This window comes from Phodopus roborovskii, unplaced genomic scaffold, assembly GCF_943737965.1.
Source record: "Phodopus roborovskii unplaced genomic scaffold, PHOROB, whole genome shotgun sequence".
Classification (NCBI taxonomy): domain Eukaryota; kingdom Metazoa; phylum Chordata; class Mammalia; order Rodentia; family Cricetidae; genus Phodopus; species Phodopus roborovskii.
Window position 1 is genome coordinate 14,169,091 of NW_026126599.1, and position 72,089 is coordinate 14,241,179.

General features: G+C 40.8%; 2 protein-coding genes across 2 annotated transcripts; both read left to right on the top strand.

The window, feature by feature from the left end:
• Positions 1-2,774: 2,774 nt before the first annotated feature.
• Positions 2,775-3,766, top strand: LOC127237090 (oocyte-expressed protein homolog). The gene is made up of 3 exons (XM_051205125.1): positions 2,775-3,025; positions 3,166-3,347; positions 3,651-3,766. Exons 1-3 carry the CDS (start codon positions 2,775-2,777, stop codon positions 3,764-3,766), a joined length of 549 nt encoding a protein of 182 aa, XP_051061082.1.
• Positions 3,767-6,900: 3,134 nt separating this feature from the next.
• LOC127237092 (POTE ankyrin domain family member H-like) lies at positions 6,901-30,255 on the top strand. Its single transcript, XM_051205126.1, has 5 exons — positions 6,901-7,154; positions 10,149-10,263; positions 10,967-11,140; positions 29,682-29,871; positions 30,059-30,255. The coding sequence occupies exons 1-5, from the start codon at positions 6,901-6,903 to the stop codon at positions 30,253-30,255; spliced, it is 930 nt and encodes a 309-aa protein (XP_051061083.1).
• Positions 30,256-72,089: the final 41,834 nt, after the last annotated feature.

The following is a 72,089-nucleotide window of genomic DNA, read 5'->3' on the forward strand; positions in this document are numbered from 1 at the left end:
GCTGGAATTAAAGGTGTACACCACTGACACCCAGTGGTTGCTTTTACTGTTTTTGCACTTTTATTTGGTGGGGGGCTGCCATCCAGCTTCCAAATAAACACATACACAGATGCTTATTCTTTCTTATGAATGCCCTGCCTTAGCATAGCTTGTTTCTAGCCAACTTTTTCTTTTTCTCTTGGTTTTTCAATACAGGGTTTCACTGTATTGCTTTGTAGCCTGTCCTGGAACTACCTCTGTAGAACAGGCTGGCCTAAAACTCGAACTCACAGAGATTCACCTGCCTCTGCTTCCTGAGTACTGGGATTAAAGGCGTGTGCCACCAATGCCTGGCTTAGCCAACTTTTCTTAACTTAAATTAGCCCCTCTAACTTTTGCTCTGGGATTACATCTTTTTTTTTTAATTTTCGTTTTACATACCAACCCCAGTTCCCCCTTCCTACCCCTTCCACCATCCCCACCTCCCCTTCTCCTTACCCTTCCCCATCCACTCCTCAAAAGGGGTAAGGCCTTCCTTGGGGAATACCAAGTTGAGGCAGGACCAAGCCCTTCTACCCTGGTTGACCAAGGTATCCCACCACAGGGAATGGGCTCCAAAAAGCCAGTTCATGTCCCTGGGATAGGTCATGGTGGTTTTGGCAGCACACACACACACACACACACACACACACACACGCCAACAGATCAAGTCCCACAACTGTTATCCACATTCACAGGGTCTCTAATTTGGTCACAAGCAGGTTCCCCAGCTGTCAGGCCATGAGCTACCACTAGCTTCGGTCAGCTGTCTCTGTGGGCTTAGGGTGTTTATTATTATTATTATTTTATTTCTGTACATCTTTTCTTTACTCCTTTCTCCATGGCTTCCTAGGTAGCTTCATGGCTGTTCCCTGGAGTCTTCCTCTCCTCTTTTTTCATCCTCCTATTTATTCTCTCTGACAGCCCCACCTATCCTTTCTCCAGCCTAACTAACTAGTGGCCGTTCAGTTCTTTATTAAACCATTCAGGTGTTTTAAACAGGCAACATAACACAGCTTCACTGAGTTAAACAAATGCAACACATCGTTGCATCATTAAAACAAATGATATTCCACAGCATAAACAAATGTAACACACCTTAAAATAGTATTCTACAATACATGACCAAGACAATTAGGAGTTAGCAGACCTGTAAATATCATTATATCTCTGTACAATTTTTATCAGTCATCTTATACATGAATTATATAATCATTGTTCAATGTAAATACAAAATCAGGTTGGGTGTTGTGGTACATGCATTTAATCCTAGTGCTTGGGAGGCAGAGGCAGGTAGATCTCTGTGAGTTCCAGCCAGCCAGGTCTACAGAATGAGTTCCGGGAAACCAGGGGTACACAGAGAAACATTTTCCACTTTTCTGTTTTGAAATGATGACTGCTCTTTGGATAACCAAACAACCAAACAAAAAAACATTTAATGGTAGCTCTAGAGGGACATGGGGTCCTCCTAAGGTGAGTATAATTGATATCCCTAGCATTCAGAGAAAGTATCATGGCTGTTGGTAGCCACAATGTGGGCCTTGAAAGGACACAGTCCCTTCAGTTTCATAACACAAAGGTTATGAAACTATCTAACTATCGTGGGTTTTAAGGCTGTGGCCTAAACCATGTGACCTTCTCTGCACTCTGCTAAGTGTTTGTACAAAAAATAAAATAAATATCAATTAATAGCCAGGTGTGGTGGTGTATGCCTTTAATCCTAGCACTCAGGAGGCAGAGGCAGGCAGATCTCTTAAGTTGGAGGCCAGACTGGTCTAGAGAGCAAGTTCCAGGACAGCTGGACTACACAGAGAAACCCTATCTCAGAAAGAGTAAAATTTAGAGAAAATAGAATGATATATCTCTCATATAATCCGCTGCCTGAATGAAATATGCATTCAGACTGGTTCCTTCCAGGGATGACCGGGAAAATGAAACTGCTGGAGAGGTCTTGGTTGTAGTTTTCCTCAGTTTGGGTTGGGTACAAAGAGCATACTTTAGATTACAGGGAAAATGGCCTCCACCTGCCTGTTAATCACATTCAAACCAGGCAAAACAGAGGTAAAACAGTGGCACACCTGACTCAGCAGCACTGTTAAACCATAGCATGTTAAATCTTTGGAGGCTGACATGGGCTCAGAGAGTAAAATGCAGTAATAAATACTTGGGAAACTAAGATTCCAAAAAAACTCTGCCTCCAAGACAAAAGGAAATCACAAGTTAAGTGCCATCTGGCTGAGGATGACCAGGATTCTTCTCTTTCTCACAATCGTCACAAAACTGATGCCCACAAACAACACAGTAGCTAGCTCCAGCTACCTGTTGGAGTCTGAAAACACAGAGACAAGGCATAGGTGATATGGGCTTGGTGTGTTTGTGAAGTAGGCTCAGTTGGGAGCATCTCAGGAGAATAGCTCAAGGGAATGAATGGAGCTGTGGGAGCTTCGATGACATCTCTACTTCATTCCCGATAGGGACCCCAAGTTTCCAGTGGTCAGGTAGACTTGTCAGCACTGCTGACAGAAGCAGAGTGGAGCTCAGGACAGAGAGGGTCCCTCTAGCAATCAGTGACACACACACACACACACACAGGTCACACCAGCACACGTGTGCGAGCGCACACACACACACACACACACACACACACACACACACACACACACACACACAGAGTCACACCAGCCCACCTCTTTGTGTTACTTGCTCTGGCTGGGGGCGTGGCACACAAGGGGTGTGGCCAGACCTCACATTGAAAAATGCAGCTGGAACTCCAGGCACCCAGCATCCTGAGCTTGCAGTCTTTGAGTTCCAGTATGGAACCCCATACTACTGAAGATCACACCAAGCGGAAAAGTCCAACGCGGGACCGTCCTTCACAGAAGCTGCTCAGCGTCCCCCCTATGTCCCCACGGATTCGCGTGCGGCCATGGTGGTTCCCAGTGCAGGAACTCAGTGATCCTCTCGTGCTGTACATGGAGGCCTGGCTGGCAGAAATAATCTTTGGTGAGCCTCTCTTCACAGGGGTCTGGGTTAGCTCCCTCTGTACCTCATTCACCAGCCCAGTCTGTCCATTAAGTCCATCAGAGCCCTCCCCTTCCCACCTGAAGCCATTCTTCTTACTGCTTAGACTCTCTTTTACCGATTTAGGTCCAAACAAGCTTTAATCTCAGAGATAGAGTGGATAAGCCAGGCTTTGGTGAGAGTGGACACAGTCGACTCTGGGAACCTAGCTGAAATCACCATATGTGGACGACCCTTCGTAAAGAATCGATTGAAAAACATTCTCTTAAACCTGGCAGTTTGGCACAAAGAACACAATGTCCAAAGAGGTAAGGGCCTTTGAAGACCCTTTGAAGCCATGGGACGATTCTCAGCTTCCAGAAACTTTCTCACAACTTATTGCAGTTTCCAAACACCAGGCAACCCTGTGTCCCTGGGGACCCCTTTGGGAGGAGACCCTTGAGAATGAAAGCACAGGCTTGGACACACCCAGACCCACCACCCCCAGCTCAACCTTAGGCACCACTCTTCCCAGATTCTAAGTCCAGGGCCCTTTAAAACCAGGCCTCTTCCCAATCAGGGGGAGCAGATACCATTTCCCCTCTTGACTGTTCGTGTTGACCCTCTTTCAGCTACGAAGTTGAAACAACTTGAGGAATTCTTGAAGACCCTTCCCTCCGACTCAAACAACAACCTGCCTGAGCAGGTGCTGGAGGCACTTGCTGAGTGTCAGGCAGCCGGGCTTTAGCCCCTGCAGGTGAAGAGGAACACAGCTTTTTAAGAGTCTCTAAACTCATTTTCTTTCCTGCCTCTGTGGATACGTTTGTTTTGCTTTGCAAATAAGTTTGTAGAATTATTCCAGTACAAAAATGAATTTTTTTTGTCTGTTATTTTCATCATATACAATAAAGTAAACTTGAAAGCATCAGCCATCAGTTGATGTGAGTGAGGTATGGATACAGATTCTAATACACAACTTCAGTCAGGCCCTCGAGGATGACACGGTTAGCTTAAAAGGTGGTTCTTTAAGTATTTGACATGGGAGTAATGTTTCCCAGGCTGGCTCCTAACTCCTGTGTTCAAGCAATTATTTTACCTTAGTTACCACAGTAGTTAGGGGAAAGGACGTCATTACAAGGTCAGCTCTTCACTCCTTTGTACTTTGTTGTTATTGAGTGTAGACCTGGCTGACTTGACTCGCTATTGGACAAGGCTGGCCTTGAACTGGGATCTGTCTGCTTATGCCTCCCAAGTTCTTCCATGTCTGTCCACCCCTTTGTACATTTTTTTAAACTTCATTTTTATTATGTGCAGTGTTATTTTACCTGTAGGTATGTCTGTGTGAGAGTGTCAGTTATAGGCAGGTGTGAGCTGCCATGTGGGTGCTAGGAATTGAACCCAGGTCATCTGAGTGCTCTTAACAACTGAGCTATCTCTTCAGTCCTCAAGCCTGCCCCCCACCCATCAAGCCTGCCCCCCCCACACACACACAAGACAGGATTCTCTGTGAACAGTCCTGGCTGTCCTGGAACTCTGACTGTAGACCAGGCTGGCCTCACAGATCTGCCTGCCTCTGTCTCCAGAGTGCTGGGATTAAAGGCCTCTGCCACCACTGCTTCAGGCCCCTTTGTACTTTTTCCCTGGTTGCTTTTTTTTTAACAACCTGCTGACTATTTTCCCTCCTTCCTGTCCTCCAAGTCCCTCCCTCTCCCTGCCCCCTTGGCATGCACTCCTCAGGTTCTGTTCAGAGAAGGGCAGGTTTTGAGACAGATTCTCACAAAGAAATTCTCACTGAGTTTGATTTTTTGTTTTGGGGTGTACTTATATCATCTAGACTTGCAGGCAAGCAAGCTTTGGGGATCCTCCTGTATCCACCTCCCCAGCAGAACAAAGTGCTGGGTACTCTGAACTCAGGTTCCCAGCATTCAGGCCAAGTCTATAAGCAACTGAGCTTTACCTATGACCCCAGCCCCTTTCTTCTCACTCATTTCTGATTTCACACTAGGTTATAAAGAGAAAACAATGACACCCAACAGTACATTTTCCATAACCCACAAAGCTTCTTGGTCATTTCTGTAGTTCGGGAGGATTATTATTCTTCTAATTTAGAGATTCCTGAAATAATAAAACAGTAAAATTTTCAATACATTCTTAGCTTAACAAATACATTCTTTGACATCATTGAATTTTCCAACTATGCTTATCCATTCTATCACTCCTTTCATTCCCCACATGTGACTGAGCTGTCTACTGTACAGCAGAACACATTCTACTATTACTCCAGATCCTCACATTCTGAAAACCTTTCTGTTTGTCTCTCCAGTCAACATTCCTTGCATTCTATAAATTCAATGTTGAATAAAAGGAACCATGCTCATTGAATCCCTGGTATTTTTTTCCCTCAAATCTCTTTGAAAATCAAGAGAGTTAAGATGCCATGAATTATTGACCTATACCGAGATTTGTTCAATTATGCTACGAGGTCATGGACTCATTGAGAATTATAAGACTAAGCAATATGGTCTGCTTTGCTACTGTTTGGGGTCTGAATTACAATGGACACTCTGTTGTCTGAGGACTAGGCTGTGTCCCTGTGGGCAGCAAATACAAAAACATTACTTCTTGGAATTGAGAAATTAAAAAAATTCAAATTATTGATGAGTGAGGATTTAGATTTTTGTTGGTTGTTATTGCTATTCTACATCTGCTTACTAAGGAATCAAAGATTTCTACTCAAATAACAAAAGTATTTTTAAAATAAAATAGGGAGATGTTTCCATAATGTTAAGAACATAATAAAAGCTCCCTACTGAATTGCATACTTTAAAAAATTGAATTTGTTACATAAGTGTATTACATTTCAATACATATCATTATTTAAAAAACACATTTACTTCACACACACACACACACACACACACACATATATATATATATATACACACATATATATAAACATAGATTTCCTTTAAATCTTCATAACATTATAGACAATTTCTGCTACCTTGAGAGATACTCTCCTCCATCCTGGTCCCACTTATTAGGTACCAAACCTCTGTGGATAAAACCTAAGGATAAAAAAAAATAATAGGCAGAATAGATGTTTATTTAGGGAGAAATAACTTACAACCTAGACAGGGGAACACCTGCAAGTTCCAGGGATGCTCTCCCCTCCCTTTCTTGCCAGCAAGAGAGCCTTCCAGGGCTCCTCCTCAGACATAGTTCTCCCAGTTACTTCCTCTTCTGGCTCCAACCCCCATGGGCGTGGTCAGTGCCACAGAAGGGGACAAAGTGAATATCTCACTAGTTATTCCAATTGATGGTTTCATATCAGAATGTTTGAACTAGCAACCTCCTAAGAGAAAACACACAATATTTGTCTCTTTGAGTCTGGGTTCACTCACTGAGGACGAATGTTTTCCTAACACCATCAAGCCAGGCTTAAGAAGCTTTTCCTAGGGCTTCCTGACTGTAAGGGCCAGAACCATCTCCAAACTCCCCTCTGTGTTCTGTTTTTGAGTTCATGAAGGTAGGTGTACTCTAAAATTCCAATTAACATTGCTTTGAACGTGTGCTAAGCATGGTGGGCTCTCGACACTGGAGTCAGACATGGACATGCACAGATCCCAGGCACGTTAGACAGCGGTTGAGCCTCATTGTTCGCTCACACCATGTCACAAGGCCACGGCAACTGTGTTGCTGAGGAAGAAACAGAGTTCAGCTCACACTGAACCAAGGACCTGTCCTAAAGAGACGCCCTTGTGGCTCAGTGGGGAGACTAAACCGAGTTTCAAATATTTAGTGTGTGGTTTGGGAGGCTTCAGGTGGCTAAAGTAGAAGGCAGGGAGAGCAGGGAAGGCAGGGAGGGTCCTGAGGATCAACATGCAGGAGGATTTCGATTACGATGCATATACTTATGAAGCTCCTAAGCGGGCTCGCTGGTACACCCGCCTGCTGCCAGCGTGCCTGAGGCGTGGATGCCTGTCTAATAAAAGGCAGGCATTTCCCCTCTACTTAATCGGGTACGACCCTGTGGGGCAACTGCAAAGGGCGGCCAGCGTGGGTGATGTGGCTTCAGTGGAGAGATTCATCAACTTCCATGGATGCCATGTGAATGAATATGACAGGAGGGACAGGTAATGGGGCCTGAGGAGGGGTGAGGGGCAGGTGGGGCAGGAACTGTTGTGGACAGTCAGTGCCAACCAGGGAGAAACACACCTTTCAGGGTTGCAGTCTAAGGGAGTGCAGAGGTCGTGCTTAAGGCTCTTCTTTCATGGAGCTGTGGAAAATTTTGTTCCTGTTTTCAGCTCCTAGGCATCAGGCAGCAGCAACCTTGGAGTGGCAGCTCATTGGCCTTCTTTAAGAACAGCAAAACAAAGAATTTCAGTTAGTTTACAACTTTTCAATTGTCTCTCAGGGCACATTATTGGGTGCTTTAAAGTGATTTAGCTAATAAAACTATAGACATATTTTGTGTGTGTATACTTACAATTTTTGAGATTCATGTATGTGAGTGTTTTGCCTGCATGTATTTTGAAATGTACCACAAGCATCAGAAGAGGATGTTGGATCTTCCGGAACTGGAGCTATGGATCGTTGTGATCTGCCACGTGGGTACAGGAAATCAAACCCTGGTCTCTTACAAGAAAAACTAGAGATACTAAATGCCAAGCCATCTTGGCTTTAGGGTTAGAGTTAAGGTTACACCCAGGAATAGACCTCAATGTTACGGTTAGCATTGGGGTTAGGTTAGGTTTAGACCCAGGAGGGTTAGACTCAGGGTTCGATCCCAGTGTTAGGGTTAGGATTTGGTTTAAGGTTAGCATTATGGTTAGACCCAGGGTTCGGGTTAGGGTTAGACCTCAGTGTCAGACATAGCCCGGCTGTTATATCCAAAGCATGAAATATGTTTTCATATACTATGTCAATGTTAAGGCACAAAAGAATGTCTCAAAGAAACCTTATATTTCTATAGGGAATTTCTATAAGGAAAATTTCCAGGGGAACTATGACTTTGCCCCTGTCCTCCTTGAATACATGCTGTGTGTGCATTGCAACATATGTGAAGGCTAGCGATTGACATTCTTTTCTTCAGTTGCTTTGCATCTCCTTTACAAAGTCATATATGTGTGCACATGTGCCACACACATGTGCAGGTATGTGTGAAGGTCAAAAGAGAATTAGAATTGACAGTTGTGTTCTGCCACATTGTGTGTTCTGGGGGTTGATCTCAGGTTATTTGCTCTTCGGGCAGGTTCCTCCACATGTAGAACCGTCATGTGGTCCCTAACCTCAGGTTTTGAGACAGATTCTCACAAAGAAATTCTCACTGTGTTTGATTTTTTGTTTTGGGGTGTACTTATATCATCTAGACTTGCAGGCAAGCAAGCTTTGGGGATCCTCCTGTATCCACCTCCCCAGCAGAACTCTTTCAAGGTGCTGGGTACTCTGAACTCAGGTTCCCAGCATTCAGGCCAAGTCTATAAGCAACTGAGCTTTACTTATGACCCCAGCCCCTTTCTTCTCACTCATTTCTGATTTCACACTAGGTTATAAAGAGAAAACAATGACACCCAACAGTACATTTTCCATAACCCACAAGCTTCTTGGTCATTTCTGTAGTTTGGGAGGATTATTATTCTTCTAATTTAGAGATTCCTGAAATAATAAAACAGTAAATTTCTTTCAATATATTCTTTGCTTAACAAATACATTCTTTGACATCATTGAATTTTCCAACTATGCTTATCCATTCTATCACTACTTTCATTCCCCACATGTGAATGAGCTGTCTACTGTACAGCAGAACACATTCTACTATTACTCCAGATCCTCACATTCTGAAAACCTTTCTGTTTGTCTCTCCAGTCAACATTCTTTGCATTCTATAAATTTAATGTTGAATAAAAGGAACCATGCTCATTAAATCCCTGGTATTTTATTCTGTCAATTCTCTTTGAAAATCAAGAGAGTTAAGATGCCATGGGTTATTGACCTATACAGAGATTTGTTCAATTATGCTAAGAGGTCATGGACACATTGAGAAGTATAAGACTAAGCAATATGGTCTGCTTTGCTACTATTTGGGGTCTGTATTACAATGTACACTCTGTCTGTTGTCTGAGGACTAGGCTGTGTCCCTGTGGGCAGAAAATATACAAACATTACTTCTTGGAATTGAAAATTGAAAAAAAATTCAAATTATTGATGAGTGAGGATTTAGATATTTGTTGTTTGTTATTGCTATTCTACATCTGCTTACCTTTCATCACCTTAAGGGCTAAAATTTACACACATACAAGTGACCTAAAGAATTGCCATTCGTTTGTGAATTGGGTCATTTTTCATTTGATGAAAGGCACAATGGACTACGTGTTAACCTTTTATTTTTTATATGAGTAAAGTTGAAAAATGTTGTGAATTGTAGTCATAAAATATCATGAATTATAAAATGGCAGAGATGTCAGTGATGCTAAAATGGTAAGTAAAGTGTAAGGTAGGCCAGATGCACTGGCTTATAATCCTACATACTGGGAGGATTACCAAATTCAAGGCCAGCTTAGAGAGTATAGTTTTAAAATATTGTATACTGATTTTACTAAAACAATTTTGCATCCAAACAGTAGGTAGAATTAGTGTGCTTGTTATCAACAGGAAGACAAATGATTGTTGTAGCCACCAAGCACTGAACTCTCACGTGATGGAAACATGTGTACAGGCTCTTTAAGATGCAAATTGAGGTATCACAGTAGCAGTGTGCAAGATAGCTCGTGTGGAATCCCCATTCTATGGATGGGGAAATTGATTATGGAGCTCACAGGAAGCCTGGGTAGTAACTATTAACAGCGATTAGAATAGGTTTCAATCGAAGCTGAGTTCAATCTATCTGATGGTCTTCTGTTCTCTAGACAGGCTGTTCTGAGGAAGGAAGAAGCTTGTGGCAGAGCACCTGCTTTGAATTGTGCAGCCATGCACTATATCCCCAGCAGAGCAAATGAACCCTTGAGTGGAGAAAATTAAAGTTACTTCTCTTACATCAGAAGCAAGAGAACTTTGCTATCTGGAATTATACTTCAACGTGCCTTTGCACAGTAATCCATGATTTCCTAAATTGTTCTCTTAATTTGCAGAACGTCCCTACATTATGCCTGTGCCCACAATCACCCAGATGTCGTAAGATTGTTGTTATCCTACAGAGCCAATATTAACATCCGTGATGATGAAGGCTGTACCCCCTTGATTAAGGTAGGTATCTGTCAACAGTTCGGGTATGAAATGGATTAGATCTGGTCCTTGTTTGGTTTTTGTGGCTGTGGTCAAATATTGACCAAAACCAACTCAGGAAATAGAATGATTATTTGCCCTATAATTCCACATAACAGTCCATCATGAAAGGAAACCAAGGCAGGCGCACAAATCAGGAACCAGAGGCAAGAACTCAAGACCATGGTGCTGATTTTCCATGGATTTTCTATGCTACTCTGGACCACTTGCCTGCCGAGTCATGCTCGCACCTCCAGGAAGCTGTACCCTCCCATGTCAACTCAAATAAGAGAAGGCTCCACAGACCTCCCCAGAGTCCAGTTTGATAGAGCCAATTATTCAAGTGAGAATCCAATTTTCCAGGTATCTTCAGTCTGAGTCAAGTTATCAAAACAGGTCAACAACCTAATCCACTACAACAACAACCAACCACTGCTGTTGAAATTGTTTAATGTCTAGGTGTGGTGGCATAACCCTGAACTTCTACCATTTTCAAAGTTTGATGGTGATATGAATTTAGGCAAGCTTGGGTTTCTTAAGAAGACCCAGTCTCAAAAAGAGTAGGACAGTATGTATAACCTAATCATTTTGTCTGATCTAAGGTGAACTATTCAATGCAATTGTAAGAATGTTGATCCTGACTTTCTTGAATTGAACATGTTTTTTTTTTATACTATACCCACAGGCTACCCAGAGAGACAATGTGGAGTGTGTTTCTATATTACTGACACAGGGAGCTGATCCCCATGTGAATGATCTCAGTGGGAATACAGCCCTGCACCATGCTGTTTGCAGGGGTAACACAACAATTGTCAGCAAACTGCTTGAATACAATGTAGATATTGAAGGCAAAACAGAGGTAAAGATCAGTCAACTTCATTCCCATTGTATTTCCAGCGATAACAATCAGATCCACTTTCCACATTCCAAATCTCAAGTGGTCTCACTAAATCTGTCAGTGTAAAACATTTTCTCCGCGTAATACTATTCATAGTTTTGTAGGTAGTTTAAAGTATCACATCACTGCATATTTTGTTTCAGAATTGGGTTTCATTTTAAAATTAAGCAAATGACGGATTCATGCCCATACACACTTCACCTACACAGAAACAAAAAAATGAATTAATTGTAAGGAAAATGTCTGTAGAACGAACAGAAATCTGTTGTAAATAAGATAGTGATGTGATTTGTCTCTCAGAGGCGAGGCTAGAGTGGAAAACGAGAAAGGTCACAGGCACTCAGGCAAATTTGCAAATTTGATCATTGAGGAGGATAGTTTTTATTTAACTGTTCCAAACTTTCTAGGTACATAGTGAAAGGTCCAAAATGTGACACCATCTTAAACAAGGAACAACTCCATTGTAATAAATGGCATAAGCTTGAGTCCATGAAGGCCCTGAGTCAAGTTTATCCAATACTCAAAGCAGTTCTCAACCTGTCCTTAATAAGGCTGGGATACCCAGAGATGCAGTATCTGGCTCCTATTGAACACAATGGAGGAAACTGTTGCTAGCTTTGTCCCATCAACATGTGCCCAATATACCTGTTCCCTGCCTGACTGCCCAATTAAAACAAAGATGCTTAGAATTCCCCAAGTCTCTTTAGGAAGGCCTGTGTGCCTTATCCGGATCCTCATCACTATTTTAGATGACCGATTGACCCCTGCACACTGTCCATTTCTGCAGAATAAAGGTTCTTTGTGTGCACATACTATTTGAGTCTGGGGGCTTTCTCCAACAGATCCTTGGACCACTACAATAGGAAATGTTAAGTTTGGGAGATAATAATTCTTGGTATAGGGAAGAAAGTTTTGAAAAACAGATTGAGAAACTCTCCAGAGATGCCACTTGAGCTCTGTCATTCAACAGAGGCACAGCAAACCTACACTCCATGTTTTAGGCTTGGGGCAATGGAGGCCCATCTCTATGGAGCTAAGAAGCTTGGAACCAGGGATTGTTTGTGGAGAGCTCTGGAGAGGATTGGTATTCATAGGCGATTTTTAACAGGGGGAAAGGTGTGTCAAAGGGAAGGGGGAGGCTATGTGTGTGTGAAACTGTAGCAAGGACAGAAGGAAAACCTATCCTGTTGCTGACAAAACCTGTGATAATTTTTCTTTTGAGAAAGAAAATTGAGAATTATAAAATAATTCTTTTTTCTTTGCAGTATGGCTTGACACCATACAAGCTTGCATTATATGAAAACCAACACGAGATGGCAGAATTTTTAATTCAGAACGGTGCTAATATACATTCGGAGGTTAAGTCAAAGAGGTACTGTTTCTTCTTTGTTACAATCTTAGTGCTGTTTCTGAGCGTGACATTTGCTTAAGAAGGGCTACTAACATGATAGGAGGAAGACTGGTTCAACTCAGAAGCACATATTGAGAGAGCCCAGCACACAGGGAGTGTGAGCAGGAAAAGGGATTGTTCCAACCAAAACAAAAGAACAGTGTGTACCAGGGCTGAGCTTCCCATTTAAAAACAACAGTTTGCCATTCGCAAACTGATTTTATTGCTGATTTTCCATTTAAAGAAAATTTGCATTAATCATGTTTACTTTGAAAATGTTAAGTTTATTTTTGATAGTGAAATTTATAATAATTTTAGTGAAGTCTATTTTTCATTCTGTTTTTTATATGTTTCTGTAATATACTATGGTCAACAGATAGAGTTTTTGCTGACTTCCTTCACTGAGGGACTATAATGTGTACATACATGCCAAATTAATCTTTTCATTCCCAAGTTGATTTTGATCATGGCGTTTCATCACAGTAGTAACAGTTCTAAGTAGGACATTTGGTGTTCACGATGAGTTCAGCATTAAAATGGAAAGTATTTTTTTTCTTTTTGCCCATTATGTCAGTTTATAGTCAGATGATCTAAAAAGTAAAATCTTTTTTTTTTACAAGAAATAATTGTGTGCGTGTGTGTGTGTGTTTCTGTGTGTGTACACTTTAATTTTATTAAAAATAACATTTGTAAATTCCATATATTCTGATCATAGTTTTACCATCGCTAATCTGCATGGACTTGCTTTTCTGTCAGAGGACATGTATACTCTGATATTCCTATCCACGTCTCATGACAACAGTGTGTGATGATATATATTGTCTTCCAACGTTTTAAAGCAAAGCTTCTACTTTTGTTTGGCACTTGTACACTTCTCCAGACTAGCACATTGGGGAGCCTCTTTGGAATTTTCCTATCTCAACCTCCCATTCACTATAAAAGTAATGGGGTTATGGACACATTGCAGTGTCTGGCTGTTTCTTGAGTTCCAGGTACTCAAATTCTAGACTAGTGTGACAAGTAAGTGTACCTGCTGAGACATCTCTTGGACCCTAGAACCCACAAGTTTTAGAAGTAGACTTTGAAGCTAAATTAATGTAGTTATTATGAGCATATTGCTATTAATCATGGAGCTGAGGCTACTAAGTACAGAACACTTTCAATTAGACCTCTGATCCTCTTAGTTGGCCTAACTGTATTTCTCACTAATGAAGGCCATTTAAGGTATTTATGTCTCATTTAGTACAAGATAAACAGAAATTGTACAACTATCACTTTTAAAGCATGCAAGGGAAATGTTTGTGTCTTTGACATTGTATAGCATAGACTTCATGATTGGGGACCTGGCCCAGGTATTAAATACTTAACACATAAAGCAAAGAATTCAGAGTTCAATTCCTCAGAACTCAGAAAGGGCCTGCTATGCTAGTGTGCATCTTTAATCCTAAGGAGCCACCAGACTGCCTGGAAACTTAGACCTTAGGTAGCATGCTTATACAGTTGTTAACAACAAGAGAATCTGCCTCACAACCAAGGAGAAAAGGACTGGCAGTCAAGGATGCAGATACACATGTGAACAGGAACACACATTAAATATGGAGATTAAAAAGTAACATTAGATGGGAGGGGAGGGTAGTCAGGATGCATGTGGGGGGGAGAAGAGGGTAAGAGGAAGGGAGGGAGGCAGAGAGGGAGGGAGAGGGAACTGGGATCGTCACATAAAATAGTAATAATAATACAATTATGGAACATGTATGCTATGTATATTATATTTAATAAAAATTTAATTTATAGAGTATGGGCCATAGCCTGGTAGTATAACAGATGCTTAGCAAAAAAAAAAAAAAAAAAAAAAAAAGTAACATTAGATCACTGATTTAATAAGACTGGGGATCATTATTTGTGAAAAGACAGTGAAGATAATGGTCAAAGTTGAAGGATCCCTACAATTTCCTGGAGATTGTTAACAGGGGTGGTCTCAGCATGACACACAAAACTAACTGAACAATGAAACAACTAGGTTAAGGTTTCAGCATTCACCATAAATGAACTATTGAAGCCATCTTGAAAGTACCACAAATGTCATGGCTTTCAAGAATGCATGCAGAGGGACACATACAAGCAAAAAAAAAAAAAAAAATACTTCATGACATACTGAACATCCCTTATGTAGAGAGTATAGCAATCAATGAAATGCCTCCAAAGAATCATGCCAGATATATGGCTGTGGAGCCTTATGGTCACGTCAGCACATGAGTGGAACAAGAGCACTAACTCCCTGAGCACAAAAATACAGAGGCTCTGGAGCCATCAAAACAATACCTGTGTTTAAAAAAACCACTGCTCTCTTGTGTGTGGCGGCAGAGGACTGTTATAATCAAAAGGTAAATTATGTCTGATTCTTCTCTATGAGAAAAGATGGAAAGGACAGCAGTCAATAATACTAATCAACTACTGAAGATTGAATTCAGAGATATTTGACTAGGCCTCTTTGGCCAACCTTTAATCCTAGAATTTGGGAGGCAGGAGGCCAAGAGACCTCTGTGATTTCAAGGCCAACATGTTCCAATGATGGGTCTAAAGCCAGGTGGGCTACATAGGGAGATCCTGTTTTAAACAATATTTCTAAATATCTAATTTAAAATATATTAGGAACTCCAAAAAAAGAATTTAGAAATCATGCTGTTTTATATGCATATTAAAATAATTACTTTAAATAAATGTCACAGTATAGGAACATCTACAGAAGACCTAGAACAGAGAGAAAAAGAGCATGAAAGACTCAACAATGGTAAGAATTTTATAGTGCATTGTTCTAACTGGTTTTACCTTCCCTAAAGAAAATATGAAAGACTAAAGATTTTAGCTCCTCAAAAGGAGTTAAGGATATCAGCTATAAACACAGTTATGGTGTACTAATATTCTGGAAAGTGAAAACTGATTCAGAAATGAATTCAAAGCACATTTAACTGTGACAATATATTGTCAAAACATTGCTTATTTGAACTTCAAGCAGATATCTCAACTGTCTTTGAATAAATGAGAAAAATTAAAGCAGCACATATCCACCATAGTCGCATTGTTAGAAATATGGTTTTCCTTTAGTTTTATGACAAATGACTTGTATTTTGTACTGCATGTATTTTTCACAGTTCAGTGACTCTCAAAGGTATTTATGTCTCAAACAAAACTACCGTACCCAATCACTTCCATTTCTTAATTTCTTCCTAACAATGTAAATAAAATCATGTGTCCTTTTCAATTGCTCAGTGATTTCTAAATTAGAGAGATTTGGCACACTCTATAACTGTTTCCATTGGTAATTTCCCATTTTAAAAGGGTGGAATTATTTTTCACATAGTCTTTCATAGCTAATGACATTGGAAACCATAATAGGGAGTGAATCCAAATGACCTCTGTCCCTCAAGTGGTGAGGTGAAGAGAATCGCTACTGTTGCAATGCAGGCACCTTTTCTTCGACCACATCATTATTAATTTTGTGGTTCCTGGCATTTGTGGTGGTGAGGACTGCCCGAGGCATCCTGCATGTTCAGCATAGCCGTCCCTACTGAGCCATAAATCTAGCCTACAAGTAGGTGGTGCAGATGTACTTCCTGAGTCATGGGGAGTGCTAAGAAGGCACACTAAATTTCTCTTATTTTAAACAGGACCTAAAGTTATTGTTCCATTTCTAAGCACACAGTGCATGTCTGCAGTGAAGGATGGAGTGAGTTCATAGCTTATGTATGTAAACATGTACAATAATTCCATGTCAGAAGCTGACACATGGAACTTGCTTCTCCAGTGTCATGGCTGCTTCTCTGCTGCTTTTTCACCCGAGGTAGTGCTGGGGGGGGACATTACTACCAAGGGGATCTTTCCAGTTTTTCTATTCATGAATGATGAGAGGCGGTTTCATGAGCATCCTTTAATATACACCTAAGGCTGGGAAGACAGCTGGATCTAAAGATCTTCTTCCCTCAATGGGGACAAGGAAAGCAAACTTGGTGTCCTAATTTGAGCTGTTTAGTAAAGTTCTCTGTCCCTCTTCTTTGTCATGCTGCTTGGTTTCATACAAAGGACAGTAGCTGTACCTTTAGACCCAGTGGTAGGATTTTGCCTCATATACTGAGCAACTTCTCCTAAAAATCTGAACAATGTCCTCTGTTTTCATGAACAACAAAAACTGGTATATACTCATGGATGCATTTCCATTTGGGCTCTGCTGTTTCTTTGGCTTGGTTTTGAGATACAGTCTCACTGTTACATAGTTCTACCTATTTTGAAAATCATAGGGATCCAGATTAAAATTGTGTGCTGCCACATACAATCTAGAATTTTTTTTCAAATATCATTATCAACAAATCAAAGGAAAAACACATGAAGCTGTTTTCTGACACAATCAGTTGGGGACACTTATTCTAGGAATGATGCTGTTCTCCATCGGTCTGACAGAATTCATTTAAAATAATCACAATAGTGTATGGGTGTTTATTTTTAGGAATTATGCTTGGTAAGTTTATGTCTTCCTTTAATATGAAATATATAAAACATGGATGAATTCTGCATGAAGAAATTCCCTACAAGTGAATATTTACTCTAGAATAGTCTGTAAATTGGTCTCAAAGAAATGGAACAAAATATCTCTTTACATATTTTTATATGGTATATCTATAGAATTGTAATAAAATGCATTTTGCTTATGTTTTTATAAGGACATCGCAGTACTGACCCAACTGCTTTTGGCAGGTAAGGTTTGACAATATGTTAAATCTATGGAAATTCAAAGAGAACAAACTAATTCTTAAGTGGACTCTCAGATAGCCACTCTTTTATATATTTAATATTTGCTTTGTCTTACAGTATTATCTACATATATTTTAAACTGAAAAGTTGTTCTGTTTAGGGCATATGGACATGACGTTTCTACTCAGCCATCATTTCCACAGTGTCTACTCTGTTTTAGAAAATGAGCCTCTTGATGTTACCCAACATTGATGTCCATCTGACATTCCTCAGCTTTCCAAAACCTTGTGAAATCACCTTGTGAGATAGACCTTCATTGCATCTATGCTTCTGAGAGCCTACAGAATTAGGGATCATTCTGAGTCGTCAGACAGTATTACAAAAACCAACAACCTACTGTCCTCCTTTGACACCTTCTCCGCATGCAGAGCTTTGTGTCAGCCATAGCGACTTTCACAGTTCTGTGCTCATTTTGATTGATCACTTTCATAATAGAGGACAACTCTGCAATCTTGTGTGTGACTATGCATCAATAACACATTTGATACACATTAGTAAATAGCTTATTTGCTCCAAGTTCAAAGATGCAAAAATAATCACAGCTAATATCCAAAGTGTAGATTCAAAATTCCCATATGCTACAAATATTCAAAAGCATACCTTAAAGAAATCACATTACATCAACTTAGAATTCTGCACTGAGTTTTACTGTTGCTTACTCATGCTTTCACCTTGTTAAGTTCATAGAAATCATTGTTTGGAATAGAATCAGGCAGATTGTGGCTTCAAGATTCACTCATGAATGGGCTGCTAAGGAATAGCTTTGAAGTACCCAAACCTATGGTATCTTAAAGGATGCTACTAAACAGGAATCTGTTCTCTGGTCCACAAAGGAAGTTTTTAAAAGATAACATCACATTCAGTGAGAAACCCACCAAGTATCATGACAGAGACACTGTGGTGCTCTAAGGAAACATCACAACTGGAACCTGGATACTAGTTTCATTGAACCTTTAATATAGACCTTCATGTTTTGCAACCATACAAAAATGGCTAGGGAGGAACTATAGTCTTCTATATTGTGTGTGTGTGTGTGTGTGTGTGTGTGTGTGTGTGTGTGTGCATGTGTGTGTGTGTGCATGTGTGTGTGTGCGTGTGTGTGTGTTATCCTTGTTCTCTCTGTGTGCTTCTGTGTATGTTTTTGTTGGGCTAATATTTGTGGACTAAATTCTTCCCTTTCTTCCATAAGAAATAATGTTGTAAGGAAAATGTCACCAAACATAATCAACCGACTGAAGGACAAACTGAAAAGTACCTGGAAATCACTAATGTAATGTGTTAGGAAAGAAAAAATTAATTCAGGCATTTGATAAATGTTTTATATGATTGATAAAATATTGCTTTTTATAATTTATCACAGTGCAGTAACACCACCTACACTGCTAAAATCAATACTCAAGAAGTCTGTCCACCCCTCTACAGGTAAGATTAATAGTTAATACCTCTCAGGTACTTCCATATTGTCAAAAAAGCTTTTGCCTTTCAAAGAAAGGAAATAAGAAAATCAGATATACTTGTTCTGTCCCTTTAAATTTGCAACCTATCATTTTCAGAATTATTTAACATATGTTTTCTGAGAAAATTTCCAATCTCAAAATATAACAACAGAAACATGTTTCTTTCCTAAAACAAACCATTGATGCATGTAGTATCTTTGTATAAATAAAAATATTTATAACCTAGTCCACAGTATCTGCCCCCTTTAATTACCTAACCACAAGTTGGTTTGTTACAAATTGAATTTTTCTTTCATTTTTATAATAAGTACAGTGTATTTATACCACATGTTATTATATACATCAGTGTCAAGTAAGGTGATCATGATTATAAAGAAATCACTGTATTCCACTACTTTCATTATGTTTGGAAGACTAAATGTAACAGAGTTTACATTTTCCTCTATATAATTTCTCAATTTAGATACATTAGATAATTCACAAATGGCTTATATTTTTTCTTTAAATTATATGCCATGTAATGTGAATATATAATGATATAAGGCATAATATACTTGTTAAATACCTTCATTAAGAAATGAATGGGTTATGAGTTCTGTATGCAGTGCCGCGGATTAAACACTGTCATTATAATTCTTCTAGGCAAGCACTGTCCCTACTGACTAGCTGGCAGAGTTTTTCTCTAATTAGTGAGTGTGGGCTATGGTGACACTAGGTTCATATGCTGCAAGACATACTTTCTAGAAAAATGTGCATAATAGGAGGAAAGGTGAGAAAAAACATCATTCTGTAATGGAAGGCAGTGTCTGGTCCATGGAGTGTAGGGAAGATTCTAAGAGTGGGGGGGACACCACAGAGTAAGAGCTTTCAGCAACTGTCACCACAGCATCTTTCACACCTACCCTGTCTTTGGAGAGCATGCCAGCAAGGGAATAGTGTAGAAGAATCTGAATGACGTACTTGTTAAGTGACAAGGTGAAAAAGAGTCAGTATTAATGTAATGTGAGTCATTTTCTATCAGAGCATTGAGTTTTTTCTTTGTGGTGAAGAGGATTGATGGAGGTCTCCTATATGGTAAATCACATTCTCAGACCATTTTTTTGGTGGGGAAAATGTTCTACCCCAGCATGGGCAATGCCAAGGTGTTTATGCTGAAGTTTCACAAGCTGAAAATGGAATAAGAATTGCTTTTATTCCTTTTTAGAGGCCATGCTGCTAGTATTTAGTGAAAGTTTGGCTCAGTGGTGTGGTATATTTCTGGAAACAAAATTGTTACCTTTGAAGTATTATTTCCTTGGGATTGCTTCTCTGTCCCCACATCCCTTCCATGTTTCTCTCCCTGGAGAATCAGGTCAGGGCCCATAACTACTGTAGGATATTTCCAATAGCCCTTACCATGGGAGGCGATAGCAGCTGATACTGAACTTCTTTTCACTGCAAATGAGCAAGGAAGCATACCTACACCTGGGGTGCTTTAGCATCTTCCACAGAAGCAGTCCAGGAGAGTATACACACTGATCTCTCTGGAGCTTTGCCACACCAGAAGCTGGAAATTCTTTGCTAAGGTCTTTGTCCTTGGCCTGCTTGTGTTACCTATGTATTGCTATACTACAAAGGGCAGTCACCATAGACTGAGTTAGCTTTCTGTGTTTGGAATTTTCATCCTCAATGGAACAAGGTCACCTCAATTCTTGGAGAAGCTCTTTGTACTTCTCTACAAGATGAGTACACTCTCTTGCATTTCTCCCAGAACCACTAGTCCTGAGACAAAACCAGTAACAGGAATGATGTGCTTCACTTTAACACTTTCGTCTGTGATAGTAATTCTATTCAAGATGCCAGTTTCTCTGTCATACAGTGCTCAAGAATATAGGTGTTTTGCACACCAGTTTATTGTAAGTTGTAAATATTAATAAATTTCTCTCTGTATTTGAAACACACAACAAACTGAAAATTAAGAATTATCCATGTATTTATTGTCTGTAAATAAATACTCACTTTAAAGGCTGTCCAGAATTTCTGCCAGTGTATACGTAGTTACAAGATATTAGCCTAGGCATTAAAATGCTCATATTTTCTAAAGAGGCTTATTATTGCGGTTAAATAAGGATCAGGATAAACAAATAGGCCGAATACATGTGTATTCAGGGAGAAATAACTTACAACCTAGACAGATGAACACCAGCAAGTTCCACCAGATGCTCTCCCCTCTGCCTCCTGATAGCAAGAGAGCATTCCCTGGCTCCTCCTCAGACCTCTTTCCACAGGTCACTTCTGCCCCTGGCTCCACCCCCAATGGGCGTGGTCAGTGCCACAGAAGGAGACAATGTGAATATCCCATAATGTATAACACATTTTGCTTTCTATTTTGTAGCTAGTGGAAGAATGAAACACAAGAGCTCACTCTGGTAAGAGTGTTTAAATTTTAAAATACAGTGAGTTATGTACAGAATATAAAGTACAGAAACTGGCACCATGATTTCCTCTGTGTAATACAACTCCAACTTCTTTATGTATCTGTTAATCATGGCTGAATAATTATTTGTAGAGCACACAATATTGAACTGACTGATTATATTTCTGAGACAGTGTGAAATGCTGTTAATAATCCATAGCTAAGGAGATGATTCAGTGGATAAAGTGCTTGCTGTTCATATGTGAGAATGGCAGGTTGTGTCCAGAATCCACATGAGGCCTGATGATCCCCTGTGCATCTATAATCCTGGGGAGCTAATGGTGAGATTGGAGGTGGAGACGGTGAACCCCCTGAAGTTTGTTGGAGAGCATTCATGAATCTGAAATCCAGCCACAAAAACCTAAGGTTGAAGGCTAGGGTCAACCCTCAAATCTGTACTGCAGTCACCACACCTGCACATGGCATGTATGTACCTGAAATGACATATATACATATATTGTATAACTTGCCATGTACATATATACAAAAGCATTATTTAATCCTATTCACTTATATGCTTGGGGCAAATTTTCTCCTGGGAAGAATGTGGGTTTTGGCAATGTTGAAGACTCTTCCAAGCTTTGTGAAGATCACCTCAGATTGGGCTTATAGACATGCTTTTGTACAGCAGGTTATTAGCGCCCCCACCATGAGTTCCACCCCTCTGGAGAAAGCCAACGTAGGAGGAAGGTAGGAAGAGAAAGTGGTTAGTCCACTGCTTACCTACCAGAAGTCCTGAAGTTTGGAGCTCTTAGCTTTAGTTAGATGAAATGGAGCCGAGGAAACAATGATGCTCTACAGTGCCCTATCAGACTCAGCATTATAAAGAAATGCTTCATGGAAAAAGGAACTACCAGACAGTGGTTTTAGCATTTCATTATGAATAAAATATTAAAACTATCTTGAAGGTACCACAAATGCCAGAGCTTCTGAGTATTCAGGCAGAGTGATTCTTAGAAGCAAAATAGAAAAACTTTCATGACATACTAAACATCCCTCTTAAAATACAGTATTGCACTCACTGAAATGCATCTGAAGATTCATGCCAGAGATATGGCTGTGGGACACTCAGGACATGAATAGAATGGGAGAACTAACTCCATAAGCACAAAAATAGAAAACTACTAGATCCATCAGAACAATACATAAGTACAACAACAGCTCGTGTGTGTGTGTGTGTGTGTGTGTGTGTGTGTGTGTGTGTTGTTTTAATCACGTCTGTTCATCTAAATTATGTCTGTATCTTCTCCATGAGAAAAGTTGGATAAGCAGCAGTCCTTAATCCTAATCAACAACTGAATGAATTCAGAGGTATTTGACTAGGTTTGTTTGCCCATGCCTATAATCCCAGAACTTTGGAGGCAGGTGGTCAAGAGACCTCTGTGATTTCAAAGACAATATGTTCCATGGAGTAGATATAAAGCCAGGTAGGCCACATAGTGATCCTATGTTCAAACAATATTTGTAAATATCTAATTTTACATATGTTAGGCACTCCAAAATAAATTGTTTAGAAAAGATGCTGCTTTATATGAATATTAAAATAATCACTTTCAAATATATGTCACAGTGTAAGGTTATCTTCAAAAAGGCAAAAACAGAGGAATAAGAAGCATGTAAGATTCAACAATGGTAAGAAATTTATACTGAAATACTCTATCTGGTCCTGCCTTCCCCAAAAGAAAACAGAGAAGTTAAACATTTTAGCTTTGAAAATGAGTTAAGGAAACCAAGTATAAATGCAGTTATGTTATTTTCTAATACTCTAGAAAGTAACAATTAATTCAAAAATTATTCCTAAGCACATTGACTTGTGAACATATATTGTCAAACATGACATATTTCGTGTTAATGTTGATATCTGAACTGCCTTTCAATAAATGAGAAAACTTCTTAATGCAGCACATATCTGCCATAGTCACATTGTAGCAAATTGCATTGTTAGAAATATGGATTTTTCTTGAGGTTAGAGATAAAAGTCTTCTATTTTGTACTGCATGCTGTTACACAGTTGAGTGCCACAAAAGTGTAAGTATATCACAAAGGAAACTACAGGACGCAATCACTTCATTTCTGGATTTCTTTAAGGTTTCTAATATTAAAAATGTGAGCATTCTCCATGACTTTTTATTTTCATTTTTATTTTACATATGGATCCCAGTTCACTCTCCCTTCCTCTGTCTTTCCCTCTCTGGATCCCAATTAAGCTCAGTATTCTATTGTGGGTGTCTGCTTCTGTTTCCATCAGTTACTCCATGTGGGCTCTATGATGGTGGATAAGTCAGTCGTCAATCTCATTATCAGGGAAGGGCATTTATAGAAGCCTTTCAACTGTGGCTCAAATTGTTAGTTATGGCCAGAATTAGGTCTCTGGACATTTCTCAAGATTCAGCTTTCTTTCAAACCTATAATGTCTCCCTTGTTTAAGCTCTCTCTTCTCTCTCTCTCTCTCTCTCTCTCTGTCTCTCTCTCTCTCTCTCTCTCGCTCGCTCGCTGTGTGTGTGTGTGTCTGTCTCTTCTGTTGTCTATTAATCCCCTGACTCAATCTTCATGCTTCCACAAGCTTTCTTCTACCTTTCTCTTTCTCCTAGCCCCCTCTCCACTCACTGCACCCTCCCACTTCCAATATGCTCAGCAGATCTCGTCCCTTTCCCCTTCTGTGAGGGGAATCCTCCCTGTATCCTAGTTTCTCTGGTAGAGCTTTTTAGGTCACTTATATAAACTGTCATATCATCTGCAAATACTGACATTTTGACATTTTCCTTTCCAATTTGTATCTCCTGTATATACTTTTGTTGTCTTTTTGCTTTAGTTTAAACTTCAAGTACAATGTTGAAGAGATATGAAGAGAGTAGCCTTGTCTTGTTCCTCATTTTGGAGCAATTGTCTTAAATTTCTCTCCATTCAGTTTGATGTTGTCTGTTGGTTTACTGTATATTGATTTTATTATGTTTAGGTATGTTGCTGTTAACCTTGATATCTCTAAAACCTCATGAAAGTGTGTTGAATTTTGTCAAAAGTTTTTTCAAAATCTAATGAGATGATCATGTGGTTTTTTTCCAGTTTGTTTATATGTTAGATCAGATTGATAGATTTTAGTATGTTGAAACCTCCCTGCAATCCAGGGATAAAGCCAAATTGGACTTGGTGGATGATTTCTCTGATGGTTTCTTGGATTAAGTTTGCCAGTATTTTATTGAGTATTTTTACATCAATGCTCATGCGGGATATTGGTTCTTTTTTACTTGTGTCTCTAGATTGGTCTAAAAGATTATACTAATGACAGGTCTAATCATTTCATATGTTATGTTTTACTAAAGTTGTAATAAAACACATTTTGCTTTCATTTTTAGAAGTATACTTTTGCCCTGACACAAAGCCTTTTTCCAGGTAAGTTAAAATAATACATTCATACTAGGGAAATTAAAAGAGAACAAACTAATTCTTGGGTGGACTCTCAGATAGACAGCCTTTTATATATTTAAGTTTTGCTTTGTCTTACATTCCCCACAGTAATATCTATATTTTTTAAAATGAAAAGTTCTTTTGTTTAGGTCATATGGATATGACGTTTCTACTCAAGGATCATTTACACAGTGTCAACTCTGTTTTAGAAAATGAGCCTCTTGACATTCCCACACACTGATGTCCATCTGACACTCCACAGCTTTCCAAAACTTTGTGAAATCACCTTGTGAGATAGACCTTCATTGCATCTATGCTTCTGAGAGCCTACATAATTAGGGATCATTCTGAGTCATCAGATAGTATTACAACAACCAACAACCTACTTTCCTCCTTTGATACCTTCTCCACATGCAGAGGCTTTGTGTCAGCGGTACCGAATTTCACAGTTCTGTGCTCATTTTGATTGATCACTTCCATACTAGGGAACAACTCTGTCGTCTTGTGTGAGACTATGTATCAATAATACATTTGATACACATTAGTAAATAGTTTATTTACTCCCAGTTCAAAAATCCAAAAATAATCATAGCTAATATCCAAAGTGTGGATTCATAATTTGCAGTAGCTACAAATTTTCAGACACACCTTGATAACAGAATGTTGCTTTCAACTTGGAATTTTATACAGTTCAAAAGTAAAATCTTAAAATTGTCTCCAAGTTTTATTGTTGTTTACTCATGTTTTTATCTTGTTGAGTTCCTAGACATGATTGTTTGGAATAGAAGCAGGCAGATTGTAGTTTCAAGATTCACTTGTGAATGGGCTACAAAGAAGAGCTTAAACATATCCAAGACCATGGTATCTTGTACACAGGAATCTATTCTCTGTTCCACTAATCAAGCTCTGAGGAGATAATATCACATACAGTGAGAAACCCACAAAATATCATGACAGATAAGGGGATTTGTGCTCTAAGGGAACAAAAGTAAATGACCAGTGAAATCAAGGCACTAATATTATTGAGCACATGAATATAAACCATCAGTTACTGCAGCCTTAAAAAACGCCTGAGGAGGAACTAGTGTTTTACTTCCGTGTGTGTGTGTGTGTGTGTGTGTGTGTGTGTGTGAGAGAGAGAGAGAGTGTGTGTGTGTGTGTGTTGCAAGCTTTGTGTGTATGTCTGAAGGCATGAATACAAGATGAGGGTATTGTCATTTCCTATCAATATCTAACTTATGTACTTGACATAAATTCTCTGACTGAACCTGGAGCTGATCTGGCAGCTAAAAAGCTCAAGTGATCCCCTGTCCTGATCACCCACGTTCAACAGAGAAAAATGCATGTGGCTCTGCTGGGCTTTTTATGTGGATGCCGAGCATTCAAAGTCAGGCTGTTGTGTGTGGGGAGCAAGCACTCTCCTTGACTAAGCCATCTTCCAAGTCACTGAATGATTTACTTTTTATTTTTAAATACAACTATGAGTGAGTCTTCACCTAATGTGAACGCATTAGGGGGAACGCATGAAAGCAGCAAAAATCTTTAAACACAGGTCAATATTGAATTACATAAGTGTGAAATGTAATTTACTACACAGGTAACAAATCTTTTTAGGGTTCCCCAAAGAACCAAACCTAACCATTGTTACATGTTTTTATTCTAAAGCCCATATGAAAAACAAAACACTCCTCCTGGATTTATTAAAGATGACAAGGAGAGTCCCTCTGTTAAGGTAATATGATCCATTTTGAAATTCACAGTTTTATATAGAAACTTGGTCAGAAAAAAAAAACATTTTGTAGGTATGAACGATCCTTTCTATAAATTCTAAGTGAGCAGTAGGTCCTTGCAGGTAGTAGTGGTCCAATAAGGAATAGACTGGAAACATAGTGAGTAGAAGATTGAGTGCAGTCCTCACATAGGAGATGTTTGGTTTGTAGAAACAAATACATATTAGAGTAAATTTAAAACATGACTGTGGTGATAAACCTGGATACATTTTAATAGGTCAGTAATTTCAGTGATTCTTGAGTCACCAGGGTGGCTTTCTTTATCTTCCACATAAATTCAGGAAGTTTATCTTCCCTTGGACACTCCCATTTCTGAATCACACATGACAGCATCACTCCAGTATTTGTCTTGGCTTCTGAATTGACACTAGCAGGACATTTTGGAAATTTGGCCATTTGTAACACATTCACCAAAATTTTCATTATGTAGTGATTACAGCCTATTTTCTATTTGATTCCACTAGGACTACATAGAAATCCTTTCCTCTAGTTACACAGTATGCTTTACCCAAATAGCCAACAGTCTATAAATGAAGACAAAAATACTGTTCAGTAACACTTTAACATCTGGATATTGTTCTTTATTTTAAATAATATAATAAGTGTATATTATAGTGTCACATTCAAACACTTAAAATATTGGAGTGTGTAATTCGTCATGTGTGTACTCACATGAAAGTGATTACATTGCTGTGAGCTCCTTGGAGTTTAGGAAAACTGTTTGTTTCTAATCTAGAGTTCTACAATAATGGTTTGTGTGAATCATTGCTTGGATATTAATGACTTGAATGTGAATCAGTGTACAAATAAGTTTCTACCACACCTGTGATTAAATGAGAGTCTGTTTATAAATGAAAAATAATATGCATTTTGCCTCCCAACCATATAAGAGAGACACTGATGAGAGGAAATAATTCAAATTAATAATCTTCTCATATAAGTTTCAGAAAATTCAAAAATAGAAGATTCAATTTATTCTGAGCCACAGGGCAAGGCCAAATCTCTCAGCTCATGGTTTTCTCTTAATCTAGTTGGCATGAATATTTTTACTTTTAGATGATACCATAGTAATTTTTAAATTGATAAGCTTATTAGAAGATATTTCACTTTTAAGTAATAGTTTCTACTCTTCATGTTTCAATCCTCTGTGACTGCTAAAGACTGAAGGAATTTTGAAATTGTGCACAAAAAAGTTAATTTCAGAATCAAATCAGGAAAATCAATCCTTTACATTTCCATTGCAGAAAACACTGAAACAAACTTCACATCTTGACAAGATGGACAGAATAAATGAGAAGGGCCAGCCCACTTGGAAATCTGAAGTGAACATGGGTACTAAACGAGAAACAATACCTGAGAGGCCTGAAAAGAAAACATCCCTAATGGTAATTCCTTCTCATTTGAAAAGTAATATTTGCTTATGAGGGGAATAATGTCTCTCTGTTCCCATGCCGGCAGCATTGCAAATAGTGTCAGAGAAGAGAAGAGCCTGGAACACGTCCTTCACTTCCTTCGTACCCTCACTCCTGGGAACACTCATGCTAATATTATGAAAATGTTCCCCTGTTTTGGGCATAATTCACTGCATAACACCCCTTCCACTCTGGAAATGAGTCAGTCCTTTAGGCTTTGTTCATGTCACTCATTCTGTAATTACATGATGGTTATGTAACTTTTATTGAAGTAGTAATCCACCATGCCCAAGAAAACTCCTAAAAGGAAGGGTTCTTTTGGAGTGGGGTTATGGTTCCAATGAGATACATACAGTTTCATCACTAGCATGGTTCAGGCAGGCAGGCGTTTTCCTGGAGCAGCAGCCTAGATCTACCACTGATGCACACAAGAAACAAGAGAGCTCACTGAAAACGGCATCAGGCTCTGAAACAACAAGGCTCACCTCCAGTGACACAACTTCATCAATGAGGCCATAAATCCTAATTCTCCTCCAAATAGTTCCACCAACAAAAACTAAGCACTCAAGCACATAAGCCCATGGGGGCAGTTGTAAGGGGTACGGTTTTTCCTCCCGCTGCTGCTCTTGTTCCACCGCCAGCCCCAATTAACACACAGAGACTCTGTATTTGATATTATGCTGCTGGCCAGCATATTACTTGTTTCTTATAGGCTAGCTCTGTCCTAAATATTAACCCATTTCTATGTATTTCCACATGGTCTTACCAGCGAGAGGCAGTTGGATGTTGCTTTCCTATTGGCCAACAATGCTTTATTCATTAACCAGTATGAGAAACATTTTTACAGAATGACATCTCCCATCAGGCAGTTCTCATTTAAGCCACCACAGGGAAGATCAGGGCATTATAACCAACCTCCATGTCTAACAACAGTCATGGTTAAGGAGTGAGACCTTGGGAGGCATTTCCCAGAATCCTTATTTCATCTCCACTGTTCACCTCTGCTGTGTGTAACGGCACACTGTATTCATGCATTTCAAAGGTCACCCTCATGGCTCTGTTATCTCAGGAACCTAATGAACAATTGTGAAAGGCTGTGCAGACGAGAGAGGTTCCTTTTATTCCAAAACCCCCTCATTTTCACATTCTCTCAATACTGAGAAGTGTAAAATCCTGGTCGTAGAGACAAGAGAGGACACGTTTTGTCCTTTCCTTTTTACATCTTCACATTATAGAAATTGGCAAAGTCAGATAGGAAAAGCAGAAGAAAAGAAGACATAAAAATGAGCAGGTCTCTTTTTAAGACTTCTCAACACTCTGGGACTTTTCAACAAACATAAAGGAAGCAGAGGTTACAGGTTATCAGTGGCTGTTATAAAGTATGACTGAGCAAACAAACATTTGGGGACTGTAAATCAGAACACCAATGTGATAGCTTACTTGGACAAACAAAGCTTGTCTGAAAGCCAGACAGTGGAGCTTGAGACTACCTAACCATAGATGTGTGGAGGTCTGTATAGACAGCCAGGAAGTGAGGCAGTGGGGCAGAAACATGAGAGAGCAGGGAGAAACAAGAACTTGTTCTCTTGTCTGCTGAGATGTGAAGGAGGTACGGTGTGGTGGTGGCTTCTTCTCTATCTCTCAGCATTTCCCTCTGAATCTGACTCTAGTTATTATTTAGATGAATCAAGAACTCCATTTATACCCCATCATTAACCGATAAGTTTTAAAATGGATAAAACAATGAAATTTGTAATGAAAACTAACATCTTAAAATCTCCTTAAAGGTTGAAAAGAAGAAGGCAGAACATTTTCCAAAAATTGCTGATGATCATGATATTGCTGTGCCCCAGCCTACTGCCCACATCGTGCCAACATATTCTTCAGGCAGTGGTGATAGTGTTGAAATTGTGGCACCTAAAAAACAGGACTTGGGCGCAGCTTGTGACACTGCCCATGTTCTCCAGCTTCCTTTAGGTACTTTAACTGGGCTTTCAAGGGGAAGACCACATACTGCCCCTGAAATCACTCCTGGTAACCGCATTAATGACATCATGAACCCTTTTCAAAGGGCTGACCAGTTCTTAAAGCTTGTCTTAGCGTGGAGCACAAGGGTTAGATTCTCCTACTGATGAGGAATCATCTGCTCATGTTCATGTCCCAGGTGATGCTCTGGATGCTATACAGGATGCTGACATAATTTTGGATGCTGAAAATCTAGCTGACTACACCCACTATACAAGTAATACCCACACGAAGTCTGTTACTCTTCTGTTAACAAGCATGTCACTGCTCCTCATAACATCCTTGATGTGGTTTCTGAAATTCTTCTTCTCAATGCTGATGTGGATATTACAATAAACGAAGATTTCCAAGGAGGCCCCAGTAATGAAAAAGCTGAACAAGGTCAGTTGGACCCAGCAGTGGTTTAGAATAGATGAAGATATTTGTACTAGAAATCTAATTCACTTTGCCACTCAATGTGTTATTAATAAATTTCATGCCTTATATAGGAGTATTTAGGCATTACCTAGAACCAGACAACAAAATGCTTTATTTTTCTGGTTATATTGAAATACATCACATGAAAATAACAAGTTAATTTATTTCAAGGAAACTGACCAAGTAAAGTTGGTAGGTCCACCGTTGTGTCCTATTCTGTTATGAGTTGCTAAGCAGAGAAATATGACTGTTAAGATTAGTTTCTTTTTATCTCTATTCATATACTGTGACTTATGTGGATATCATCAACTTGGAAACAAACCCTTCCAAAGCAGTAACATCCCAAAATAACACAAACAAGACTCTATATTCTCACACTTTTGCTAACACAAGAATATTGATGACACTTCATAATAATCTACTGATGCTGACACTGCTATTGCTGATGCAGACAATGTTATCAATAATATTATCAATGATACTACTCATAACTCTTGCTTTCCTTTTCAGTTGCAGCTGAAGATGATTAGTTCTTTAAAAGAAGTACTTAACTGGACCAACTCAACTCAACTGACAAAACTGTCAAGAAGATTTTACTCAATTTATAAATTTAAAGTTAAATATTTATCTAAAAGATGACACAGTATATATTGAATTCTGTACATAAGTTTGTAATATGTTCCTATTAAAGTGTGCTATGTATTATTTTAAGCTGTTTCTTGCTATTGTACAAACTGACAACATGACCTCTTAGTGATATGTTGAAGAGGAAGTATTTTAGTATTGCTCTCAGATTAGAACAGATCGAGGCACCAGGAATTTCCAGAGCATAAGGAGATGTTTCATGCATATAGTCAGCCAAAAGGACCTGACTATGATAGAAGCAGGTACAGATCAGAGAGTCAGAGGAAGAGACAGATTAGGGGGGGAGGAAAATAGACACAGGAGGAGACAAGAGAGAGGTTTAGAGAGAGAAGCTGCAGGAGGGATGCTTATGAATGAGAGAGTTTAGGGTAGGGGAGGTGGGAAGACAGACTGTGAAAACTGAAACAGGAACCTGTGATAATGAAGGGTCCCGAAGGCCTTATTAGAGTAACATGCACCACAGTAGCCATTTTCCCTCCTGCCACTGATAAGCGAACTGACATCTTTGGGAAGACTGGAACAAGTCCACAAGGTTCTGAGGAAAGTTTCCTTTTGTCTATCATCCGAAATCCTACAAAATTCCAGGTTTAGCCCATTTCAGGATATCTGGGCCTGCCCTTAGAGTTTGGGGAACTGGAGGTTCCTTTGAACAGTACAGGCATCAGTGAATTTTAGTGAATTTACAAAGCCACACCAGCCTTCTGAGGCTCCTTCTCAAACTTAAGTAGAAATAACCCCAAAAACTGCCATCCTGGCTTTAACATCCTTAGAGTTAAAGTGTGGCTATTTACATGCATTTCCTTTTTCTTTTCTTTTCTTTTTTTTTTTTTTTTGACATTGAGTATTTTATATATATATATATATATATATATATATATAATTTTTTATTTAATTTTATGTAACAAAGTCCAATTAAATGAAAACAAACATTTATACACAATATTTGGGAATTTGGGCGTCGTTCTTTCCAAACTACTTCCTGCTGGTAAGGGGCGCTGTCTTGGGGGATTCGAAGAAGATTCACATAGCCTAGCTGTAGTCTGTAGGGCTGTTTTGTCCAACTGTTTGGAATGTAGGATCAGCTTGTACTCTGTTTCAGGCAGTCTGGCGTGATCAAACCACATTAGTCTGGAAGGAATCCACATCTTTTCATTTTCTGTGGAAACAAAAATAGAAATCCTTTTCCCCAATAACTTGTTCTTCAACTTAAATTTTGAAGTCAAAGCATTTTTTTTAATTTATTATTTTACATGTCGATCCCAGTTCCCTCTCCCTCTCTCCCTCTCTCCCTCTCTCCCTCTCTCCCTCCCTCCCCTCCAGCCCTCCCTCCCTCCTTCCCTCCCTTTTACCCTCTCTGCCCTCTCACATGCACTCTAAACACCCTCCCCTCCCATCCCCCCACCACAATTCCATATGTAGGGGAATGCCATCCAGTTGGGGTCATGTAGATTTGACAGGTCCTGTCAAGTAGGGACTAGGGCTTCTCTCCTATCTCTAGAATAAGGCAGTTATCCCTCCATGGGGGATATGTTTGCAAAGTCCTTTTGTGCACCAGGGATACATCCTGGCTCCACTGTCTGAGGTCTCTTAGACTGCTCAGACCTTCTGGCTGAGACCCATATTCAGGGGTGTCCGAGTCAGTCCCACGCTGGCTTCCCAGCTATCAGTCTAGTGGCCCTTAGCTCCTCCTTGTTCAAGTAAGCTGTCTCTATGTACTTCTACCGCATGGTCTTGTCCTCTCCATCCGCTTCTGGGTTCTAGTTCGACTCAGTGTTTATGTATGGGTGTTTGCTCCTATTTTCAACAGGCATTAGTTGAGGGCTCCATGGAGAAGTTAGTTGTTGATCTCACTCTCCGGGAAGGGCATTTATGACAGCCTTTCCACGGAAGCTGAGATTGTTAGTTGGAAGCAGTCTTGGAGTTCCCTCGACCTTTCTTTGTGTTCAACTTTATCTTCAAACCAATATTGGCTCCCTCTTTATATTCTCTCTCTCTGTCTCTGTCTCTGTCTCTCTCTCTCTCTCTTTCCTATCTTCCATTCCTAACCAGGCTCAATCCTCCTGGTCACACATGCCTTCCTCTCCTCCCCTCATTTTCTCCTACTTCTCTCTCTATTTGCTGTCCTCCCCCACTTTACCTGAGCTCTGGGGGACTTGTCCCTTCCCAGTTCTGTGAGAGACTTTATATGAATCTCTTAGAATAAAACTTTTATCCTAGTTCCTCTAGTAATGTGAATTATAGGCTGGTGATCATTTGATCTAGTTCTATAATCCATATATGAGTGAGTACATACTGTGTTTCTCTTTTTGTGACTGGGTTACCTCATTCAGGATGGTTTCTTCAAGTGCCATCCACTTGCCTGCGAATTTCAAGATACCATTATTTTTTTCTGCAGAGTAGTATTCCATTGTGTAGATGTGCCACATCTTCATTAACCATTCTTCAATTGAGGGGCATCTAGGTTGCTTCCAGGTTCTTGCTATTACAAATAGTGCTGCTATGAACATAGTTGAACAGATGTCTTTGTTGCATGGATGTGAATCCTTTGGGTATATGCCTAAGAGGGGGATTGCCGGGTCCTGTGGTAAACTAATTCCCATTTTCCTGAGGAGCCGCCATACTGATCTCCAAAATGGCTGTATGAGTTTGCACTCCCCCCAGCAGTGGAGGAGTGTTCCACTTTCTCCACATCCTCTCCAACATAAGTCATCACTGGTGTTTCTAATTTTAGCCATTCTGGCAGGGGTAAGATGGTATCTCAAAGTTGTTTTGATTTGCATTTCCCTGATAGCTAAAGATATGGAGCATTTTCTTAAGTGTCTTTCAGCCTTTTTGATTTCCTCCATTGAGAATTCTTTCTTCAGTTCTGTACCCCATTTTTTAATAGGGTTATTTGGTGTTTTGTTGACTAGTTTCTTGAGTTCTTTGTATATTTTGGAGATCAGCCCTTTGTCGGATATAGGATTAGTGAAAATCTTTTCCCAGTCAGTGGGCTGCCGTTTGGTCTTGTCAACTGTGTCCTTTGCCTTACAGAAGCTTCTAAGTTTGAAGAGGTCCCATTTATTAATTGTTTCTTTCAGTGTCTGTGCCCCTGGAGTTATGTTCAAGAAGCAGTCTCCTATACCAATTTGTTCAAGGGTACCTCCTACTTTCTCTTCTAAGAGGTTCAATGTGGCTGGATTGATGTTGAGGTCTTTGATCCATTTGGACTTGAGTTTTGTGCATGGCGACAGACATGGGTCTATCTGCAGTCTTCTACACACCCTCATCCAATTGTGCCAGCACCATTTGCTGAAGATACTCTCTTAGCCCCATTGTATAATTTTAGCTGTTTTGTCGAAAATCAGGTGTTCATAGGTGTGTGGATTAATATCAGGATTTTCAATTCGATTCCATTGGTCTACCTGTCTATTTTTATGCCAATACCAGGCTGTTTTCAGAACTATAGCTCTGTAGTAGAGCTTAAAGTCAGGAATGGTGATGCCTCCTGAAGTTCTTTTATTGTATAGGGTTGTTTTGGCTATCCTGGGTCTTTTGTTTTTCCATATAAAGTTGATTATTATCCTTTCAAGGTCGGTGAAGAATTGTGGTTGGATTTTAATGGGGATTGCATTGAATCTGTAGATTGCTTTTGGTAAGATTGCCATTTTTACTATGTTTAGCCTACCTAACCAAGAGCATGGGAGATCTTGACATTTTCTGGTATCTTCTTTAATTTCTTTCTTTAGAGTCACAAAGTTCTTATTATATAGGTCTTTTACTTCTTTGGTAAGCGTTACACCAAGATACTTTATGTTGCTTGTGGCTATTGTAAAGGGTGATGTTTCTCTGATTTCTTTCTCTGTCTCTTTGTCATCTGAAAAAAATAGGGCTACTGATTTTTTTTTTGAGTTTATCTTGTATCCTGCTAGTTTGCTGAAGGTGTTTATCAGCTGTAGGAGTTCCCTGGTAGAGTTTATTGGGTCGCTTATGTAAACTATCATGTCATCTGCAAATAGAGACAGTTTGACTTCTTCCTTTCCAATTTGGATGCCCTTGATCTCCTTTTGTTGTCTTATAGCATTAGCTAGAACTTCTAGTACGATATTGAAGAGATATGGAGAGAGAGGACAGCTTTGTCTTGTTCCTGATTTTAGAGGAATTGGCTTAAGTATCTCTCCATTCAGTTTGATGTTGGCAGTTGGTTTGCTGTATATTGCTCTTATTATGTTTAGGTATGTTCCTGTAATCCCTGACCTCTCTAATACATTTATCATGAAAGGGTGTTGAATTTTGTCGAAGGCTTTTTCTGCATCTAGGCAGATAATCATTTGTTTTTTCTTTTTCAGTTTGTTTATATGGTGGATCACGTTGATAGATTTTCATATGTTAAACCATCCCTGCAATCAATGTATGAAGCCTACTTGATCATGGTGGATGATTTCTCTGATGTATTCTTGAATTCGGTTTGCCAGTATTTTATTGAGTATTTTTGCATCGATGTTCATCAGGGATATTGGTCTGTAGTTTTCTTTCTTAGTTGTGTCTTTGTGAGGTTTGGGTACCAAAGTTACTGTGGCCTCATAAAAAGAGTTTGGCAATAAACCTTCTGTTTCTATCTTGTGGAACAGTTTGAGGAGTAGTGGTATTAGTTCTTCCTTGAATATCTGGTAGAATTCTGCACTGAATCCATCTGGCCCTGGACTTTTTTTCATTGGAAGGCTTTCGATGACTGCTTCTATTTCATTGCGGGTTATAGGTCTATTTAAGTTGTTTGTCTGTTCTTGATTTAATTTTGGTAAGTGATAGTTATCCAGAAACTTGTCCATTTCCTTTGAATTTTCAATTTTTGTGGAATATAGGTTTTCAAAGTATGACCTGAAAATTGTCTGGATTTCCTCTGTGTCTGTTGTTATGTTCCCCATTTCGTTTCTGATTTTGTTAATTTGCATGTTCTGTCTCTGCTTTTTCGTTAATTTGGATAAAGGTTTGTCTATCTTGTTGATTTTCTCAAAAAAAAAAAAAAAACAACTCTTTGTTGCATTGATTTTTTTCTATTGTTTTCTTGGTTTCTATTTTGTTGATTTCAGCCCTCAAGTTGATTATTTCCTGGCGTCTACTCCTGCGGGGTGAATTCGCTTCTCTCTGTTCTAAGATTTTCAGTTGGGCTGTTAATTCTTTTATGTGACTATCCTCTGTTTTCTTCATATGGGCACTTAGTGCAATGAACTTCCCTCGTAGCACTGCTTTCAAGGTGTCCCATAAGTTCGGGTATGTTGTATCCTCATTCTCGTTGAATATTACAAAGTCTTTAATTTCTTTCTTTATTTCTTCTTTGACCCAGGAGTGGTGCAATTGCACATTGTTCAGTTTCCATGAGTTTGCAGGTTTTCTGCTTATTTGTGTTGTTGTTGAATTCCAATTTTAAAGCATGGTGGTCCGATAAGATACAGGGGACTATTCCTATTCTCTTGTATCTGTTGAGGTTTGTTATGTCTCCTAGTATGTGGTCGATTTTAGAGAAGGTTCCATGTGGAGCAGAGAAGAAGGTATATTCTTTTGTCTTTGGATGGAATGTTCTAGAGATGTCTGTTAGCCCCAGTTGAGACATAACTTCTGTTAATTCTTTTGTTTCTTTCTTGAGTTTCTGATTTGTGGTCCTGTCTAGTGTTGAGAGTGGTGTATTGAAGTCTCCCACTATAAGTGTGTGAGATTTTATATGAGCTTTGAGTTTTAGTAGTGTTTCTTTTACGAATGTGGGTGACTTTGTATTAGGGGCATAGATGTTCAGAATTGAGACTTTGTGTTGATGGATTTCTCCTGAGATGAATATGAAATGACCATCTTCATCTCTTTTGACTAGTTTTGGTTTGAAGTCTAACTTATGAGATATTAGGATAGCTACACCTGCTTGCTTCTTATTTCCATTTGATTGGAAAATCTTTTCCCAACCCTTTACCCTGAGGTAATGTCTATCTTTGGAGATAAGAGGTGTTTCTTGTATGCAACAGAAGGATGGATTCTGTCTTCGTATCCATTCTGTTAGCCTGTGTCTTTTTATAGGTGAGTTAAGACCATTAATGTTAAGGGTGAGTAAGGTTCATTGATTGTTGATGCTTCTTTGATTTAGGTTTGTTGTTGGCAGTGGTATTGTGAATATATTTATTCTGCTTCACCCTAGGTTTCTGGTGTAGTTGGATTATCTGTTGCCTACATTTTTGTGGGCGTAGTTACCTTCCTTGGGTTGGAATTTTCCTTCCAATACTTTCTGTAGGGCTGGATTGGTAGATACATATTGGGAAAATCTGGTTTTGTCATTGAATATCTTGTTTTCTCCATCTATATTGACTGGGAGTTTTGCTGGATATAGTAGCCTAGCCTGGCATCCATGTTCTCTTAATACTTTTTGAACATCTATCCAGGACCTTCTGGCCTTGAGGGTTTCCATGGAGAAGTCAGGTGTAATTTTGATAGGTCTGCCTTTATATGTTACCTGTCCTTTTTCCTTCGCTGCTCTTAATATTCTTTCTTTATTCTGTATGCTAGGTGTTTTGATTATTATATGTCGAGGGGTCTTTTTCCTTTGGTCCAGCCTATTTGGGGTTCGGTATGCTTCTTGTACTTTCATGGGCATGTCCTTCTTCAGGTTTGGAAAGTTTTCCTCGATGATTTTGTTGAATATGTTTTCAGCACCTATGAGCTGGGCTTCCTCACCTTCGTCTATGCCTATTATTCTTAGGTTTGGCCTTTTAATGGTGTCCCACATTTCCTGGATGTTTTGTGTTAAGGATTTTTTGGATTTATGATTTTCTTTGGTCGATGAATCTATTTCTTCTAGTTTATCTTCTGCGCCTGAGATTCTCTCTTCCATCTCTTGAATTCTATTGGTTATGCTTGTGTCCGTGGTTTCCGATTTTTTGCCCAGCTTTTCAATTTCCAGCCTTCCTTCCATTTGTGTTGCCTTTATTTTCTCAATTTCAGTTTTCAAGTCGTGAACCGTTTCCTTCACCTGGTTAATTGTTTTTTCTTGGCTTTCTGTACTTTCCTTAAGGAATTTGTTCATTTCTTCCACTTTTTTGTTTGTTTTTTCCTCCATTTCTTTAAGGGATTTTCTCACATCTTCTTTGAGGGCCTCTATCATTTTTATGATGGTGATTTTTAAGTCGTACCCTTCTGCTTCCTCTGCTTTGTTGTTGTGTTCCATTCTAGTTGATGTAGATTCCCTAGATTCTGGTGGTTTCATGTTTGTCTTTCTGTTGTTAGGTGTTCTCTTGTATTGCCTTCTTCCCATAGTTTCTTCCAGTAGGTGTTGGTGGTGTCTCTTCCCTCTCTCTATGGTCCTTCCCTGATGGGCTTATGTGGATATGAGATTCAATATCTGTAGCTCTGTGTGGTCCAAGCTCTCTAGGAGGTTTCTCCGCAGACAGGGATCCAGGGATGGGGTCAAGGATGAGGATCCAGAAGAAGATGCCAGCAGGTACTCACAGTGGTCCTCTGGCCAATAGCTCTGGCCAATAACCGGCAGAAGAGGACGAGGGCTGAGCTTGAACTTGAGAAGGTCTTGCAGGGTAGTGGGATCTCACTGGAAACTGGCGATCTCCCGCTGAGACCTCCTTCTTTGGCAGGGGCCCGGATTTGGGGGTCAAGGATCTTGCCTGCAGGGCAGGAACTCCTAGTGGACCCTCAGAGATAGGCGGATCTCTGGGAGGGGCCCAGGACTCCAGCAGAGGACTGGAGGCGGGGTCAGAGACCAAGCCGGTAGAAATTACAGGTGGTCCTGCCTGGATAGTCAGGTCTCCTTTGTTCGGAGTTGCTCTGAGAGGTCTCCGAAGTAGGGTGGACTGTTGGCTCCACCCTCTGTGCCAGTGCTCAAACAGAGTGGCAGGACCTTAGGTGGGGTAGGGCACAGGGTAGGGGGGGGTAGGCTGGAGGTGGGGATGGGTGGAGGTGTATCAGAGCTCCAAGGGTGCTCTCGAAGGGGACCCGCATTTCCTTTTTCTTTAATTTTATGACTACCAGTCTGACAACACACCTTATCTGTACAAAGTCCCCCAAGGACTGGTGGTGCCTAATGAGCGCCTCTCTTTGTGCGTGCTTATTGTCTAATTCTAATAATACTTGGATTTTGGATACATGCTACTGGAAAACAATAGGAATCTTCAGTCTAATCAATCTCTGGACCCTGTAATCCACAATAATGACTATCCTGGCAAGACAGGCCACTGGTGCAACCATATCTAAATAAAATTGACTTCATAAGAGAACAAGGTGATTTTCTACACACACACACACACACACACACACACACACACACGATAAGCATTAAAGAATTTCCACAGGTTATTTTCTACACACACACACACACACACACACACACAAATGATAAGCATAAAAGAATTTGCCACAATTGAAATCAAGCAGGTAGGAAAGTGTTTTTCTTCAGGATTGTCTGCTCACCCTGGCTTTCCCAGCTTTCTGTTACAAACTCAGGTTTGGACAGGATACACTTTAATTTTCCCATTTGTCTCCTTTATTGCTATGTTGTCTAGTTTAGAGAGCTTGTATTGATGTAAATGCATAGAGTGTTTACCATATTTTGTTCACCATGAATATAATAGTTACAACATCACACTTTAAAATTTTACAACCTCAATTCAATGCATTTGTATACAAAAATCAAGAACAGACCACTTTTTATAGTAACCATAGCTCTCAACTCAATAGCTACTGATGGTCTCAGAAAAACAATGACTTCCATATTACTGAATCTTGCAGAACAGATGAGTGTAAAACCTGAACCACCAGTAGACTCTTCTTTGGAAATACAATAGTGCTGGTGTAATGAATGGCAAATGGAATTTGAGTGGGAAATTGAATTGCATAATAGAGGTATACCTCTATATATGGGTGACCGTCTATCATATGTGAACACCTGTGTTGATTTTTAACACTGCTCACACACTTCACACACAAACGTACAGGCACACAAAAAAATTCCCAACACACAATCAAATGTTATTTTTAAGTTTGCAGATGAAACTTATTTATAAAATATATTTTCTTATGCTTGAAAAATGAATAAGCAAGTAAGATAAGAGAGCCACTGTGCACTTAACATATCACACACACATGCACGTGCACAGACACACACACGAGTATTAAGAGATTAGTAACAGAGTACATGTCATTCTTGTTGTTTTTACACTTCTATATATGCATATAACTATGCTCACATAAATTAAAAAGTAAATATCATTTAAAAGATGTAAGGAACATATAATTGGTACCTATGGAAGCTATGACAAGTGATATAAACTTGTAATTACAATGAGAATATCTGCAAGGGTCTTTTATTGCTACACTTCTGTCAGTTTGAGTCACCAGACACAACCTTGTTAAGCATAGTGTACTTTAGCTAATATGGATCAGTCCTGCTTGATAGTAACTGGAACTGGTTTATATAGGCAAAGACAAATTTGTATGCATGAAAATATTTTTCTGGTAGTACTACATAAATGTTCAGTCTCCTTCTTCGATGTCATCCTGTTCTCACTTTTCAACTTTATCTTTAAATTTCCTCCTGTTTCCCTTCCCTTGCCCTTTCACTCCCTCAGTCAGTTGCACGCAATAAAATATTGGTCTTTTGTGTACATACAGTATTCTAGCTTGTGGAATGTCCTCCGTGAGAATCTCAAGTGTGATACTCTTTCCACTGTCCTTCTGCTTATGTTCATCAGTGGATGTGGTCAAATTCAATAAAAACAATTCCCCATACTTTAAGTAAAAGAATAGAAGCAAGGCTGAAGCACACCCGGCCTTGCAAGGATTCTGGAGCTAGGTACATACTCCTTCAAAGCTGGGCTAAACCACAATGTCCTTGCTGGGATTGGGATTCTCAAATTGAACAGATCTCAGGTCAACCATCCATCAAAGAGGGGGAACTTAGAATCTTAGCACTGTGCTTGTAGGGACTGGGGGAAATGTGTAGGATTGGGTCCATCCTGGGTGAAATAAATGACAGATAATTAACAATTAGGTTCCCTGAAGCTAGCATTAATCCTCTTGGCTCAGGGGCTCAAGTGATGGGATTAAATGACTGTCATCATATCCAGATAAGCAACAGTATCTATTGATACAATCATCTCTGGGGAATGTGAATGAAGATCTATAAGCTCCTTGAAATTATACAAAAACATTGTTTATTCTGTTTACAACATTCTGGCACCAGATCCCATTACAGATGGTTGTGAGCTCTCTTGTGGTTACTGTCAATTGAACTCAGGACCTCTGTCTGGCAGAGCAGTCAATGCTCTTAACCTTTGAGCCATCTCTCCATTCCTACACAAAAACATTGAACAATACCAAACTAAAATAAGCTAATCACAAAACATGTCATGATCTAAATGAATTCAAACAGCACAGAATGAAATGTGGACACCCAAGAGCAAGGAGACCCAAGGAATAGAGCAACATTATCTGATCTTAATCTGAAGTGGGTGGTTAGCAGCCTTTGGAAATGACTTTGGTGGGTTTGATGTGCTAACACTGATAATGTGTTATGCATGGGTGCTCATGAGAGGTTTTGTTCAGTCTTTTTCTTGCAATGCCTTTATCTGGTATTGGTATTTGGGTAATGATGCCTTCCAGAAACTAGAAGCAGAAAGTATATTTGCTACCTCCTTTGAGAAGGCCAGACTTGCCCACCAAGATCCTGAGCTCTTTTGTAAACTGGATTTCAAGCAATGACCTCTTGGTCCAGTGTCTCCCACTGTAACCGATGCACTGATTGGCTGCTGAGTACATAGTGAATCTTGAAGATTCCCAGTAGGCAGTAGAGGGGAAGAAAGGAGAGGAAGAAAACCAAGGAAATAAACAGTAATTCCAGGTGACAGCATGCTTCCTGATTTTCTGTACTCTTCACAAAACAGAGCAAATGTACTTTTCCTCCCAGATTTGTGCCACTAAACCTTTTTCTGGAGGCACATGCGGGGTGGGGGTAGGGAACAAGACTCACCTAGAACCAATTCAATCCATGATTTGGGAGGGCTTTCTCTAAACAAACAGAATATTTCAGACTAAAGGCTTTTGGGATCTGCCTTCTACTTTCTCCCTCCAGACAGTGGAAAGGATGAAGACTAAAAAGGGTGTGAGATACTCAATTTAACATACCAAGCCTTCAAAGGAGTTTTCCTTTTTCAGGTGGAAAGTTTGCACCCACTTCTCCTTTACTCTGATGTTCTCAGAGGGATCAACTGTAGCGATTCCAGCCTCTGCATGGAAGGTAGAAGTGAAATACACACACACACACACACACACACACACACACACACACACACACACCAGTGTTTCCTTTTCATCTCCTGCCTCACCTACCTTTGGCTTCTTTCTTTCAGAGATGCTCAAAGAACAGCTTCTCTGGAAGGCTCCCAAGAATGTCAAGGCTTAGAGGCAGCTAAGCTGAAACAGAGGAACTGCCACATTCTTTTCTTTGGTACATGAGGCTTGTCAAGCTTCTCATTCAATCCTTGCAACACTCCCACAAGTCCCAGCTATTGAGGTAGCTGAAGCAGGAAGATGGCATGTTCAAGGCCTTTAATCCCCACACCCAAGGAGACAGAGACAGGCAGACCCCTGTGAGTGTGAGGCCATCCTGGTCTACAAATCGAGTTCTAGGACAGCCGGGACTGTTATACAGAGAAACCCTGTCTCAAGAAACCAAACCAAAAAGAGTCTGAAGTTGTGGCTCTGTGGTAGAGTCAACAGCAAGGACAAATCCTCTTGTAAGGTGAGTGTGAGTCCTTCCTTCGGGGTACAGGGACTGAGGTGGGAGAAAAGTAGTGCTTGGGGCCCAGGTGGGTGTGATGCTGAGGACAGGAAGTTCTGCTGCACCACATTGCTGTAAATTCTGTGAATATTTAGGAGGAAAGGAACTGCACAGCCTTGAGCTATATAGTTGCTGTTCAAGGAAAGCCTACTGCTTTCTCTGAATAAGGGCAAGCAGATTTAGGGTTAAGACATCAGTGTGTTCACTGCATACAGGTGGAAAACAGATAAAAATCACATAGAAATAAATACATCCCTCCTGCCTGGGCGGTGGTGATGCCCACCTTTAATCCCAGCACCAGGGAGGCAGAGGATCTCTGTGGGTCTGTGGGTTGGAGGCCAGTCTAATTTATAGAGCAAGTTCCATGACAGCCAGAGCTACACATAGAGAAACAAAACCCTATCTTACTCCCCACACACAAAAATTGCTCCCAAGAAAAATACATTGCTTCAAACATTGCTAGGCCCATTTCTGAGATTCAAGTGTTAGTTTTGAGTTACATAACCTTAACTTTCATACATTTAGTATCTCCCTATTGTTAGACAATCAAATACATTCTTCTGCTTATAGTTTGTCCTTTCACTTTACATTTAAAGAGGATACATTTAGATTTTTTATCTTTTATTAAATTTGTTCTTTGGCAATTTCATGTATATGCTTATCTTGACTGCTCTCACCCTCAACCTCTCTTAGCTGTTGAGACAGAACCCTGCTATGTAGCCCTGGCTAATCTAATCTGCAGTTTAGGCTGACCTTGAATTTCATCACTCCTCCTGCCTAAGCCTCCCCTGTGCTGGGATTACAGGTGTGCAATATCATGGTTAGTGACAAAAGTCCTTTTGGGGTAACAGCTTTGGGAAGTTATTTGGAAAGGTATGTTTACCTTCCAATTACACAATGACTGGCCCATGTGTTCCTCCAGAGCTGCTATAAATACAAAAATCTATGCAAAGCTACATTCCCAGCACTTGGAAGGCTGAGGCAGGGGCAGGATAACACGTTTGCATTTCCAAGGCTGTCTCATGAACAGAAAAAACTCAATGAAAGAAGTCTGTTATTTTTCATGGAACTTACCTATGACAGACATTATCTAAATATCCTGTGTTATCCTCCCACTCCTCTTTCACATGTGGGCCCTATCCTTGAATAGCTATCCTCACCCCCAGCACCCCCATTTTACTTTCCTATCACACGGGTTCTATGACTCTCCTTGCTTTACCTTAAAACGTCCTCTTCTTGTGTTTGGTTCCTTCTCTAGAGCCTGCCATCTCTAGTCTCTCACTCTCACATAACTTATGCACACACAGATTAGAAGCTAAGATCTGCTGGTGAGTGAGAACATGCATGATCAGCTTTCCGAGCTTGGGTAACCTCGCTTACTATAATGTTATAATCTACCACTGTGCCTGTGATTTGTAGTTCCCTCTTTCTTCATGGAAATTATTCATGGAAATATACAACATGTTCTGATGATTCATTCCTCTGCTGAAGGACATCTAGGGTGATCCCACATCTTCCCTATTATGAATAGAGCAGCAATGGGCATGGATGAGCAAGAATCCGTTGGGTTTATGCCAAAAGTGAGTAGAGCTGGCTCTTGCAGTTTTATTTGACTTCCATGGATAAAATTCAAGTTTCATGGTTTGAACTGCACCCATGTTTACAGACTGAGACATCTCACTAGTCCAGGTTACAGATTCTTGCATGATAATTTTGTATCCTGACAATTTACTAACTGCTTTCTGGTGGTCTTTAGAGGTCTCTTTATGTATAGACTAATATCATATGAGAATAAGATATTGTGGGGGGCAGGTTTTGCGTGCACCGAGACACAATGGACATGCAGAAAGATATTCAACCACCAAAGTAGCAACTGATGATATATATTTGTGGAGAGTGTCACACTGAAAATGAAATAAAGTCCCGTAATCTAACCAGATGCAGAGAAGGTAGATACAGAATAATGTACAAGAAAAGAACTAAAGGATTGGTAGGTTTTGATGCCCGGTGAAGAGTGGAAATTCAGGAGTGTCTTCATTCACGTATTTGTTCCATTGATGTTTCTATCTATAGCTGTTGACCTAGCTTATTCACGGCTATAACTGTATTCCTATGGTTTCATTTTAGAAATGTGACTGTATTTTAATACTTTGTATAAAGGAAAGCTTGGTCTAACATGTGGCTTTTAATTTATTGTGCTTGCAGTCTCTCACACAATTAAGATTAGAATTGTCCCCCAAAGCACACTTTTATTGGGTCTTGTTTCAAAAAAAAAAAAAAAAAAGTCAAGTTTTAGGCCATTGAGCTGGTGCTTGCCACCTCCCTAGCCAGATGACTTGAGTTCAGGCCTGGAACCCACATGGTATGGTGAATAGAGAACAAACTTGTGAAACTTGTCTGTCCCTGACCTCCACATACCCACCCAGACTTAAGTGTGTGTGTGTGTGTGTGTGTGTGTGTACCCACAAAGAGAACATAAATAAAATGCATTTTAAAAAGGAAAATAAGATACTGTGAATCCTTTCCCACTTGCATCCCATTTATCCCACATGCATCCCATGTATTTCATGGTAGTGGTCTAAAACTTCCAACACTGTACTGAATATGAATGGACACTTGCCTTTTCCTGATTTCAGTGGGGGTTTTCAAGAGTTTTCTCAATAGAATATAATGTTGGCTATAGGTCTGTCACACATAGCCTTCATTGTATTGACATATGTACTTTCTATCAAGTTTCTTTTTCTATGTTTTTAATTATTGTATGCAGTCTTTGCCTGTACGTTGGGCAGGAAGAAAGCTTCCTGGACATGCTGACCTCATTGGTGGGACAGACTGTGGGACTATGATCTAACCTCAGTATGTGAAGCCCTCCCTGAGACTTTTGGCCAAGCAGGAGCTTTGGTAGTTACTTAGTCTCTGCTGGAGCACAGGGTGAGGCTGGAGCCTCCCATAAAAGCTCTGATACTAGGGTCACAGATGATGACAAGAGCTCCTAAACATCAAAGAGGTGAAGATGGGACTGGAACATTCCAGAAACAGAGTACTCACCATGCTATGTGCTGGGCTGAAGCCATTGTAGCCACTTAATTCTTCTTGATACATCTACTGGGACTAGACCCTCTTGGGGAGTCACTGGTCCTAGGGCCATGAGTGTGGATGAGGCCTCACAGATGAGTAGTCCTAAGGAGCACAAATGAGGAAGGCTAAAGAAAGATCTCAGAGAAGTGACATAGCATGGCAGATACTACAACTAGCTAACCGTAGAGGTCTGGAGGTTTATACAGACAGGCAGGAAGTGAAGTAGTTGGGCACAATCAGAATATAAGCAGGGACAAACGGGATATCGCTCTTCTCTGCAGGCAAAGGAGATGCAGGTCTGCATTCACAGTAAGCCAAAACCACATGGAAATACTTAGATTGATAGAAATGAGTTAATATTTAAGACAGAGCTATCCAATAAGAAACCTAGCCAATAGCTAACAGTTTCAAAATTTGTGCAGGGTCTGTGGAACAGGCTGGCGGGAAAGTGCTCATAACAGTCTCCATTTGTGGAACTGTTTGGTAAGCATTAGGGGGTGTGGCATTATTTGAGGAGGTATATCACTGGGGCAGGCTTTGGGGTTCCAAAAGACTTGATCCATTCCAAGTTAGCTCTCTCTGCTTCCTATTTTCTGGTCAAGATATGAGTTCTCAGCTACTATTGTCGTGTGGTGTCTGCCTGCCTGCTGCCATGCTTCTGTCATGGGACATGGACTCTCTCTCTCTCTCTCTCTCTCTCTCTCTCTCTCTCTCTCTCTCTCTTTCTCTCTCTCTACGTGGGTGAGCCTTCAATAAACTCTTCTATAATTTGCCTTTGTCATGGTGTTTCACCGCTGTAAAATGAGCTTGTGTAGGAAGGAAGGCACTATCTCCACTCACCTTTTCTTACAGCTCTCTTCACATATGCTCTATGGCTCTATATCAGGGGCCGCATGCATAGAACTCAGAACTGGGGTAGAGTAGGGGAGAGTCAAGTTATTCTGGTTCAAATATGTCACAGTGTTGGCTGGTTCTTGACAGAACCAAGCTAACTATACAGGTAAGTGACTCCTTCCCACTTCCTCCTTGCTGTCATCAAGGTTTGGGAAGCTTTCTCAGTGGTATTTAATTGTTGTTGCTTGTTCTTTCTATGTTGTGTCTCACCGCAGGGAGGGGACATCACTTGGTTCCTCTCTGCTCATCTCTCCTTGCCTCTCAGCTGCTTGTCAGCAGCAGCCGTTTACCTCTGTGTCCCAAGTAAAAGGACTGAATCACATAACCAATGGAGGCTGAAGTATCCATTTTCTGTGTCCGTTGAGTCTAAGAATTGTACTGATTGTCATTATCCTTGGTGTTGTGTCTGTGTGCTAAGCTTTGTGATAGTGGGGCTGTGTTTCATGGGAAAGGTGATAACTCACATGACGGTACATAAAATTGCTGCACACACAGAGACCTAGAACACTCAGGATTGAGACTGGGAAATCATATTAGGTAAACTTCTGTGGACAGCCTGACCCATGATTCAGGAACACAACAAGGCAGCAGGGGGAACGGTCTCTAACCCCTCCCACCATAGACGACACAGAGACAACAGAGAGCAAGGAGCAGAAGGGGCAGGGTGGAGAAGCAGGTGGGTAAGAGGTAGTCAGGAGAAGAATGGCTGGAGAGTGTAGAGGGTGTGTCCTGAGTGTACCTGGCATCCTCTGCCAATGTCTACAGTGGGGATGTACTACATACTGGGGACTTCCTCATTCGTCTTTATGCTAGTAACTTCCCAATCACCAACTTGGGCGATGCCTAGAAGAAAGTCAGAAGAAACCGGCGTACCCGTTCCTGCCTACACTAGCTGAAGCTCACCCAAAATCAACCTCAGCTTTTCTTGGGTCATAGAATTCCTGCTAAGCCTCTGAAGCAGAGTCCTTTCCTCTCAGAATCTCCCATCCTCCTTCCCCACAGGAATCCTGAGTCAGGGTCTCATGACTGAAAGAGAAGATACTTAACAACGGTTCCGGTTGTCATTCTTCTGCAAAGTTAAAGAAAACACTGTGAGGATCAGGCCACATTGATCACAGCACTGGTCTTTGTCTTGATGATTTAAGAAAACCAAACAGAACTGTATCTCACTTTTTGGTCACATACACACTCAAAGCTGTCACAGAGAAAACCAGTGGATGGAGGAAGCACCTCTGCCATTTACACTAATAAGGACACAATCTTCAGAATTAGAAAGAAAAGCATTACTGAGAAAAATATTTCTCTGATTTGCTTATAGTGGGTTTGGTGCTGTGAATTTTAGTAGCAGCCATGGATGCATCAGTAGTCGTTTCCCACTCACTTTCACTCACCAAGGAAATTGCCTTTCAAAGACTAAAACTCTGGCCGAAAATAGAGCTTTATTACTTGAGAAGACATAGAAAGACACTAACACTAGAAGATTCTTTCAAGGAAATGCCACCTGAGAAATCTAGGAGGAAGCAGAGGAACTGTCAGTATGGTAGAAACTTGTGCTTATGACCCAATAAGCAGCCTTCTTTTGTTTGTTTGTTTTGTGAGACAGCCCTGCCTGTCCAGGAACTTGCTCTATAAATCAGGCTCATCTCAAACTCAGAGATCTGCCCACTTCTGCCTCCCAAGTGATGAAAGCCAGGTACTACTACATCTAAATTCCAGGGAGAGCTTCTTGATGTGGATGTAAATGGATGAAGATGTGGGACTGGGCTGTTGTGCCACACCTCTGAAGAGATGAAAGATGGCAAAGGAGAGCAAGAGGAAGAAGATGGGCCATAAAAGCCGTAGCCTTGCAGTGAAAGGCCTTTAAAGTAATACAAAATCATCAAGCTGAATCCATGCCTGTAATTCCTGTTCTTGGATGGTGGAGTCAGTTGAGCCAGAGTCAAGGCCATTCTCAGGCCTTGATGAGGGCCAGCCTGCCTATGTGTTACTCAAAACAAATAATTGAGTCAAAATGTCCCAAACCACACCCTGTTGCAGGAAGACATTCTGCCATTCTCCCTACATATTGAAACAAATATAAATTGCCAGCACCTTCTCATTTCCAAATCATCTCAGTGTACACACTGCTCACAGTGTGATGCCACAATTTAAAGAGTTTCCAATTTGATATTCAAATTCTATGGGTAAAATAGACAATTCAAGCCAATATATGGTAACACATGTGTTCTCAGGGTAGCCAGGTATAGATTGGTCAGCATTAGAAGACAACAGTGTAACAGTGTTCAGCGGTTTGTCTGTCTGTTCTTGGACCATGGTTCTGCACATCCTGTTATTTCAGGTGCAGCAGGGGTTTTTGTGTATCACTTTTTCTGAAGATGCTGAATTTGAGATCTGACTTCATTCATACATGTCAAGCTGACAGGATCTTCTACATATATTTTGGTGAGCTAGGAGCCCCAGCCCAGCACACTGTTTGCAGAGGAAGTAGTCATGGTAATATTCACACTACTTTTGATATGGGGACACCATTCATAAACCCAAGGTGAGTGCAATTCCTGCCAGCAACTGGAGAACTTTGCGATACAACTTTACCTAGAGAATCAATTTTGTTTGTTTTTTAACACATTGACTATCCTTTCCCCTCTAGGAACATACAAGTAAGTGTCCCTTTCTCAGATTCAATAAAGGTGCCACACCTAGTATCTACATTTTTCCCACCAAGGAATTCTTGCATACTCACAACTTTGATATTCTTCCCAGGGCTCCAACAATTACAGAAATAGAGACATTAGAAGGCCTGTGTTACCAAAGTTAGTGATATGATTTGGTTTCTCTTTCTCAACATTGGATAGGAGAAACCCTGGCAATGGAAGGGGCTCAGGAAACAAGGATAGGATACTTCACTGGAAAACCCATGATCTTTTCGTGAAATGTATCTCTAACACTTTTAGTGCTGTACAAATATACAATGCTGAATCCTAGAAAGAGACGTTGTTTATAAGGAGGAGCAGGCCTACCATATACTGTGTAGCCCTTTGCAAATGTCCTTGTGCTTAAGGTGCCAGTTGTTAAGGGTCTGTGTTACGAGTAAGGTTTTTCCTGCTTGACCACCACAGTGCCAGAATCAATTAACATACAGAGACTATGTATTTGATACAACGCTGTTGGCCAATTACTTGTTTCTTATCGGCTACCTCTGTTTAAAGTATTAACCCATTTTTATTAATCTAAGTATTTCCACGTGGTCTCATCTTACTAGAGAATGGGGGCCGGCGGTTCTGCTTCCTCCAATCTCTCTATCTTGAGTCCTCCCTACTACTTCCTCTCTTCTCCTTGTCTCCTAGTCCCGCCTATCTTGCTTTCCTATTGGCCAAAAGTGCTTTATTAAGAAATAAGAGAAACATATTCACAGAATGACATCTCCCATCAGGTTTATTCTTTCACAGTAAAAGAAAACAGACTCACGTATGTATAATGAATGTTGTCATGTTTACATAGTCAAACACAGCCAGAAATAGCAAAGAGAGGGAGAGAGAGCAGGATTTCTACTTCAGAGAGTGAAAGGTGATCACACCTATTCATAGGCTACAATCTCTTCCTCTCTAATAAAAATTTCTTTTACAATATGGCTTTCCTGGGCACCTGGGAAGACACAGAGCAAGAGAGAATCATGGATGCCATGACTCACAATAATCTCAGAAAGCAGTGCTTGCTTAGCTCACGCCTCAGGCTGCTGTGTGTGGCTGTGCTCTAAAGCCTTGATTGTGTAACTGATGGAGTTTCCTCAGGGAAATGAGAGATGGAGTGAGGAGCATGAAAGGAAGGAGGAACTGAGCACTTGACAATTATCATCAAACTGTCAGCAGTACCTTATCTTTCATAATGATCACTTTATGTCCAATAGATGATGAGCTAAAGCCAGAACTGATTTGAATTACAATTCATCCAATGTAGTGTCTGAAACAATTTCTCAAGTTTACCTGCTCACAAACCATGGTCCAGCAATACACAAAGCACTGTGTTTTATGGAGTGATATTGTTGCACATGAGAAAATAGACTGCCACCAGTTTTGCTCTCTGCAGTACATCTTAGGGACTCTAGGCTTCTGGAAATTAAACAAAGCATATATAATAACACAGGAAGCATTTATTCAAGACATTTTTACTTTTAAATTCATCGTAAAATTCTGGCATTAAATTTCTACTGGTGTACTGTGAATTGGGAGCCAAAAATAATTTAAAATTTTTCTACACCTCTCCATAGTTCCATGTGCACATAGTTCCATGTGAATACTCTATGCACATAGCGTAGAGTATAATCTATAACTGCTGCTCATAATTTACCCTTACCATTGGATTTGCACGGTGCCTATAGGTGTTTTGTATACTTTTGGTTTCTCTTTTTTGCTAAAGTTTCCCTGGTGTCCTCTTGGGACTTGGCACGCTTCCAGCAATGATGTCTCAATACTGCAGACCCTGAGAATACAGTCACAACAGAGAAAGTCAGGGCAGCTTCGTAGCAGGAAAACAGAATGAAACGGACAATTGTCCTGATAAACATTTGCTCTCATGACTCCTTTCAAGCAGTTTTATAATTCAGAATGGAGTTCAGGAAAATGAAGGATTCAGTTTCCACTTGATACATCACATGGACTGTGGCAGTAAGGGCCTAATCCTATATCTGACAAAGGGCTGATCTCCAAAATACACAAAGAACTCGGGAAACTAGTCAACAAAACACCAAATAACCCTATTAAAAATGGGGTACAGAACTGAAGAAAGAATTCTCAATGGAGGAAATCAAAAAGGCTGAAAGACACTTAAGAAAATGCTCCACATCCTTAGCTATCAGGGAAATGCAAATCAAAACAACTTTGAGATACCATCTTACCCCTGCCAGAATGGCTAAATTTAGAAACACCAGTGATGACTTATTTTGGAGAGGATGTGGAGAAAGTGGAACACTCCTCCACTGCTGGTGGGAGTGCAGACTCATACAGCCATTTTGGAGATCAGTATGGCGGTTCCTCAGGAAAATGGGAATTAGTTTACCACAGACTCGGCAATCCCCCTCTTAGGCATATACCCAAAGGATTCACATCCATGCAACAAAGACATCTGTTCAACTATGTTCATAGCAGCACTATTTGTAATAGCAAGAACCTGGAAGCAACCTAGATGCCCCTCAATTGAAGAATGGTTAATGAAGATGTGGCACATCTACTCAATGGAATACTACTCTGCATTAAAAAAATAATGATATCTTGAAATTCGCAGGCAAGTGGATGGCACTTGAAGAAATCATCCTGAATGAGGTAACCCAGTCACAAAAAGAGGAACACAGTATGTACTCACTCATATATGGATTTTAGAAGTAGATCAAATGATCACCAGCCTATAACTCACATCACCAGAGGAACTAGGATACAAGGTGTATTCTAAGAGATTCATATAAAGTCTCTCACAGAACTGGGAAGGGACAAGTCACCCAGAGCTCAGGTGAAGTGGGGGAGGACAGCGAATGGAGAGAGAAGTAGGAGAAAATGTGGGGGAGGAGAGGAAGGCATGTGCGACCAGGAGGATTGAGCCTGGTTAGGAATGGAAGATAGGAAAGAGAGAGAGAGACAGACAGACAGAGAGAGAGAGAGAGAGAGAGAGAGAGAGAGAACATAAAAGAGGGAGCCAATATTGGTTTGAAGATAAAGTTGAACACAAAGAAAGGTTGAGAGAACTACAAGACTGCTCCCAACTAACAATCTCAGCTTCCATGGAAAGGCTATCATAAATGCCCTTCCCGGAGAGTGAGATCAACAACTAACTTCTCCATGGAGCCCTCAACTAATGCCTGTTGAAAATAGGAGCAAACACCCATACATAAACACTGAGTCGAACTAGAACCCAGAAACAGATGGAGAGGACAAGACCATGCAGTAGAAGCACATAGAGACAGCTTATCTGAACAAGGAGGAGCTAAGGCCACTAGACTGATAGCTGGGAAGCCAACAGGGGTCTGACTCGGACCCCCCTGAATATGGGTCTCAGCCAGAAGGTCTGAGCAGTCTAAGAGACCTCAGACAGTGGAGCCAGGATGTATCCCTGGTGCACAAAAGGACTTTGCAAACATATCCCCCATGGAGGGATAACTGCCTTATTCTAGAGACAGGAGAGAAGCCCTAGTCCCTACTTCACAGGACCTGTCACATCTACATGACCCAAACTGGATGGCATTCCCCTACATATGGAATTGTGGTGGGGGGATGGGAGGGGAGGGTGTTTAGAGTGCATGTGAGAGGGCAGAGAGGGTAAAAGGGAGGGAAGGAGGGAGGAGGGCTGGAGGGGAGGGAGGGAGGGAGGCAGAGGGAACTGGGATCGACATGTAAAATAATAAATTAAAAAAAAATGCTTTGACTCCAAAAGTTAACTTGAAGAACAAGTTACTGGGGAAAAGGATTTCTATTTTTGTTTCCACAGAAAATGAAAACATGTGGATTTCTTCCAGACTAATGTGGTTTGATCACGCCAGACCACCTGAAACAGAGTACAAGCTGATCCTACATTCAAAACAGCTGGACAAAACAGCCCTACAGTCTACAGCTAGGATATGTGAATTTTCTTCGAATCCCCCAAGACAGCGCCCCCTTACCAGCAGGAAGTAGTTTGGAAAGAACGACGCCCAAATTCCCAAATATTGTATATAAATGTTTGTTTTCATTTAATTGGACTTTGGTATATAAAATTAAATAAAAAATAATGAATTAATAATGAAAAAAGAAATTTGTCATTGTCTGATGATGATAGTACATGCCTTTAATCCCAGTAGGCAAAAGGCAGAGGCAGGAGGATCTTTGAGCTGGAGCCAGCCTGATATACAAAGCAAGATCCAGGACAGCCAGAACTATACAGAGAGGGAGGGAGGGAAAGAGGGAGAGAGGAAGGGAGAAAGGGAGGGAAGAAGGAAAAGAAATTTGTTATTGGCCATTGGGTTACGTCACTAGGATATCTAACTGGAAAAAATACAGATATATAGACACATCCCAAAACATAAAATCCTGAACCAGCTTAGGATATTGAAGCTCTGTGCAGGAGCTGTAGGCTGGTGAGCATAATTAACTACTTAGAAAATTAGCTTTTTAAAAAATCCTAGTCTTCATTCCCAGCAGGGGCTTAGATTATAATAAGACAACCAGATCATGATAATTAGTATTTACACAAGTTTATATAATCAGTGTTATTAGAAAGCAGTTCCAGAATATATACTACATCTCCTTTTTCCTGATTGGACCTTTCAATTTGGAGAAAAGGAAACAACTTGAGGTCCAGCTCATATTTAGTTTGTTTGCATAGGCTTCTGCTTTGGTCACTCATTCAGATGGGCAAGACTGGCTAAGCTTCTAAGTGTGGTGGTGCATAGTTTTAATCTCAGCACTTGGGAGGCTAAGTCAGGGGCATCTCTCTGAGTTAAGAGGCCAGCCTAGGCTACACAATAAGTTTCAAGCCAAGACTATATAGTGAAACCCTGTCTTAAACAAAACAAAAATGTTTGTCAAGTCAAAGACTCAGTATTAGTGTATTATGTCTTGCTATCCCAAAAGACCTAGCCCTAGGTGTTTGGTAAATTATCTATGTTCTACATGTTCTCTGATCCAATGGCCAGGTCAGACAACCCTATCTATCAGGCTTACAGTGAGTGTTACATAAGTTATATCATAACATGGCAGAGGATTTTCATACAACCTGCTCTTGGAAAATTAATCCCTTCTCTTTTGTTTAAGATTTATTTATTGAAACCCGGTCTCAACCCCCCCCCCCAAAGATTTATTTATTATGTACAGTGTTCTGCCTACATGTATACCTGTATGCCAGAAGAGGGCACTAGATCTCATTACAGATGGTTGTAAACCACCATGTGGTTGCTGGGAATTTAACTCAGGACCTTGGATAGAACAGGCAATGCTCTTAACCACTGAACCATCTCTCCAGCCCCAGATTAATCCCTTCTAAGGGGACGCTGCCATATCCCAAGTATCTTCACTGAGATTGATTTCTCAATGTTCCCAGCTCCTCGATACTATCATATTGAACATGAGAAGCTTCTGTTACATTGACTTGAGGAGAACATGCTAAAACTCCCTAAAGGATAGAAGTCCCTATAAGATCATTGCTGTCCTTTCCCCCTTCTGTGAGGAACCTTATATGAATCTCTTAGAATCTTCCTTGTATCTTAGTTTCTCTAGAGGTGTGAATTATAGGCTGCTGATTCTTTGCTCTAGGTCTAAAATCCATATATGAGCGAGTACATACTATGTTCCTCTTTTTGTGACTGGGTTACCTCAGTTAGGATGGTTTCTTCAAGTTCCATCCACTTGCCTGCGAATTTCAAGATTCCATATTTTTTTTGTTTTGTTTTGTTTTTTCCACAGAGTAGTATTCCATTGTGTAAATGTGTCATATCTTCTTTATCCATTCTTCAGTTTAGGGGCACCTAGGTTGCTTCCAGATTCTTGCTATTACAAATAATGCTGTTACAAACATGCTTTTGTTGCATGGATGTGGATCATTTGAGTATAAGGATCATTGAGCCTAAGGAGGGGAATTGCCGGGTTCTGTGGTAGACTGATTCCCATTTTCCTGAGGAACCGCTATACTGATCTCCAAAATGGCTGTATGGGTGGAGGAGTGCAGGAGTGTTCCCCTTTCTCCACTTCATCTCCAGCATAAGTTGTCATTGGTGTTTCTAATTTTAGCTATTCTGACAGGAGTAAGATGGTATCTCAGGGTTGTTTTCATTTGCATTTCCCTGATAGGTAAAGATGTTGACCACTTTCTTAAGTGTCTTTCAGCTTTTTTTGATTTCCTATATTGAGAGTTCTCTATTCAGTTTTGTACCCCATTTTTAATAGGGTTATCTGGTGTTTTGTTGACTAGTTTCTTGAGTTTTTTGTATATTTTGGAGATCAGTCCTATTTCAGATGTAGGATTTGTGAAGAGCTCCCAGTCTGTGAGTTGCCATTTGGTCTTGTAAATTTTGTTCTTTGCCTTACAGAAGCTTCTCAGTTTGAGGAGGTCCCATTTATTAATTGTCGATCTCAGTGTCTATGCTGCTGGAGTTATGTTCAGGAAGTGGTCCCCTGTACCAATTTGTTCAAGGCTACCTCCCACTTTCTCTTCTAAGAGGTTCAGAGTGGCTGGATCTATATTGAGGTCTTTGATCCATTTAGACTTGAGTTTTGTGCATGGTGATAGACATGGGTCTATCTGCAGTCTTCTATGCACCATCATCCAGTTGTGACAGCACCATTTGTTGAAGATGCTTACAAGATCCCCAGGGCATATGGGGAGGGGAGGCAGTGAGTGGAGAGGGAACTAGAAGAAAGAGAAGGGGAGGAGAGGAAAGCATGAGGGACTAGGAAGATTGAGTCAGGGGAGAAATAGATGAGAGAAGAGGAGAGAGAGAGAGAGAGAGAGAGAGAGAGAGAGAGAGAGAGCATGAAAGAGGGAGCCATTATAGGTTTGAAGAGAAAACTGAACCTAGAGAAATGTCTAGAGACCTACAAGTCTGACCCCAAGTACCAATTTGAGCAATAAGGGAAAGGCTACCATAAACGTCCTTCCCTGATAATGAGATCGATGACTAACTTATCCACCATCATGGAGCCCTCATCTAATAGCTAATGAAAACAGAAGCAAACACCCATTACTCAACACTGAGCTGAACTATAATCCAAATGCAGAGAGGGAGGACCAGACCAGGGTGCAGAAACACATAGAGACAGCTGACCTGGACAAGGAGGAGCTAATGGGCTCTCAGACTGATAGCTGGGAATCCAGCATGGAACTGACTCAGATCCCCTGAACATGGGTCTCAGCTAGAAGGCCTGAGCAGTCTAAGGGACTTTGGACAGTGAAACTAGGATGTATTCCAGGTGCACGAAAGGACTTTGGGGGCACATCCCCCATGGAGGGATACTCCCTTAACCTAGAGACAGGGGAGAAGTTCTAGTCCCTTCTCCAAATGACTTGACAGATTTAGATGACCCCCTCCCTGGAAGGCAGCACCCTACATGTGGAGAGGGGGTGGAGGGGAGGGTAGTCAGGGGGCATGGGAGGGTGGAGGAGAGGGGAATAGGGAAGAAGGGAGAGGGAATTTTGATCGATATGTGAAATAAAAATAAAAAAATAAATTAAAAAAAGATCATTGCTGAGGTGACACTTACATAAGAACACAAACATTCAGTAGATAATGTCCGCTATTGAATGAAAATTACCCAGTGCAATACAGAAGAAAAACCTCCCTAATGCACTGTGCACCCCAGCACTGGCATTTTTTTGTACTTTCTTGAATCAGGCATGGGTTGGTAGCATTCCATGCCCCCTTCTTTGTAAATAAACAGCATATGGTGCGCATGAAGACTTTTACTATTCAAATGTGTTATCCCCTAAAACACTGGAATCATGAAAATAACCTATCTTATAAGAGCAACGGGCATCTACTTTTATCATCATTGTCATGGGATGCTGCTCCCCCTGAGTATGCACCTCCTCCTCCTGAGGTGACTCTAGGGAAACAAAATTGTCAGCTCAAAGTACCATTTGTCAGTTGCCCTGGGCTTCTGGTTGGATATGAACAAAGTTATACAGAGCTAGTCTATACGGTGAGAGTTAATTCATGTAGTTTGGTGTACAAGCATGATTGTATTGCTGGTAAAACATGGGAAAGAAGAGAAAGAAAAGAAAGAGTGATGATCTGAAGGGAAATGAACGTAAGTTTTGGCTTACTATGTAACAGGAACCTAAAGCAGTTTGAAAGAATCCACGTTCGACTGGGTAGACACTGAAGTGAAGCTTATGGGGCTGGGGAGATGGCTCCGTGGCTAAGAATGCTTCCTGCTCTTCCAGAGTAGTTTAGATCCCACACCTACATCGGGGAGCTAACAACTGCCCCTACCTGCCGTTCTAGGGGAACTGGTGCCTCTTCTGCCCTCTATAGGCATCTGCACTTTTGTGCACAAACACGCGTGTGTAAATGTAATTTAAAAGAAGACCTGAGACTAGAGGGATGGCTCAGCTGTTAATAGGACTGTCTGCTGTTCCAGAGGTCCCAAGTTCAATTCCCCAGTACCCACACAGTGGCTAACAACCATTTATAACTCCAGTTCCAAGAGATACAATGCCTCTTCTGCTCTCTGAAGGCAACAGGCACGAATGTCCTCCACAGATATACAAACAGGCAGGATACCATACGCATAAAAATAAAATGTAACTCCTCCACAAAAAAATCTAAATTGGGTCTGAGTGTGATGGTGCACACCTTTGATCCCAGCATGCCAGAAGCAGAGGCAAGTGGATCTATGTTAATCCAAGCCGAGCGTGTTATACATAGTGAGCTCCAGGACAGCCAAGATTATATATGAAGGCTGTCTCAATAAATAAGTGAATACATAAATATAGCTAAAATGCGAATTATAGTTAAATGGCAGAATCCCACCCCCTCCCCAGTATTGTCATTTCCGGGGTTCCATGGCCACCCACGTGGCCATCAGCATTCAGGCAAAATGCCCCGTCATCCTAGGTGTTAGCATTTCAGTGGTTGGCTGCACATGCACCATCAGCATTCTGGCAAAATGCCTAGTCATCCCAGGGCCTCATGTGCGTGAGAAGTGGGGCCAAGTAACGTGTGTACGGTGTGGCTGTGTAAGCCCCCATATGCATGTCCCAAGCGGCCTTTAAAAGCAGACATGCCCGGACCACCACCTCTCTCTCCAAGTTTTCCAGACAGGCTTGTGCACATCCCGTTCCCTACTCTTTACTAATAAAATTCTTGAGTGGGTTTTGTTGTGTATCTTGTGGTCTGTTATTGTGCATGGTAAATAACACTGGGCTCACTTTGAAACCCTGTAAAATTAACACTCCTTCTGCTCCTCTCTTGTCTTCACTGTATCATCTCCACTGACTCACAAAGCCAGATCCTATATTTATGCTTTACTGAGGAAATGGGTCTAATATCGGGCATGAGATGTACCTATGTGGATCCACTCATCCTGCGCTGCGCACAATAGTAAATTACTGAAGAGTGGAAAATACAAGTGGCCACTGGTATGGACCACATTGTGACTATTGGCACTTGACAAAGTTGAAACTTTTCAACATTGCAGACCAACTTCTCCTGCACCTTTTTACTTTTTAAAGCTTCTCAATATTAATGCCTTTCCCTTTGGGAAATTTTGTGTGGTGAAGGATAAAAATGCATGCAATAATAACTCTCTCTCTCTCTCTCTCTCTCTCTCTCTCTGTTTTTCAAGACAGGGTTTCTCTGTGGCTTTGGAAGCTGTCCTAAAATAGCTCTTGTAGATCAGGCTGCCCTTAAACTCACAGAGATATCTGCCTGCCTCTGCCTCTGCCTCCCAAGTGCTAGGACTAAAGGGGTGTATCACCACCACCCAGCCAATAATAGCCTTTATAAACAAAATAACTTTACAGAAAACAAAACTCCCCCCACCACCACTGAACCAGGAATTCCAATGTACCCTCCTAATTACACCAAGATCAGGACACACCAGATCCAAATGCTGAAAAGCTCTCTGAATTCAGATCCAGAGCCTGAGGCCATTCATTAAGGACAAGAGTTCCGTTAATAAATGCAGAGAAATCAAATTGGTGCAGTATGGTGGGGAAAGAGTAAGACATCAGGACCTTCCCTCTGGGGGGCGGCCCATGAGGGAACCGTGACCCACTAGTAAGCCTAAGGAAAGTGTAGTGTAGTGTCATAGTGCCTGCTACCCAGAAGTCCTTTTCCCAAGGTTGGGCATGTGGGTCTCCATTCCCTTGGGGGCTTGAGGAAAGTTCCTGCTTGATAAAGCAGTCATTCTCATCTCTGGCAGAGGGGAACTTGTGGCCCTTCCATTAACATCTAACTGGTCCCATTGTCAAAGTCAGTGCTAGATTGCTCAACACCTGATCTCAAGCGCACAGTCCAGCTTCCATGACCCTTCTCTCCCCTTTAATCCTATGTGCAACTATAGAGGAAGGAAGGTGTAGTCTTAGCCGGGTGGTGGTGGTGCACACCTTTAATCCCAGCACTCAGGAAGCAGAGGCATGCAGATCTCTGTGAGTTCAATACCAACCTGGTCTCCAAGAGCTAGTTCCAGGGCAGCCGCCTCTAAACCCACAGAGAAGCCCTGTCTCGAAACCTCTCCCCCCCCCCCCAAAAAAGATGTCTTTTTTCAATTCAATGTTGCTGCCAGCCATCCTTATTCACTCTTACATCATGTCTATGTCCTCCTGTCCTGTCCCATAGTGTCCTATCCTCATCCCCCCTCCACCAAAGCAGGTATCTGGCAAGCCACTCTGTCATTTTTCTCCTGCTCTTTCTTTACTGTGCCATGTGTTCTGTCCTTTGTTTGACATGCTTGTATAGCTTCTGACCAACCACCTCATAGTGAGAGGGGAGGGGGAGGGGGGCATTTGGCCTCTGTTGACCACTGATGTCCTGTACCCCAGCTCTACATGAGTTCTGTTAGAGGAGTGATGGGTCAGACTGAAAGTGGGGTGATCCTCTGAATTCTCATGTGACTTTCCCAAGGACTGTAGCTGACACTTTGTTCACACTTTTAGGATCATTTTACAGTGCCATCAAATATCACTAAAGGATTGTGCCACTTAGGCTTTTTAAAGTTAATTTTTTTGATTTTATGTATATGTATGTGAGTCTGTATGGGTATTGACACATGTATGGGAACCTTCAAGTGACACAAGGAGTTGGATCCCATGAAACCAAGGGTTGTGGCTGTTGTTTTTATTTATTTATTTATTTTAGATCTGTTTATTTGCGTACTACAGGTATTCTGTCCTGCACGTATGCCTACAGTGCCGAAAAGGGCACTAGATCTCAGTACAGACGGTTGTGAGTTACCATGTAGTTGCTGGGAACTGAACTCAGGACATCTGGAAGAGTAGCCTGTTCTTCACTGTTCTTCACTGCTAAGCCCTCTCTCTCTCTCTCTCTCTCTCTCTCTCTCTTTCGCTCTCTTTCTCTCTCTTCTTTCTCACTGTTTTTTTTTGTTTTTGTTTTAGTTTTTGAGACAGGGTTTCTCTGTGTATCTTCAGAGCCTGTCCTGGAACTTGCGATGTAGACCAGGCTGGCCTCCAACTCACAGAGACCTGCTGGAATTAAAGGTGTGCATCACTGACACCCAGTGGTTGCTTTTACTGTTTTTGCACTTTTTTGGTGGGGGTGGGGGGTGCCATCCAGCTTCCAAATAAACACATACACTGATGCTTATTCTTTCTTATGAATGCCCTGCCTTAGCTTAGCTGGTATCTAGCCAACTTTTTCTTTTTCTTTTGGTTTTTCAATACAGGGTTTCACTGTATTGCTTTGCAGTCTGTCCTGGAACTAGCTCTGTAGAACAGGCTGGCCTAAAACTCGAACTCACAGAGATCCACCTGCCTCTGCTTCCTGAGTGCTGGGATTAAAGGTGTGTGCCACCAATGCCTGGCTTAGCCAACCTTTTCTTAACTTAAATTAGCCCCTCTACTTTTGGCTCTGGGCTTTCATCTTTTTTTTTTAATTTTCGACCACCCTGTTCCCCACAACCAACCCAGTCCCCCCCCTTCCTACCCCTTCCACCCCCCCCCCCCCCCCTCCCCCTTACCCTCCCCCCCATCCACTCCTCAAAAGGGGTAAGGCCTTCCCTGGGGAATACCAAGTTGAGGCAGGACCAAGCCCTTCTACCCTGGTTGAACAAGGTATCCCACCACAAGGAATGGGCTCCAACAAGCCAGTTCATGCCCCTGGGATAGGTCCTGGTGCCTTTGGCAGCACACACACACACACACACACACACACACACACACACACACACACACACGCCAACAGATCAAGTCCCACAACTGTTATCCACATTCACAGGGTCTCTAATTTGGTCACAAGCAGGTTCCCCAGCTGTCAGGCCATGAGCTACCACTAGCTCCAGGTCAGCTGTCTCTGTGCACTTAGGGGTTTTTTATTATTTTTTTTTCTGTATATCTTTTCTTTACTCCTTTCTCCATGGCTTCCTAGATAGATTCATGGCTGTTCCCTGGAGTCTTCCTCTCCTCTTTTTTCATCCTCCTATTTATTCTCTCTGACAGCCCCACCTATCCGTTCTCCAGCCTAACTAACTAGTGGCCGTTCAGTTCTTTATTAAACCATTCAGGTGTTTTAAACAGGCAACATAACACAGCTTCACTGAGTTAAACAAATGCAACACATCGTTGCATCATTAAAACAAATGATATTCCACAGCATAAACAAATGTAACACACCTTAAAATAGTATTCTACAATACATGACCAAGACAATTAGGAGTTAGCAGACCTGTAAATATCATTATATCTCTGTACAATTTTTATCAGTCATCTTATACATGCATTATATAGTCATTGTTCAATGTAAATACAAAAGCAGGTTGGGTGTGGTGGTACATGCATTTAATCCTAGTATTGCTTGGGAGGCAGAGGCAGGTAGATCTCTGTGAGTTCCAGCCAGCCACGTCTACAGAATGAGTTCTGGGCAACCAGGGGGGACACAGAGAAACATTTTCCACTTTTCTGTTTTGAAATGATGACTGCTCTTTGGATAACCAAACAACCAAACAAAAAACATTTAATGGTAGCTCTAGAGGGACATGGGGTCCTCCTAAGATGAGTATAATTGATATCCCTAGCATTCAGAGAAAGTATCATGGCTGTAAGTAGCCACAATGTGGCTCTTGAAAGGACATAGTCCCTTCAGTTTCATAACACAAAGGTTATGAAACTATCTGACTATCATGGGTTTTTTAGGCTGTGGTCTAAACCATGTGACCTCTGCACTCTGCTAAGTGCTTGTACAAAAAATAAAATAAATATCAATTAATAGCCAGGTGTGGTGGTGTATGCCTTTAATCCTTGCACTCAGGAGGCAGAGGCAGGCAGATCTCTTAAGTTGGAGGCCAGACTGGTCTAGAGAGCAAGTTCCAGGACAGCTGGACTACACAGAGAAACCCTATCTCAGAAAGAGTAAAATTTAGAGAAAATAGAATGATATATCTCTCATATAATCCGCTGCCTGAATGAAATATGCATTCAGACTGGTTCCTTCCAGGGGATCACCGGGAAAACGAAACTGCTGGAGAGGTCTTGGTTGTAGTTTTCCTCAGTTTGGGTTGGGTACAAAGAGCTCCTTTAGATTACAGGGAAAATAGCCTCCACCTGCCTCTTAATCACACTCAAACCAGGAAAACAGAGGTAAAACAGTGGCACACCTGACTCAGCAGCACTGTTAAACAGTAGCATGTTAAATCTTTGGAGGCTGACATGGGCTCAGCGAGTAAAATGCAGTAATAAATACTTGGGAAACTAAGATTCCAAAAAAACTCTGCCTCCAAGACAAAAGGAAATCACAAGTTAAGTGCCATCTGGCTGAGGATGACTAGGATTCTTTTTTTCTCACAATCGTCACAAAACTGATGCCCACAAACAACACAGTAGCTAGCTCCAGTTACCTGTTGGAGTCTGAAAACACAGAGACAAGGCATGGGTGATATGGGCTTGGTGTGTTTGTGAAGTAGGCTCAGTTGGGAGCATCTCAGGAGAATAGCTCAAGGGAATGAATGGGGCTGTGGGAGGTGCGGTGACATCTCTACTTCATGCCCGATAGGGACCCCAAGTTTCCAGTGGTCAGGTAGACTTGTCAGCACTGCTGACAGAAGCAGAGAGGAGCTCAGGACAGAGAGGGTCCCTCTAGCAATCAGTGACACACACACTCACACACACACACACACACACACACACACACACACACACACACACACAAGACAGGATTCTCTGTGAACAGTCCTGGCTGTCCTGGAACTCTGACTGTAGACCAGGCTGGCCTCACAGATCTGCCTGCCTCTGTCTCCTGAGTGCTGGGATTAAAGGCCTCTGCCACCACTGCTTCAGGCCCCTTTGTACTTTTTCCCTGGTTGCTTTTTTTTAACAACCTGCCGACTATTTTCTCTCCTTCCTGTCCTCCAAGTCCCTCCCTCTCACTGCCCTCTTGGCATGCACTCCTCAGTTCTGTTCAGAGAAGGGCAGGTTTTGAGACAGATTCTCACAAAGAAATTCTCACTGTGTTTGATTTTTTGTTTTGCGGTGTACTTATATCATCTAGACTTGCAGGCAAGCAAGCTTTGGGGATCCTCCTGTATCCACCTCCCCAGCAGAACTCTTTCAAGGTGCTGGGTACTCTGAACTCAGGTTTCGAGCATTCAGGCCAAGTCTATAGGCAACTGAGCTTTACCTATGACCCCAGCCCCTTTCTTCTCACTCATTTCTGATTTCACACTAGGTTATAAAGAGAAAACAATGACACCCAACAGTACATTATCCATAACCTACAAGCTTCTTGGTCATTTTTGTAGTTCGGGAGGATTACTTATTCTTCTAATTTAGAGATTCCTGAAATAATAAAACAGTAAATTTCTTTAAATATATTCTTTGCTTAACAAATACATTCTTTGACATCATTGAATTTTCCAACTATGCTTATCCATTCTATCACTACTTTCATTCCCCACATGTGAATGAGCTGTCTACTGTACAGCAGAACACATTCTACTATTACTCCAGATCCTCACATTCTGAAAACATTTCTGTTTGTCTCTCCAGTCAACATTCCTTGCATTCTATAAATTTAATGTTGAATAAAAGGAACCATGCTCATTGAATCCATGGTATTTTTTTCCCTCAAATCTCTTTGAAAATCAAGAGAGTTAAGATGCCATGGGTTATTGACCTATACAGAGATTTGTTCAATTATGCTACAAGGTCATGGACACATTGAGAAGTATAAGACTAAGCAATATGGTCTGCTTTGCTACTATTTGGGGTCTGTATTACAATGTACACTCTGTCTGTTGTCTGAGGACTAGGCTGTGTCCCTGTGGGCAGCAAATATAAAAACATTACTTCTTGGAATTGAGAAATGAATAAAATTCAACTTATTGTTGAGTGAGGATTTAGATTTTTTTTGGTTGTTATTGCTATTCTACATCTGCTTACTAAGGAATCAAAGATTTCTACTCAAATAACAAAAGTATTTTAAAAATAAAATAGGGTGATGGTTCCATAATGTTAAGAACATACTAAAAGCTCCCTACTGGATTGCATACTTTAAAAGAGTGAACTTGTTACATAAGTGTATTACATTTCAATACACATCATTATTTAAAAAACACATTTACTTCACACACACACACACACACACATATATACACACATATATATAAACATAGATTTCCTTTAAATCTTCATAACATTATAGGCTATTTCTGCTACCTTGAGAGATACTCTCCTCCATCCTGGTCCCCCTTATTAGGTACCAAACCTCTGTGGATAAAACCTAAGGATAAAAAAAAATAGGCAGAATAGATGTTTATTCAGGGAGAAATAACTTACAACCTAGACAGGCGAACACCAGCAAGTTCCAAGGATGCTCTCCCCTCCCTTTCTTGCCAGCAACAGAGCCTTCCAGGGCTCCTCCTCAGACCTAGTTCTCCCAGTTACTTCCCCTCATGGCACCACCCCCCCATGGGCGTGGTCAGGCCACCCGAAGCAGACAAAGTGAATATCTCACTAGTTATTCCAATTGATGGTTTCATATCAGAATGTTTGAACTAGCAACCTCCTAAGAGAAAACACACAATATTTGTCTCTTTGGGTCTGGGTTCACTCACTGAGGACGAATGTTTTCCTAACACCATCAAGCCAGGCTTAAGAAGCTTTTCCTAGGGCTTCCTGACTGTAAGGGCCAGAACCATCTCCAAACTCCCCTCTGTGTTCTGTTTTTGAGTTCATGAAGGTAGGTGTACTCTAAAATTCCAATTAACATTGCTTTGAACGTGTGCTAAGCATGGTGGGCTCTCGACACTGGAGTCAGACATGGACATGCACAGATCCCAGGCACGTTAGACAGCGGTTGAGCCTCATTGTTCGCTCACACCATGTCACAAGGCCACGGCAACTGTGTTGCTGAGGAAGAAACAGAGTTCAGCTCACACTGAACCAAGGACCTGTCCTAAAGAGACGCCCTTGTGGCTCAGTGGGGAGACTAAACCAAGTTTCAAATATTTAGTGTGTGGTTTGGGAGGCTTCAGGTGGCTAAAGTAGAAGGCAGGGAGAGCAGGGAAGGCAGGGAGGGTCCTGAGGATCAACATGCAGGAGGATTTCGATTACGATGCATATACTTATGAAGCTCCTAAGCGGGCTCGCTGGTACACCCGCCTGCTGCCAGCGTGCCTGAGGCGTGGATGCCTGTCTAATAAAAGGCAGGCATTTCCCCTCTACTTAATCGGGTACGACCCTGTGGGGCAACTGCAAAGGGCGGCCAGCGTGGGTGATGTGGCTTCAGTGGAGAGATTCATCAACTTCCATGGATGCCATGTGAATGAATATGACAGGAGGGACAGGTAATGGGGCCTGAGGAGGGGGTGAGGGGCAGGTGGGGCAGGAACTGTTTTGGACACTCAGTGCCAACCAGGGAGAAACACACCTTTCAGGGTTGCAGTCTAAGGGAGTGCAGAGGTCATGCTTAAGGCTCTTCTTTCATGGAGCTGTGGAAAATTTTGTGCCTGTTTTCAGCTCCTAGGCATCAGGGAGCAGCAACCTTGGAGTGGCAGCTCATTGGCCTTCTTTAAGAACAGCAAAACAAAGAATTTCAGTTAGTTTACAACTTTTCAATTGTCTCTCAGGGCACATTATTGGGTGCTTTAAAGTGATTTAGCTAATAAAACTATAGACATATTCTTTTTGTGTATATACTTACAATTTTTGAGATTCATGTATGTGAGTGTTTTGCCTGCATGTGTTTTGAATGTACCACAAGCATCAGAAGAGGATGTTGGATCTTCCAGAACTGGAGCTATGGATAGTTGTGATCTGCCACGTGGGTACAGGAAATCAAACCCTGGTCTCTTACAAGAATAACTAGAGCTACTAAATGCCAAGCCATCTTCCCAGCCCCTAATGTATGTGTTTTTAGGGTTAGAGTTAAGGTTAGACCCAGGAATAGACCTCAATGTTAGGGTTAGCATTGGGGTTAGGTTAGGTTTAGACCCAGGAGGGTTAGACTCAGGGTTCGATCCCAGTGTTAGGGTTAGGATTTGGTTTAAGGTTAGCATTAGGGTTAGACCCAGGGTTCAGGTTAGGGTTAGACCTCAGGGTTAGACATAGCCCGGCTGTTATATCCAAAGCATGAAATATGTTTTCATATACTATGTCAATGTTAAGGCACAAAAGAATGTCTCAAAGAAACCTTATATTTCTATATGGAATTTCTATAATGAAAATATCTATTAGGAAATTTTCCACTGGAACTATGACTTTGCCCCTGTCCTCCTTGAATACATGCTGTGTATGCATTGCAACATATGTGAAGGCTAGCGATTGACATTCTTTTCTTCAGTTGCTTTGCATCTCCTTTACAAAGTCATATATGTGTGCAATGTGCCACACACATGTGCAGGTATGTGTGAAGGTCAAAAGAGAATTAGAATTGACAGTTGTGTTCTGCCACATTGTGTGTTCTGGGGGCTGATCTCAGGTTATTTGCTCTTCGGGCAGGTTCCTCCACATGTAGAACTGTCATGTGTTCCCTAACCTCAGGTTTTGAGACAGATTCTCACAAAGAAATTCTCACTGTGTTTGATTTTTTGTTTTGGGGTGTACTTATATCATCTAGACTTGCAGGCAAGCAAGCTTTGGGGATCCTCCTGTATCCACCTCCCCAGCAGAACTCTTTGAAGGTGCTGGGTACTCTGAACTCAGGTTCCCAGCATTCAGGCCAAGTCTATAAGCAACTGAGCTTTACCTATGACCCCAGCCCCTTTCTTCTCATTCATTTCTGATTTCACACTAGGTTATAAAGAGAAAACAATGACACCCAACAGTACATTTTCCATAACTCACAAGCTTCTTGGTCATTTCTGTAGTTCGGGAGGATTACTTATTCTTCTAATTTATTATTCCTGAAATAATAAAACAGTAAATTTTTTTCAATATATTCTTTGCTTAACAAATACATTCTTTGACATCATTGAATTTTCCAACTATGCTTATCCATTCTATCACTCCTTTGATTCCCCACATGTGACTGAGCTGTCTACTGTACAGCAGAACATATTCTACTATTACTCCAGATCCTCACATTCTGAAAACCTTTCTGTTTGTCTCTCCAGTCAACATTCCTTGCATTCTATAAATTTAATGTTGAATAAAAGGAACCATGCTCATTGAATCCATGGTATTTTTTTCCCTCAAATCTCTTTGAAAATCAAGAGAGTTAAGATGCCATGGGTTATTGACACATACAGAGATTTGTTCAATTATGCTAAGAGGTCATGGACACATTGAGAAGTATAAGACTAAGCAATATGGTCTGCTTTGCTACCATTTGGGGTCTGTATTACAATGGACACTCTGTTGTCTGAGAACTAGGCTGTGCCCCTGTGGGCAGCAAATATAAAGACATTACTTCTTGGAATTGAGAAATGAAAAAAATTCAAATTATTGATGAGTGAGGATTTAGATTTTTGTTGGTTGTTATTGCTATTCTACATCTGCTTACCTTTCCTCAACTTAAGGGCTAAACTTTACATAGATACAAGTGACCTAAAGAATTGCCATTGGTTTCTGAATTGGGTCATTTTTCATTTGATGAAAGGCACAATGGAATAATGTTAACCTTTTATTTTTTATATGAGTAAAGTTGAAAAATGTTGAAAATTGTAGTCATAAAATATCATGAATTATAAAATGGCAGAGATGTCAGTGATGCTAAAATGTGAAGTAAAGTGTAAGGTAGGCCGGATGCACTGGCTTGTAATCCTACATACTGGGAGGATTACCAAATTCAAGGCCAGCTTAGAGAGTATAGTTTTAAAATATTGTATACTGATTTTACTAAAACAATTTTGCATCCAAACAGTAGGTAGAATTAGTGTGCTTGTTATCAACAGGAAGACAAATGATTGTTGTAGCCACCAAGCACCAAGCTCTCACGGGATGGAAACATGTGTATAGGCTCTTGAAGATGCAAATTGAGGCATCACAGTAGCAGTGTGCAAGATAGCTAGTGTGGAATCCCCATTCTATGGATGGAGAAATTGATTATGGAGCTCACAGGAAGCCTGGGTAGTAACTATTAACAGCGATTAGAATAGGTTTCAAACGAAGCTGAGTTCAATCTATCTGGTGGTCTTCTGTTCTCTAGACAGGCTGTTCTGAGGAAGGAAGAAGCTTGTGACAGAGCACCTGCCTTGAATTGTGCAGCCATGCACTATATCCCCAGCAGAGCAAATGAACCCTTGAGTGTAGAAATATGCAAATAAATATAAAAATATGAAAATTAAAGTTACTTCTCTTACATCAGAAGCAAAAGAACTTTGCTATCTAGAATTATACTTAAATGTGCCTTTGCACAGTAATCCATAATTTCCTAAATTGTTCTCTTAATTTGCAGAACGTCCCTACATTATGCCTGTGCCCACAATCACCCAGATGTCGTAAGATTGTTGTTATCATACAGAGCCAATATTAACATCCCTGATGATGAAGGCTGTACCCCCTTGATTAAGGTAGGTATCTGTCAACAGTTTGGGTATGAAATGGATTAGATCTGGTCCTTGTTTGGTTTTTGTGGCTGTGGTCAAATATCGACCAAAACCGACTCAGGAAATAGAATGATTATTAGCCCTATAATTCCACATAACAGTCCATCATGAAAGGAAACCAAGGCAGGGGCTCAAATCAGGAACCAGAGGCAAGAACTCAAGCAGAGACCATGGTGCTGCTTTTCCATGGATTTTCTATGCAACTCTGGACCACTTGCCTGCCGAGTCATGCCCGCACCTCCAGGAAGCTGTACCCTCCCATGTCAACTCAAATAAGAGAAGGCTCCACAGACCTCCCCAGAGTCCAGTTTGATAGAGCCAATTATTCACGTGAGAATCCAATTTTCCAGGTGTCTTCAGTCTGAGTCAAGTTATCAAAACAAGTGAACAACCTAATCCACTACAACAACAACCAACCACTGCTGTTGAAATTATTTAATGTCTAGGTGTGGTGGCATAACCCTGAACTTCTACCATTTTCAAAGTTTGATGGTGATATTATGAATTTAGGCAAGCTTGGGTTTCTTAAGAAGACCCAGTCTCAAAAAGAGTAGGATAGTATGTATAACCTAAACATTTTGTCTGATCTAAGGTGAACTACTCAATGCAATTGTAAGAATGTTGATCCTGACTTTCTTGAATTGAACATGTTTTTTTTTTTATACTATACCCACAGGCTACCCAGAGAGACAATGTGGAGTGTGTTTCTATATTACTGACACAGGGAGCTGATCCACATGTGAATGATCTCAGTGGGAACACAGCCCTGCACCATGCTGTTTGCAGGGGTAACACAACAATTGTCAGCAAACTTCTTGAATACAATGTGGATATTGAAGGCAAAACAGAGGTAAAGATCAGTCAACTTCATTCCCATTGTATTTCCAGCGATAACAATCAGATCCACTTTCCACATTCCAAATCTCAAGTGGTCTCACTAAATCTGTCAGTGTAAAACATTTTCTCCACGTAATACTATTCATATTTTTTGTAGGTAGTTTAAAGTATCACATCACTGCATATTTTGTTTCAGAATTGGGTTTCATTTTAAAATTAAGCAAATGACAGATTCATGCCCATAGTACACTTCACCTACACAGAAACAAAAAAATGAATTAATTGTAAGAAAATGTCTGTAGAAGGAACAGACATCTGTTGTAAATAAGATAGTGATGTGATTTGTCTCTCAGAGGTGAGGCTAGAGTGGAAAACGAGAAAGGTCACAGGCACTCAGGCAAATTTGCAAATTTGATCATTGAGGAGGATAGTTTTTATTTAACTGTTCCAAACTTTCTAGGTACATAGTGAAAGGTCCAAAATGTGACACCATCTTAAACAAGGAACAACTCCATTGTAATAAATGGCATAAGCTTGAGTCCATGAAGGCCCTGAGTCAAGTTTATCCAATACTCAAAGCAGTTCTCAACCTGTCCTTAATAAGGCTGGGATACCCAGAGATGCAGTATCTGGCTCCTATTGAACACAATGGAGGAAACTGTTGCTAGCTTTGTCCCATCAACATGTGCCCAATATACCTGTTCCCTGCCTGACTGCCCAATTAAAACAAAGATGCTTAGAATTCCCCAAGTCTCTTTAGGAAGGCCTGTGTGCCTTATCCGGATCCTCATCACTATTTTAGATGACCGATTGACCCCTGCACACTGTCCATTTCTGCAGAATAAAGGTTCTTTGTGTGCACATACTATTTGAGTCTGGGGGCTTTCTCCAACAGATCCTTGGACCACTACAGTAGGAAATGTTAAGTTTGGGAGATAATAATTCTTGGTATAGGGAAGAAAGTTTTGAAAAACAGATTGAGAAACTCTCCAGAGATGCCACTTGAGCTCTCTCATTCAACAGAGGCACAGCAAACCTACACTCCATGTTTTAGGCTTGGGGCAATGGAGGCCCATCTCTATGGAGCTAAGAAGCTTGGAACCAGGGATTGTTTGTGGAGAGCTCTGGAGAGGATTGGTATTCATAGGCGATGTTTAACAGGGGAAAGGTGTGTCAAAGGGAAGGGGGAGGCTATGTGTGTGTGAAACTGTAGCAAGGACAGAAGGAAAACCTATCCTGTTGCTGACAAAACCTGTGATAATTTTTCTTTTGAGAAAGAAAATTGAGAATTATAAAATAATTCTTTTTTCTTTGCAGTATGGCTTGACACCATACAAGCTTGCATTATATGAAAACCAACACGAGATGGCAGAATTTTTAATTCAGAACGGTGCTAATATACATTCGGAGGTTAAGTCAAAGAGGTACTGTTTCTTCTTTGTTACAATCTTAGTGCTGTTTCTGAGCGTGACATTTGCTTAAGAAGGGCTACTAACATGATAGGAGGAAGACTGGTTCAACTCAGAAGCACATATTGAGAGAGCCCAGCACACAGGGAGTGTGAGCAGGAAAAGGGATTGTTCCAACCAAAACAAAAGAACAGTGTGTACCAGGGCTGAGCTTCCCATTTAAAAACAACAGTTTGCAATCCGCAAACTGATTTTATTGCTGATTTTCCATTTAAAGCAAATTTGCATTAATCATGTTTACTATGAAAAGTGTTAAGTTTATTTTTGATAGTGAAATTTATAATAATTTTAGTGAAGTATATTTTTCATTCTGTTTTTTATATGTTTCTGTAATATACTATGGTCAACAGATAGAGT

Bases quoted from the DNA above. Each gene is read 5' to 3' on its own strand.
- LOC127237090 (XM_051205125.1), top strand. From the start codon at position 2,775: ATGCAGCTGGAACTCCAGGCACCCAGCATCCTGAGCTTGCAGTCTTTG. The intron at 3,026-3,165 runs GCCTCTCTTCAC...TTACCGATTTAG, and splicing joins GCAGAAATAATCTTTGGTGA to GTCCAAACAAGCTTTAATCT. The intron at 3,348-3,650 runs GTAAGGGCCTTT...ACCCTCTTTCAG, and splicing joins AGAACACAATGTCCAAAGAG to CTACGAAGTTGAAACAACTT.
- LOC127237092 (XM_051205126.1), top strand. From the start codon at position 6,901: ATGCAGGAGGATTTCGATTACGATGCATATACTTATGAAGCTCCTAAG. The intron at 7,155-10,148 runs GTAATGGGGCCT...CTTAATTTGCAG, and splicing joins GAATATGACAGGAGGGACAG to AACGTCCCTACATTATGCCT. The intron at 10,264-10,966 runs GTAGGTATCTGT...CTATACCCACAG, and splicing joins GCTGTACCCCCTTGATTAAG to GCTACCCAGAGAGACAATGT.